General features: G+C 49.4%; 6 protein-coding genes across 8 annotated transcripts in view; 2 read left to right on the forward strand and 4 right to left on the reverse strand.

The window, feature by feature from the left end:
- The window catches only part of LOC133949934 (phosphofurin acidic cluster sorting protein 1), a 25,952-nt gene extending 7,500 nt beyond the window's left edge, over positions 1-18,452 (reverse strand). The window contains 12 exon segments of the mRNA XM_062384026.1: positions 1-16; positions 19-37; positions 548-625; positions 822-860; positions 862-914; positions 1,013-1,069; positions 1,072-1,122; positions 1,125-1,155; positions 4,144-4,269; positions 5,191-5,280; positions 6,381-6,468; positions 17,912-18,452. The exon segment at positions 1-16 is cut by the window's left edge and continues 24 nt beyond it. Of these exon segments, the coding sequence (XP_062240010.1) occupies positions 1-16; positions 19-37; positions 548-625; positions 822-860; positions 862-914; positions 1,013-1,069; positions 1,072-1,122; positions 1,125-1,155; positions 4,144-4,269; positions 5,191-5,280; positions 6,381-6,468; positions 17,912-18,066 (803 nt within the window). The 5' untranslated portion in view covers positions 18,067-18,452.
- A 3,093-nt stretch (positions 18,453-21,545) lies between these two features.
- Positions 21,546-28,678, reverse strand: sf3b2 (splicing factor 3b, subunit 2). Its single transcript, XM_062384000.1, has 22 exons — positions 28,517-28,678; positions 28,167-28,213; positions 27,893-27,943; positions 27,215-27,442; positions 27,053-27,103; positions 26,854-26,938; positions 26,573-26,667; positions 26,254-26,362; positions 26,057-26,151; positions 25,620-25,859; positions 25,382-25,504; positions 25,217-25,297; positions 24,900-25,127; positions 24,665-24,814; positions 24,492-24,581; positions 24,068-24,175; positions 23,849-23,956; positions 23,547-23,689; positions 23,079-23,180; positions 22,786-22,885; positions 21,960-22,151; positions 21,546-21,848 (listed from the first exon to the last, which is right to left on the reverse strand). The coding sequence occupies exons 1-22, from the start codon at positions 28,644-28,646 to the stop codon at positions 21,777-21,779; spliced, it is 2,628 nt and encodes an 875-aa protein (XP_062239984.1). The 5' UTR covers positions 28,647-28,678; the 3' UTR covers positions 21,546-21,776.
- A 1,394-nt stretch (positions 28,679-30,072) lies between these two features.
- On the forward strand, positions 30,073-47,068 carry capn1 (calpain 1). 2 transcript variants are annotated; one of them, XM_062384001.1, is made up of 23 exons: positions 30,073-30,162; positions 33,101-33,265; positions 33,441-33,727; positions 35,262-35,331; positions 36,780-36,898; positions 40,692-40,825; positions 40,938-41,106; positions 41,411-41,494; positions 41,783-41,868; positions 42,119-42,193; positions 42,376-42,536; positions 42,645-42,805; positions 42,912-42,923; positions 43,043-43,254; positions 43,490-43,529; positions 43,608-43,673; positions 43,748-43,805; positions 44,169-44,233; positions 44,348-44,416; positions 44,544-44,622; positions 44,712-44,828; positions 44,936-44,994; positions 45,244-47,068. In XM_062384001.1, exons 3-23 carry the CDS (start codon positions 33,467-33,469, stop codon positions 45,268-45,270), a joined length of 2,124 nt encoding a protein of 707 aa, XP_062239985.1. In that variant the 5' UTR covers positions 30,073-30,162; positions 33,101-33,265; positions 33,441-33,466; the 3' UTR covers positions 45,271-47,068. The 2 variants fall into 2 exon arrangements, with proteins under 2 accessions (XP_062239985.1, XP_062239986.1); XM_062384002.1 differs by having other exon boundaries at positions 33,466-33,727.
- Positions 47,069-47,170: 102 nt separating this feature from the next.
- Positions 47,171-50,812, reverse strand: pnp5a (purine nucleoside phosphorylase 5a). 2 transcript variants are annotated; one of them, XM_062384004.1, is made up of 6 exons: positions 50,575-50,812; positions 49,639-49,845; positions 49,451-49,554; positions 48,753-48,928; positions 48,444-48,634; positions 47,171-48,199 (listed from the first exon to the last, which is right to left on the reverse strand). In XM_062384004.1, exons 2-6 carry the CDS (start codon positions 49,697-49,699, stop codon positions 47,982-47,984), a joined length of 750 nt encoding a protein of 249 aa, XP_062239988.1. In that variant the 5' UTR covers positions 49,700-49,845; positions 50,575-50,812; the 3' UTR covers positions 47,171-47,981. The 2 variants fall into 2 exon arrangements, with proteins under 2 accessions (XP_062239988.1, XP_062239987.1); XM_062384003.1 differs by having other exon boundaries at positions 49,639-49,808; positions 50,575-50,735.
- LOC133949922 (tetra-peptide repeat homeobox protein 1-like) lies at positions 48,935-49,444 on the reverse strand. The gene is made up of 2 exons (XM_062384006.1): positions 49,319-49,444; positions 48,935-49,262 (listed from the first exon to the last, which is right to left on the reverse strand). Exons 1-2 carry the CDS (start codon positions 49,441-49,443, stop codon positions 48,947-48,949), a joined length of 441 nt encoding a protein of 146 aa, XP_062239990.1. The 5' UTR covers position 49,444; the 3' UTR covers positions 48,935-48,946.
- An 11,295-nt stretch (positions 50,813-62,107) lies between the features above and the next one.
- LOC133950130 (ATP-sensitive inward rectifier potassium channel 10-like) overlaps positions 62,108-68,632 on the forward strand; it is a 14,185-nt gene continuing 7,660 nt past the window's right edge. The window contains exon 1 of the mRNA XM_062384343.1: positions 62,108-62,527. The gene's annotated coding sequence lies outside the window, so the exon portion shown is untranslated. The remainder of the gene's footprint in view (positions 62,528-68,632) is intronic.

Consider the following 68,632-nt stretch of genomic DNA (forward strand, 5'->3'; position numbering starts at 1 on the left):
TCAGCAGGGGCGACAACTTCTGCTTGATGTTGGGTTGCTGTGACAGAGACATAGAAAAATAAAGAGGTGGATGTTCATATTCCTGAGAGAGTGTGTGTGTGTGTGTGTGTGTGTGTGTGTGTGTGTGTGTGTGTGTGTGTGTGTGTGTGTGCGTGTGCATCTCAGGGTGTGGTCTGTGTGATAGTGGGTCCTTGTGATGAGTCATTCTTGGTGCTGAATGTTTTTCTCCTGAAATTTGCCGAGTTACAAGTATCGAGAATGAAAGGGAGAAAATGGACTTATTGAAAAACGGAGGATGGAGGAGAGAAGGAGCGAGGGAGAGGCGGAGAGAGAGAGAGAGAGAGGAGCGGGTGATGAGGGGAGAGAGGAGGAGAGGTGGAATGAGGTGAGGCGAGAGGCAGACGGGGGGGCGGCGTGGGGAGACCAGTCGGATCAAATCGATTTGAAAGGGATTTCTCTCACGAAGCGAGTTTCACAGGCAGAACGAACAGGTGAGAGAGAGAGAGAGAGAGAGAGAGAGAAGATGGATGAGGGGATGTTCTCTTACTCTGGTGATGGCGGCGTTGGAAGCCAGTTTACGTCTCGGCTTCTTCTTCCTCACCTCGTCCTCTTCGTCGAACAGATACTGAAACAGAAGTCGACAGAAGACACTGAGAAACTGCCAGGGAGGAGGATCTGTTCTCCTGATGAAGGAGCTGTAGAAAGACGTGAGGGTCACATGTCCCCCTGCTGCACGAGGACCTGTGTCCTCCACTCATGTGTTCATCCCTCGTTCTTTCCCTCTCTTTCTTCTCTCAGTTCACTTTGTTCTCAACACACACCTGCCCGTGAACGGGATCGTCGCTGCCCTCCTGTTCGGTACGAGTAGCTCTCCTCCTCTTCTTCAGAGTAGTTGTCGATGTCAGGAGAACGATCTGGAGACAAATCACATGATGGGAGGTTAGGGACGGTAATGGGACAGGACAGTTGAAAGAGGGAAGAAGGACAGGGACAGACGAGGTGATGTGCTTACCAGACATTTTGGCTTTGGGCCCCTCGTGGTCGATGGGCTGGCTGGACAGGGAGTAACTCTGATCTCAGCCACCGGCACCGAGGCGTCCTTCAGCTGGCTGTGGAGCCCAGGACCTGGGCCCCTTCACTGGGGTGCTGCATCACCTGAGGGACACAGAGGACGGGTCAGTGGGTCTCCACCTGTCTGTCCAGAGGGACTCTACCAAGCTGCGGCTGGACTCAGAGGAAACTGTCAGGGATTCTCTGGGTTTTTGTGACGTTCTGCAAACTTAAAAAGTCTCAAGTTTGAAGTAAAGGAAGCTCCTCCCACCCACAGAGGTCTCTGAAGCTCCTCCCACCCAAAGAGATCTCTGAAGCTCCTCCCACCCACAGAGGTATCTGAAGCTCCTCCCACCCACAGAGATCTCTGAAGCTCCTCCCACCCACAGAGATCTCTGAAGCTCCTCCCACCCACAGAGATCTCTGAAGCTCCTCCCACCCAGAGAGAACTCTGAAGCTCCTCCCACCCGTCACATCGATTCTTCATCACTGTGACATCATGATGCCACCTATTAGCTTAGGCACAGCAGGTCAGGACACGCCCCCTTTTCAACTAAAACAACCTGAATATGAATTTTTCTCATTTAGAGAATCTCAGTCATGTTCTGATTAGGAAAACAATACTTCAACAGACCACTGGTGGCAGCACCGAGTCAAATACATCAGATATGTTCTTATTTAATTTAATAGATTAAATTGTAAATAGTTTTAAATTGTGCAATAAATCCTTTCAAACTATAACTATTATTTATTCATTTCTATCTTGAATAAGAAGCTGTTTCTTGAAGGAGAAGCAAGTCCGAAGCAGGAATGTCTAACATGATATCATAATAATAACTAAATGATCCTAATTGTGGTTCCTGATGGACGAGAGACTTGAAGACTGCAGACGGATCATCACAGAGACAGGTGAGACACAGAGGACACAACGAGGACAGAGGAGACGACGATAAGGGAACAAGAGAGGAGAGAGGAAGCAGGAGCTGTCGGAGATTAAAGAAATGAAAGACTGATCGACAAGTGAAGGTGTGAGGCATCACGTCTCCAGTGTGTGTCTGTGTGTGTGTGTGTGTGTATGTGTGTGTGTGTCTGAATAACACCCAGCTCTCTCTCTCTCTCTCTCTGCAGTCCGGTCACACTCTCAGAGGTAATAAAGGTAATAAAGCAGCTCATTACAGAGACAGCCTCGGCCCCACATTACAACACGCTGCTGCGATGCTTCCTCTCGCCTGGCGGACGTCCAGCTGACCTGGCTCACAGGACTCGAACGCTGCCAGTAGCTTCCTGCTGCTTCCTGCTGCTTCCTGCTGCTTCCTGCAGCTTCATGCATCTTCCTGCAGCTTCCTGCTGCTTCCTGCTGCTTCCTGCAGCTTCCTGCAGCTTCATGCATCTTCCTGCAGCTTCCTGCTGCTTCCTGCTGCTTCCTGCTGCTTCCTGCTGCTTCCTGCATCTTCATGCATCTTCCTGCAGCTTCCTGCTGCTTCCTGCTGCTTCCTGCAGCTTCCTGCAGCTTCATGCATCTTCCTGCAGCTTCCTGCTGCTTCCTGCTGCTTCCTGCAGCTTCCTGCTGCTTCCTGCTGCTTCCTGCTGCTTCCTGCAGCTTCATGCTTCTTCCTGCATCTTCCTGCAGCTTCATGCATCTTCCTGCAGCTTCCTGCAGCTTCCTGCTGCTTCCTGCTGCTTCCTGCAGCTTCCTGCTGCTTCCTGCTTCTTCCTTCATCTTCATGCATCTTCCTGCAGCTTCCTGCATCTTCATGCTGCTTCCTGCTTCTTCCTGCATCTTCCTGCAGCTTCCTGCTGCTTCCTGCTTCTTCCTTCATCTTCATGCATCTTCCTGCAGCTTCCTGCATCTTCATGCTGCTTCCTGCTTCTTCCTGCATCTTCCTGCAGCTTCATGCATCTTCCTGCAGCTTCCTGCAGCTTCCTGCTGCTTCCTGCTGCTTCCTGCAGCTTCCTGCTGCTTCCTGCTTCTTCCTTCATCTTCATGCATCTTCCTGCAGCTTCCTGCATCTTCATGCTGCTTCCTGCTTCTTCCTGCATCTTCATGCAGCTTCCTGCAGCTTCCTACTGCTTCCTGCATCTTCATGCTGCTTCCTGCTTCTTCCTGCAGCTTTCTGCTGCTTCCTGCAGCTTCCTGCAGCTTCCTGCTGCTTCCTGCTTCTTCCTGCAGCTTCCTGCTGCTTCCTGCTGCTTCCTGATGCTCATTTTAACCAGTTTACAGGCAAATAAAATCACAAAGATGCAACGAGAAACAATTTGTTTAAATAGTTTCATCAGTGGATTTATGGAGATTCCTCTTCTGAAACTCCGCCTCCGCTTCATTTGAAAAAACAGCCGCAGACGGATGTGTAGTGAATTCTTTACGACACAATTCACCTTCACTTGTTCGGTGTTGTGGGAAACAGATCGGATTAAAGTGCGAGTCCTAGTGAAGAAGCCCAGCGCCTCCAACACGACACATCTCTGTGATTTCAGATGAAACCTGAGTGTGATTATTAATCTGGTGACAGGAGCTTGAACGTGTCCTTGGTCTGTGTGGCTGCGATGGAAATGAGTTTGAACTGTCGTGACCTTTGCCCTCGGTGAAGTCCTCTCACGTTCGACCTGACTGTGAAGCAGCTTCATGAATAAACCTGACTTCATTTTAAATGCAGGGTCGGACTTGAGGCCGGAAGGCGTCAACAACAAGAGCAGCAACACACAGGTTAAGATAAAGAGGACGGGAGGTTTGACCCCATCTGATGCTACTCAGTGAAGTGTGTGGGAGCTCCTCTTCCTCACAGGACACACTGAAGCTCCTCTTCCTCACTGGTTCCCACCAGTCAACATCTTTAAAGTCAGACACTGGTTCTCATCTCGTTGTGACAGCTTTAAACCAGATTCTTTATTATTTGAATCTTTCAGTTTTAACTTCTCAGTTGAGTTTTGTCTGATTCTCTTTTGCTCCTGTGAGAGTCGAGCTCGAACCTTCACGAGGCCCAACAGTCCCATCATCAAACCACATTTAGATTCACTACATCTCATGAATACCAGTGGCCTCTACTGGTCTGGTGTGATCCTCCCACTAAGTGTGATCTGCTTCTTCTCTCTTACCTCGGCCATGTTGATGAGGCCCAGCGCCAGCGTCTTGTATCCCAGGATGGTTCGGTTCTTGTATCGCTTCCGCCGCTGCAGCATGATCTGGAGCTTGTTGGCGTCCCTCTTGAGGAAGTGCGGATACTGCGGACACAAACGCACACATTAGCAAACACATAAAAAGCTCAACAAGTGGGCGGGTGATTTGCTCGATGGCTTCAGACTGAAGAGGAAGAGTTTGGTTCCCCGGGTGGTGATCATCAGGGAGATCTCACGCTGACCACTAGGTGGCGTCCTGAAGTGTCCCAGCACTTAGTCACACCCCAACTGGGACCCTTCCTGAAGGAGCTGCACTACAACTGGAACCAAAGAGGCTCCTGATCACTAACAGCTGCTGCAGGATGTGACCTCACAGGATGTGACATCACAGGATGTGACGTGTGGCCCCCTGCACTCGATCAGATCCTCAGAGAGAAACTGACCTTCAGCAGCTTTTAGAAACATGGAGACTGGAAATGATGATTTAGAGCAGAAAACCCCAACTGGGATTTAACTGCTCTGGTCGAGTGGAGCAGAGAGAGCGGATGTTACACAATGTGTGTGCCTGTGTGTGTAAGTGCAGCGGTGATGTATTGATGCTTCAGTCGTGAAGCGTCTCTGCACTTTTGAGACAAAAACAATATTTGTCATGATTTTTATGAGAAAAAGCAAATCAGCAGATTCACATTATGATCGATGATGTGAAAAACAAATAGTATAAAATAACTCCAATGGTTGAGAATCTGCACGATGCTAAAATACTTAAAACCTGAATTCATTCTTCAATGATGAGCTAATAAAAGAAAAGTTATTTTATCTATTTATAAATATATGTATTTATAAATATATATATATAAATATCTAAACGATTTTCTTCAGTGGTGTTGTGTGTTTTTATCTTGAAGCACAGTGAGTCTTATGAAATGTGTTTTATCAATAAACTTATTGTTGTCACTTGTCTGTTGAAAGTTGTGGCTTGTGAGTGGCAGACCCCTGACCTCTGACCTCTGACCCCGGTGTGTTTACCTGCAGGGAGAAGGTGAGCTGCAGGTCGGTCTCCGTCAGCCCGGCCGCCGACAGCAGGATCTCGTTGGAGCGCAGGATCCGCTTTGAGCCCTGAGGAGGCCACAGGAGGAGAGAGACAGATTTCTATTAGTCGACTCGATGACCTCCAGAAGAAACTATGAACCTTCATCAGCCGGGGGAGGGAGGGAACGGAGGAGGAGGGAGTGAACGGAGGATGAAGAGAAAGAAGGATGGAACTGAGTGAAAGGAGGAAGCAGAGAGGGTTGATGCAGCAGCATGGAGGAGGAATCGCAGCAGGGATTCAAAATGAGTTGGTTAGAAAACAAGATGGAGATAGAAACTGAGACAGGAGAAAGGAGGCTCAGGGTGAAACGTTCTCCTGATTCAGCCTCGTTGTGATGAAGCTGCTGATTCAAGGTAGAAACGTTCCACAGTGATGATTTAAAGCAGATGAAATGTTCAGAGTGAATCACAAAGAAAAGTAAATCGACTTTTCAACAATGTTAACAACTCAAGAGAGAATCCTTCAACACAAACACCCAGACAGGAAACATCTGTGCTCCCTCAGGTACAAGTGAAAGTCCTTCTGTGGTTTTCTGTAAAGAGGAGGAAGTTTGTTCACATGACATAAACTGACTCGACGAAACTGAGCGTCGGGAGGAAAGTGGAACTCTGTGGAAGAACCTGATCGAGCTGATTTAAGCTAAAATAATTAATTGCTGATTTAAAGCGAAACTTGAGAAAAATCATAAACCACGTCACCGACAGGACTTTGATTTATTTCCAGTTCAAATCAGACGTAACAAACGAGCTCAGTTAGAAAAACTAAAATCTAAACTACGACTTCACAGATCTTCTGTCAGTTTGACTTTACATGTTTATAATATTTAATTCATACTAATGATGAGGACTCTTATAAGGCTATTATTATCATCAAACTGCTTTACCACAGAGAGCGTGGCAGAGCGAGTCGTCCACTAACCAGAAAGTCAGTGGTTCGATCCCCGGCACCTCCAGTCTACATCTAAAGTGAATGGGCTGTTTACTGTGAGGAGCTTTGTGTGTGGATGACACTTTATCAACACAATCTTTGTACAATCACTGTGTATTCAGTGTATCTCCATGTGCGTGTGGTGTAGTTGATGAAGACAAACGTGGTTCAGCAGATTTGAGTCTTCAGCAGAACTCACCTGCAGCTTGACGGCGATCACCACGGAGGTGAGGTCTTTGTCCAGCTCCTTCAGCATGATCAGCTTCTTCAGGGTCAGGTTGAACAGCCTGTGAGAGAGAAAACACACAGAGAGAAGTCAGACTCCAGAGCTCGTCCTGCTGGTCGATGGAGGAGAGACAACCTGAGACCTTTATCAAATAAGGGTCAAATATATCAGGAAGTGTGAGTGACACCAGCTTTTCACATGTTGGACACACCCACTGTGGACACCTCCTGCTGTGTCTCACATCAGCTCCTCTGGGCTTTCTGCAGCCGGGTGGAGAAAGACCAGGAGCACTTAAAGAGCTGGAGTGGATAAGAAGAGGAGTGAAAAGTGCAACTCCTCATAATAATAATCCCTGTGATAAATATCACGCTGACATAGAGACATGAAGTGTGGAGGCCCTTAACGTCTCCAGCAGTGAGGACACAGAGGGACACGCCCTCGTTCAGGTCAGACTGGTTCAACAGGATTATTATTATTCAAAGGATTATCAAATTCAAATAACACATATCTCAAGTGTCTCCAATTCAGATGAATCATCCCCCCGGAACCAACATCCAGCCAATCACGCTCCCCTCCACTGGTCATGTGACATCAAGGTGAGATCTCACAGGAAGGAGGTCTGGAGCTGGTTGCCCCTCCCACAGCCGGTCACATGGGGCCCACCAGTGGGACCAGTCAGTGATTTGGGTCTTCAGTGCTGGAGAGGACCTCAGTGTCCGTCACTGAATGAATGTCAAAGGCCTCCTTGTGTTTTCCCAGCAGTGGCTGCTCGGGGGGGAAGGTCGGCGGGGGGGAAGGTCGGCGGGGGGGAAGGTCGGCGGGGGGGAGGTCGGCGGGGGATGAAAGCGGAGCGCTCGATAACGTCTGTGGGAGGTTTGACCTCTGACCTCATGTAGAGACCAGTGGCTGAGGACAGAGACGTGACTCTGATATTAAATTCATCTGTGAGGTGAAGACAGCCATCACTCATACTTCCTCTCAGATCCTGATGAGGTCGTGAATCAGGATATGAATCACGTCCCCCATGTGACACAGACCTTCATGGAACTGGACTGAAGACGTGTTCTGTCTTCATGGGGACATTCTGAGGACGTCTTCCCACAGGACCAGCTTTGCTTCTGTGTCTCAGGCGTTCTGAGGCGTGTTCATGTTGTTACTAATCACGTGATGATGGAACATGATCGATACGACCTTCACTTCACATTCTTGTTGACCTTTGACCTCAGCTCAAAGATGAGGTGAGAATCCATCGCTCCTTCCTCTCCTCCCCTCGTCCCTCCTTCCTTTCTTCACCTCCTCTTCCACCAGGTAGTGACCTTTGCCCTTCCTCTCATCTCATCTCTTCTCCTCCTCCTCATGTCTTCCCCTCCTCCTCCCTGGATAATTGGGATCAATGATATTTCAGGATCTGTCGTTAAGAGAAGGAGTTGAATCCTCCTCCTCCTCCTCAGTGAGCCCCCCCCCCCCCCCCCCCCACACTCATTATCCTTCCACTACATGGATCAGTCGTCCCTGACACACAGCCGAGGCCGAGCGCTGCTCATTCAGGACACAGTGCAAGCAGATCCTGGTGAAGCCACAGTGAAAGACTCTAGGGTTGTGTGAGCACGTGTTAATACTTAATGCCTTCTTGTACTTCTACTTCTTTTCCAGTAACAAAGGTTGTTTTGGTCACATGGCCTCAAGCAGCTTATCAGTGGTCTCCACACACATTGACCCCTCACACACAAACATGGAGGCACAGAGAAGCAGAATCAGTTCACAACACAACGTAGTGTGAAGTGTCGCAGCACAACAACCAGCGTTTAGTTCCCCACTAACAACGCTCTTCAAACAGCGTCTGAGTGGAGCCTGTGAGGACGTCCACAGCTCGCCTCCTCCTGCTCAGCTCTCCTCCTCCTGCTCAGCTCGCCTCCTCCTGCTCAGCTCTCCTCCTCCTGCTCAGCTCGCCTCCTCCTGCTCAGTTCTCCTCCACAGCTCGCCTCCTCCTGCTCAGCTCTCCTGCTCAGCTCTCCTCCTCCTGCTCAGCTCTCCTCCTCCTGCTCAGCTCGCCTCCTCCTGCTCAGCTCTCCTCCTCCTGCTCAGCTCGCCTCCTCCTGCTCAGCTCTCCTCCTCCTGCTCAGCTCTCCTCCTCCTCCTCAGCTCTCCTCCTCCTGCTCAGCTCTCCTCCTCCTCCTCAGCTCTCCTCCTCCTGCTCAGCTCTCCTCCTCCTGCTCAGCTCTCCTCCTCCTGCTCAGCTCTCCTGCTCCTGCTCAGCTCTCCTCCTCCTGCTCAGCTCTCCTCCTCCTCCTCAGCTCTCCTCCTCCTCCTCAGCTCTCCTCCTCCTGCTCAGCTCTCCTCCTCCTGCTCAGCTCTCCTCCTCCTGCTCAGCTCTCCTCCTCCTGCTCAGCTCTCCTCCTCCTGCTCAGTTCTCCTCCTCAGCTCGCCTCCTCCTGCTCAGCTCTCCTCCTCCTGCTCAGTATCAAGATGAAGACAGAGGAGTTCTCCTGAAGGAGAGATCAGCGTGAAGGAGCCTCGACTGGAGGAGCAACACACTGCACGGTGTGTCTGTGTGCGAGTCTCCACAAGCAGCGATAGGTCAACACGAGTGAAGAGACGTCTTCTGTCCAGACTGTGTGTTCACTTCCTGTTTGTGCACGTCTTCAGGAAGGATCAGAACAACTCACCAGTGAAACACAACAGCTGGAGTCCTGAAGGCATCACCAGTGTTTCTCACTCGTACCATCATCACACAACACACGTTCTGTAAACGACTCATCAAGAGGATTCACCTCCTCAAGGTCCAGGTTCAAACCAGCCCCAGGATTCAGGATCTGCTTCATGTGAGTCTCGACTGCTCCACAGGGGCTGGATTCTCTGAAGACATGAAATGACTCATTTGACTAAAGCACACATCAGAACCTCCAGAGGAACCAGCAGCTGCACGTGGGAGGATTCAGAACATGATGAACACAGGGAGGAGATGTTAATGTCCTCGACTTCCAGTCCTTCTGATGGGGCCATACTGGGGCCACTGGTGCGTTCTGCCTGCAGGAGCTGCTACCCTCATTAGTCTGGGTTGTTTTTAAAATCCCTCATTTCGTTCCTCATATGAATGTAAATGAGTCGTTTTCCATCAAGGGTTCGATTCCCACCAGTGGGAAACAGGAAGCAGCTGTGATACAGTTTCCTGTCTCATTCCCACCTGAACGCAGACCTTTGTTCTTCTTTTGTTCAGAGATCCATCGCTGCTTCAAAAGTCCAGAAATAATAATCTCCTGCTTAAAATAAATGTGTTAGAATAATATTAGATCCAACCCGCACCTTGAAGTGTCAAGGTGCGGCTTAAAAAATATGAAATGGAAACTACAGTTCCTCAGCTGAAGGCTCCTCCTCTTCCTGTCCACGGCCCCTCCTCTTCCTGTCCACGGCCCCTCCTCTTCCTGTCCACGGCTCCTCCTCTTCCTGTCCACGGCTCCTCCTCTTCCTGTCCACGGCTCCTCCTCTTCCTGTCCACGGCTGCTGATGATCTGCTGCTCAGATCTTTCAAAATCAATCTGAGTTCTGGGCTCAATGAAATGTGCACGAGAGACACAAGTGTTTATAAGTGTGTTACGTTCAGGAGGATCAGTCTGTGTGTGTCTGTCTGTGTGTGTGTGTGTAAACTGAATCTATCAGGGCTGTGTGTTGCACATAGCACTGGCCACAAACATCAAACCTTATCGATCATGATTTCAGATGAACGTCGTCTGTAGTGCAGAGACCTTACAGCTTCATAAAAACATAAATATATTCAAATCAAACTCGACTCTTTAAATTCATGTTCAACAACACAGATAAACACACACACACACACACACACACACACACACACAGACACACACAAGGAAAAGAAGTGTGTGAACATATGTGTCAGACTGAGTGTGTGGGAGGATCAGAGTGGGTGAGTGCACACTGGCACAAGTAGGTTACAGGTAATACGCAGCATAACTGTGTGTGGGGGGGTGAGTGTGAGTGTGTGTGTGTGTGTGTGTGTGTGTGTGCGCACCACATGGACAGTAGAGTATGTGCGCCCCTGAGCCTGCAGTATGTGGTTTTCCTGTGCAGCTATAAGGCAGTTGTGTGTGTCGTTGTGTGTTTTTCCTGCGCTGTGACTCATCTTTAATCGGAAGGCAGAGCAGAAGTGATTCCTCCATAACAGCAAATATATATATATATATATATATATTTATAAATGTGTTGCTCTATTGCTCAGCATGTTGCTCACTGAGCCTGAACCCTGCACAGCTCTCATCGTGTGCAGGGGAGCTTTCAGAGTGTGTGTCTGTGTGTGTGTGTGTGTGTGTGTGTGGGTGGGCACTTGATGTTAGCTTTCTAGTATGTGTATGTAAGACATGAGTGTTAACTGTGCAGGACGTGTGTGTGTGTGTGTGTGTGTGTACGTTTGTGTTGCCATTGTGTAGCTCTGCTCTAGATCTGGACTAGATGAATTTGATAAACATGAAAATGTAAGAACAGCTGATCACATCCAATCTCCTCCACAGACACAGAAACACACTGATCAGTGATCAGTTGGGAACAAGCGGCTCAGAGACATGTCCAGAGCGAGACCAGCAGCCTGGGGCCTGGATTCAAACTGGGAAACAACCAGAGCACATAAACCAGTGAGAGGCCGACCAGGAGCCTTCAAGAGGCCGAACGTCAGAGCTTCACTTCAGCTTCACTCAGAACCACTCCTCCACCTGGAGGCTCAGAGCACTGGGCTGCAGGTGGAGGAGCTCTGTTCTTCTCCGCTGTGTTCCATGAGAACCATCACAACCAACGGTGGGGGGGGGGGGTTTCACTTGTCAAATCTAAGAAGCGAGCGGCAGACCAGCAGGGGGCGCTATACCTGAAGGGCTGGGCCACAGACAGACTAAAGAGCTTGGGTGGAGCTGCTAGGTTCAACTCTGAGAGGAGAGGCGGGAGGAGAGGCAGCATGTGGAAGAGCTTCCTCTCTCCTCCAGCTGCTCCCGTCTCCATCACCAGATCTCACCCGTCTCTCATCCTCCCCCCTGTCCCCCGTTGTGTCTCCCATCAGCCTCCCTCTCTCCTCATCAGCTTCTTCTCTGCAGCTCATTTCCACCCGTCACAAACCGATCCCTTGTTTTTCACCCTGCTTCTCTTCCAGCTCTGCCCCCCCCACCTTTATGGAAGCAGAAGTGAGAGTCGCATGGTGCCGCCCGATGGAGGGGGGGGGGACTAACTGCTTTAACTATGTCCTTATCCGTCAGATTCATCTGCTCCAGGTTCAAGTGGCTTGTTTCTCAAAGCCAGGGAAACACACATTCACAAAAAGCACAACACAACACACGTTTAGGGAACGACATTTAAAACGAGAGCGACAATCCAGAGGTCTGGAACCAGACTCACTTCACCCTGAGCTTCTTCATCTTCATCTGCTCTCTCTCCCTCCCTCCCTCCTCCACTCGTTCTTCACTGTGTAAAGATGAACATTCATCCTGTTGACATGAGCTGACACTTCGCCTGAAGCCAGTGCACGCTGCCAAGACACACACACACAGACACACACACACACAGCCACTGTAAGGAGCTGCTAGGTGAGACAAGACTATTTGTACTCTGTGATAGTACACAGCACAGAAATACAGGAACAACACACTATGACACACACACACACACACACACACACACAGAGCTGCCACACAATGAAAACACCACTACAGGCAGCGTGCACAACCAGTGAAGACACCACACCACTGGTTGTGTGATGATGGGCAGATGCTACAGGCCTGGTTCAAGTGCAGCAGAGGAAGCAGTGAGGATGATGCTTCAAAGCAGCAACCAATGAGGAAGCAGGGAAGGGACACGAATTGTCCAAGTCCGACTACAGCAACAGGAACATGTGGGGGACACGCCCACTGGCTCCACATCTGGAAACTGAGCTGAATATTTTCATTTTCCCAAAGAGCCCTTGAGAATGTGAAAGAAGCTGGTGAGGACACACGAGTCCTTAACATGTTTCTCATCATGTCTAAACTCTCACAAACAGACCACTTGCTCTTACACTCGATGTCTTCACCGAGCGTCCCCTCGTCTCTCTCCGTCTCTCTCTCCCTCTCTCTCTCTCTCCCTCTCTCCCAGAGCCACAGGGAAGGACACAAACAGGCCCATTACTTCTGAGGGAGGCAGAATCAACTAGTACACACACACACACACACACACACGCACGCACGCACGCACGCACGCGCACGCACACACACACACACACACACACACACACACACACACACACACACACACACACACACACACACACACACACACACACACACACACACACACACACACACACACACACACACACACACACACACACACGCACACACTGTCCAGACCCATTACACATGTTTACCAAACCACACAAAGAACACGTGTGTGACGAGCGTGTGTCGTCTGCATCCAGAAAGAGAAGAAGAAGAAAACCATGTGATCCTTGTTGTTGGCAGGTTTGCTAATCGGGTTTTTGCTAGTTTGCACTTTGTGATCCAGACCAGAGGCTGTTGTGTGTGAGAGCGAGCATGTGACCTGCAGTGTGTGTGTGAGTGTGTGTGTGTGTGAGTGTGTGTGTGTGTGAGTGTGTGTGTGTGTGTTTAAAACAAGATTAGATGTGTGTTGGTGCATGTGTTGATACAAAGTGGAAACCCATTCTGTGTCTGTGTGCTTCATTTATGACTTTACAATGAAAGTAAAGATTCCTCACAACACACAGACACACACACACACAGACAAACACACACAGACACACAATGAAAAGGACCCTTCGTTAAAGCGATTACAGATTATCGAGCCGAGCTCCCGGCTGCTGCCTTGCCCAGCGGCACGTCGGTTACCATAGAACAGAGGAAAGAAAATCCATGTGGGTGGGGTCTCATATGAGCTTCCTGGTTTTCGACCAATAAGAGTCGCCCCTGCCCAGAGCAGCCCTCACATGAGGTGATGGGATCAGAGCGCTGGTGCGAGTCGAGTTCAGGAGCAGCCGCTGAACCAGAAGAGAACACACACATCGTTATTCCCATTGTGTGTCGCTTTGCACAGTAACAACTACGCAACTTGTCTACCTGAAGCAGCAGCTTGGTGAGAGTGAGTCTGATCTCTGCTGAGTGGGTTCCATCTCCTGAGAGAACAACTGACTGAGAGTCATAGACACAACCTGAAGAGTGAAGCTGAACTGAGATCCGTTCATAACACTCTGAAGTTATTAACTCTCTGCTTATTGCTGTGAAACCATCAGACAGAATATTCAGATTTCAGTTTCACTCCAGTCAGACGAAGTTTTCATGAAAACCCTCAAACTACAACAGACATGAAGAAGGTCACTAGGTTTCATATCAGTAATCCTTAAACACAGGTAAAGGTCAGTCTGTGGTAAGTGCATTACAAGCTTGTGTTATCACCCGGGGGAAACAGTGTGTAACCTGAGCTGCAGAGGATTACAGTCATGTGACTGCACAGCAGCACAGACACACAAACCAGCATCGAGCAGTGACTCCAGGCAACTTCTCCAAATCATAAACCTCTGAGCTTCTATCTCGTATTTCACCAACAGGCTGAAAGTGTGAGGACACTGAAAAGGATTTGTCATCACACGATCCAGAGAGTGTGTCTAAGTGTGTGTAAGTGTGTGTCTGCCGTCAGCATGATGTGTGTTCACAGCTTCTTGGCCTTTAATGTAATTGGATGCCAGTGTAACACATTAGAGTGAAGCATATGTCGGTGACACTGTCCGTGAACAGGTATCAGTACTGCTTAGACCTGTGTGTGTGTGTGTGTGTGTGTGTGTCTGTGTGTGTGTGTGTCTCTCTGGGTGTGTGTGTGCACTAGCTGCCAGATGGGAGTGTATGATCCCACAGCAGGGGGTCTCTGCCAGGAGACACAGGCAGCACAGCTCTCATACACCGATCACAGCTGAGTTTCATCTCCACAGACCTCGAGCTCCACGCTGCAGCAGAGGAACAGAGGAGTTTATCATAAATCATCTTTACTCTTTACATTCCAGTTCCCTGCTCAGGAGCATTTCAGCTCTGAAGGTGTCATAGTGAGAGGTTGTGAGAAGCTGTTTAAAGCTCAGTGAGAGGAGCTCGTTCAACAATTCATAATTCTATGAATAGCACGAGGACAAACACATTCCTGGGTGTTTACACAGCCATCGTACAAACAGACCATATATGTCATCTTCTCTCATCTCAGCCTGGGGCCGGAAGGCTTCCATCAGAAATGTGAATTATCACAGAAAGTCAGGGTGAGGAGGAGGAGGAGGAGGAGGAGGAGGAGGAGGAGGAGGAGGAGGGTTGTACTTTACACTATCTCCCTTCATCTCCATGAGGTGAGCCGAGCTGCAGAGGAAACTTCAGACCTCTCGACCGCTCAGTCGTGTGGAAGAGCGAGCAGCGCCAAGCGAGTGGCTGAAGCCAAAGCATGTGAACACAACTCACTCCCACTCCTTAGTGTGTCTGTGTGTGCATGTTGTGCAGCAGCCTGTCTCTGCTTCTCTTTCCATGGTGTGTGTGCTCAGCAGCAGGAGGATAGAGTAGCGCCGACACTTGAGGAACTCTGTTTGTGTCTCACTATTGTGTTGCATTGTGATTATAGCAAGCCAGTCCAACACATGATGTATAATACAGAGGCTCCTGCGTCCGGCCCCGTCCTCTTCAGGACACCGGGTTGGTTCCCAGGCAGAAGAGGAGCAGCTACTCTTAGTGCTGAGACCTTGCAGGTTTCACTCATGTTGGATGACTGCTCTACATGAGGTACAAACAGAACCCCTCTCTCCCTCAGAGGTCCACGTCCTGAAGGTGGGATCTGCCCCCCCCCCCCCCACTCTGGGCTTGGAAGCTGCAGTTCAGCACAGACACATCCTCCAGGTCATAGGACTCTCCCCCTCTGCTTGCTCGTTAATAATGCAACAGGAGGAACTCTGCCCATTCCTGGAATACCTGACACGGAGCTGCACGAGGAGGCCTGGATTCAACTGCACGAGGAGGCCTGGATTCAACTGCACGAGGAGGCATGGATTCAACATTCCACCTGTCACCAGCATCACTGCTGATCTTCACACACTGTATGAGGTGAAGAGGCTCCTGTGGGGGGGGGGGGGGGGGGGGGTGGTGATGTGTGTGTCACGCTGATGACACTGCAGAACCTCAGAGAGGAACCACCTCGTGCACGGAGAGCTCCTGGTGAGATTCCTTCCTCTCCAGCACGGAGCAGAAGGTCAGGAGGAACCAGACGTGACCTCAGAGGAACTCACGCCCTGCCCATGGATAGGAGGAGGGGCGGAGACCATGATCACATGACCTCTCTGCTGTTTAAATAGCACATCATAGGAAGTTGACGTATTACTGCTGAAACATTTCCTGTGATTCAGAATCTGAACTCGCCCCCGAAGAGGAGGACACCAGATCAGGGTCTGGAGCCAGCTAACTGAGTGCATGTGTGTGTCTGCCACACGCAGCACTGCGTAAACAACATACCAAGGGGCATTGTGGGTAGACAGGAAGAGGTGAGAGTGTCAACACCTCAGCTAGAGAGAGAGGTCGCTCGCCCCGGTGCAGCGACAGAGACTCGGCTGCGAGAAGCAGATCAACAAAACATGGCCGACATCAATCTGTGATCAGAAGAGAATCTGAGTCTGTGGTGTCTGTGCCCCCGACATGTCAGTTCCTCAGGACCTGTCTGTTGCCCTCGTCTGTAGGAACTCACTTCAGATGACAGAGCCACCTCCCTGTCTCCTCCTCCTCTCTCCCCTACTCCTCTCTCTCTCTCTGCAGCTGCAGTGAAATCAAACACATTTGATGGACCGTGACGCCTGCACAAAAAGAAACGCACAATGATTCACACAATTCGTCATGAATGAATCTGTGGTTATTAGCACACAAAGAGGTTAATAATCGTTTTCTCAGTGAAGGTCAGGAGGAAGGATATTCAGAATGTAGGTGAACAACAGAACCCGCTCTTTGAAATACCAAGACTCTAAAGCCTCTGGAGTCCAGAGCAGCAGTGAGACGTCATGTGATCTTTGTGTGATGCTGTCACCAGTGAGCTTTATTTACACTAAAGCTTTCAGTCACTAAACATCAGGACTCATGAGCAGAGGAGGAAGTTCAGCCTGCGACGACAAAAACACAATTTAACACAAATTTCACGTTTGAAGACGAATTCTGGTTCAGAAGAAAAGTTTCAATCATCGATGTCAACGTCTGAGACGGAGACGGACGGACACCTGGTGTCCACAGAGCTGTGTCCCCCTGTCCAACCAGACGAGTGTTAATTCAGACTGAATGAGCCCATTACAGATCAGTGAGGCAAAGAAATGCATTCCTGTGCGTTGAACACTAGGTGGCGGTGTACAAATAGGAATTTGGATTACGGATGCATAACAAAACTGTGGAAGTGAGGCGGGAGACTGTGATTGGTCTGTTCACTTCCCCCGTCACATGCACTTCTCACGCTGACGGGGGAACCAGAAGGACATGGATCATTCTCATGTCCTCGGCCACGTCGCCATTTGTTGTTGTTGTCGTGAACTCTGGACTCGGTGCTGCCCTCTATTGATGGTATCACTTTACAACGTACCCCCCCACACTGACTGCACGTTCAGGGCTTGTGAATCATAGGGGTGGTTGACCTCTAACCTTGAATCTGACTGATGACCCCAGTTTGTAGTATGACAGGCATCATGCACACAAAGGGGCGGAGAGCATGTACACAACGCACAGCGTGACACACATCCTCTGCAGAGCACTGAACAATAGAAGCCTATTGGGTGTCTCCGTCCGGGACACAGCTGAGGATGAGGTGTCTCGCCCGTGTGACCTTGATGCACTGACCACGATCAACACAACAACAAACACACAACAACTCTTCTTCTGCGTCACAGCACGAAATGACACACAAGGTAAAACAGATCTCTGCCTCTTCAGCATCAGGTCGAATGGACCCAGCTCGGATCAGTGTGTGTGTCCTCACTGGTCAGCTGGGACACAGTCCTATAGGTACTAAGACCAGCAGGGGACGTGTGTGTCTGCCTGTGTGTGTGTGTGTGTGTGTCTGCCTGTGTGTGTGTCTGTGTGTCTGCCTGTGTGTGTGTGTGTGTGTGTCTGCCTGTGTGTGTGTCTGTGTCTGCCTGTGTGTCTGCCTGTGTGTGTGTGTGTGTGTGTCTGTGTGTCTGCCTGTGTGTGTGTGTGTGTGTCAGCCTGTGTGTGTGTCTGCCTGTGTGTGTGTGCACCTCAACAACAACTGATGCTTCAGGACCAGCAGACATCAGAGAATCCTGGTGAGGGTTCAGTGTAGGTGTGGTTATGGTTAGACAGGGTGTGTGTGTGTGTGTGTGTGTATGTGTGTGTGTGTGTGTGTGTGTGGGTGTGTGTGTGTGTGTGTGTTATATTAATGTGATATCCCAGTGAGTCGAGTCACTGCTCCCCCCCTGCCCGGCTCCCCCCCTACCCGGCTCCCCCTGCACCTACCTGGGCACGCAGCTGGGCGAGGAGCGGTCCACCTCCCAGGTCGCGTACAGGTTCATGTGGACCGGCCGGTTGGAGGTGATGCTGACCGGCTTGGAGGGCTGCATGTGCGGGGAGGGGACGCCCCCAGTCCGGGGGAGCCCTCCTCGCTCCGACATCCCGGAGGCTGGACGCTCCACACGGGGCTGAACGGGGAGGAGTGCCCGTAGCCTGGTCCTCCTGGTCCTGGTCCTCCTGGTCCTTGTTCTCCTGGTCCTGGCTCCCTGGTCCTGGTCCTCCTGGTCCTCTGCCGCGGTGCTAACGCGGGAGGTTGCTAATCGTCGCCCGGTGGAAACATCGCAGTGATCTCGGGGGTTTGAGTCTGAATCCCCGCGTCCGTCCCTCCGTCCCCCCGCCTCAACTTCCAGTGCGTGCCGCTGTGCGTGTGCGCGTGTAGCTGTGCGTGAGTGTGTGTTTGTCGATGTGAGTGTGTGTGTGTCGGTGTGTGTGAGTCTGTCGATGCAGGAAGCGGAAACGTCTCTGACACACACAATGAGCTGAGAGCCACGCCTCCTGAGAGAGAGAGAGAGAGAGAGAGAGAGAGAGAGAGAGAGAGAGACAGAGAGAGAGAGGGAGGGGGGGCATGCTGCTCTCATATTACTGTTTTCATATCACAGCTTCATTTCATTATTACAGATGAAGAAGTTTATATCTTTGTATTTAATCTGTTACAAACACTTTTGTGTAGTATGATGCATGAGTTGTGTACCTGCAGGTTTTGTGTTGTGTTGATGTTTGACACAGAAATAAACCTCAACATAACTGAAGTTACACAAACACAACTTTTTGTTTTCTTCTGGTCACCACAACCAGTTGTGTTGTGGTGTTTTGTACAATCCCCTCCAAGGTGTGGTCTGTTTACCCATAATGCAACACACATATCAAGTCATCAGACCACAACTGAAACACAACCTGTCTCAGAGCTGCAGGTTGTACATTGTGTGGTTATCACACACAGCATCAGGTGCCTGCTCACTATGGGATGGATCTGAACCTCAGAGGATCTCCCTGCTCCCCCCTCCGACCTCCTGGAGACACAGCTTGTTGTGTTGCAGTGTGTTGTTGCTCTCTTGACCTCCTGACCTCCTGGTGCAGGAAGCTGAGTGTGAACAGGTTGTGTGTGTCTGCAGCCTCCGGTGACGCAGCCCGGGGCCCCGCCCACAACCTGTGGATCTGGATCTGAAGCTGGACGCTCCTCAGATTATCTGGATTGTGATTGTGCAATTGTTGTGTTTGTGATGTGAACTCGTTGAGTCTCTGGTTTGAACTTGTTGTGTCTCTGGTTTCACACAACGTGAGGAGCGCTGAGGTTCCACTCACAAACACGAGGGAGAGAAATGAAGCTTCTCTCTGGATTATAGAGCAACTTAGATTCTGGTGTTCCTCTGGATAAAGAATTAAAACTATAGAACTTGTTTCATCTCAAACTCTAAATATAAAGTGTTGGACTTGTGCTGATGGGCCCCTTGGTGCAGCAGGGCCCCTTGGTGCAGCTGGGCCCCGCGGTGCAGCTGGGCCCTGTGGTGCAGCCGGGCCCCGCGGTGCAGCCAGTGGATCGGAGCTGGTTTTCAACGGGTCCAGGGTCACAGGTCTTCTTCCTGAGGGCCTGAACCCAACCGGCCCTCTGCTGGTGATAATCAGCTGAGGGACTTGAACCCAGCACCGTGCTCTGTTTAACACACTTCCCTCCGCTCACCAGCTGATAACCAGATTACAATCAAGCAGATTTAAAACACTCAGGGATTATCCCGGGTCACTTTCCACACAGAGGCCAGAATCTGCCAGGTCATCAAGTGACACTGGACGGGCCTCAGACCCCGAGTCACTTCAGTTTACACCTGGTGCAACACAACTGCACATGCAGCATGTATCACACATGTGTGCGACAGTGTGCGGAGGAGGCTGCTGCACTGAAACTCTTTGAGATTCTATGAAGTGATTTCTACATTTCTCTGTTTGCAGTAGAAGCTCCAGAGAGAAGGACCGTGAAGCTCCAGACTCTGAGGAGCCGGGGCAGCGGTGGCTCAGGGGGCACAACGGGTCGTCCACTGACCAGCTGGGCAGCTCTCACAACTTCCACAAGCCTAAACCCCCCCCCTGTGTGTGTGTGATAGAAAAGTGCTGCACTTGGATGCACTGTTTGAATGTGTGTGAACAGGTGATTAGAAAACGTGGGAGGAACGAGAACCTGGCTGACCTGGAGGAGAAGATAGGAGGTGCGAGGAGGTGATAGGAGGGGAGTAGAGAGGAGGTGATAGGAGGGGAGTAGAGGAGGTGATAGGAGCTGATAGGAGGGGATAGGAGGTGATAGGAGGGGAGTAGAGGAGGTGATAGGAGGAGAGTAGAGATGAGTGATAGGAGGGGAGTAGAGAGGAGGTGATAGGAGCTGATAGGAGGGGATAGGAGGGGATAGGAGGGGAGTAGAGAGGAGGTGATAGGAGGAGAGTAGAGAGGAGGTGATAGGAGGGGAGTAGAGGAGGTGATAGGAGGAGAGTAGAGAGGAGGTGATAGGAGGGGAGTAGAGAGGAGGTGATAGGAGGGGAGTAGAGGAGGTGATAGGAGGAGAGTAGAGAGGAGGTGATAGGAGGGGAGTAGAGAGGAGGTGATAGGAGCTGATAGGAGGGGATAGGAGGGGATAGGAGGGGAGTAGAGAGGAGGTGATAGGAGGGGAGTAGAGGAGGTGATAGGAGGGGAGTAGAGAGGAGGTGATAGGAGCTGATAGGAGGGGATAGGAGGTGATAGGAGGGGAGTAGAGAGGAGGTGATAGGAGGGGAGTAGAGGAGGTGATAGGAGGGGAGTAGAGAGGAGGTGATAGGAGGGGAGTAGAGAGGAGGTGATAGGAGGGGAGTAGAGAGGAGGTGATAGGAGGGGAGTAGAGAGGAGCTGAGGAGGGGAGTAGAGAGGAGGTGAGGTGGAGGCCAGGAGCTGGTGGACCCCCAGTGCAGGCCCATCAACCCAGAGGGCTGTGGTTCAGGTTAGATAGAACCTGATGACCATGACCAGGCTGTGCCCCCCCCACCCCCTGACTCACAGGTGAAGACACGTCACATGATCAGGTTCCACTCAGGTGTCCCCCTCACAGCAGGTATTATATCAATAAATCAATAAGACGCAGTATCAATGTGTGTGTAAGCTTTAGAGTAAGTGTGCACTCGTGTTTATCTACTGCAGCTATTTAGGTCACGGTGCTTCCCACGTGGTCAGGTGACTGTCCAGTCCTCTACCGCCCCCTAGCTGTGGAACATGCACTGCACCTTGTGTCAGGAGAACATCAGTGACAGCAAAGATGAGTTCTGCACATCTGAGAAAATTAACGTCATGAATTCAAAGTCTGATGGAGTCACTCTCACGTGCTGTGATGACATCAGCGACGACAAAGCAACAACCTGATTGAACCCACGTGTTTTAACATATGTTCACTTGTTCCACAGAACATGACTCAGCACTTTGCTACCACCAGTGGAAGTTACTGCTCCTCAACTGAGAAAGTCCAGCACATGAGCCTCTTACGTTCAGAAACTTCCTCTGAGATAAATCTTAAATAAATGATGGACCTCGTTTGGTGAATTGAAAACTCTGAGGCCAGAACAGTAGCAAATCTTGTCATCACTTTATTTACAAAAAAACAGAAAACATGGTTACACTGAAAAATAACCACAACAGAGAAAATACATGTCGTGTTGGTCACGTGACACAAAGAACATGATGCATCACATGTATTTAAAAAAAGAAACCGCCAGGTGACCGGTGCTGCAGTCTACATCCTCGAAGTTAAAATCTGGGCTCCTCTCTCCCTGCCTGTCGTGGCGCTGCCCCCTGGTGTTCAGCTCTAGAACTTGAACTCTTTGTATTTCTTGGCTCCGCCTCGTGTGTCCTGCGGCTGGGCCTTTCGCTTCTTTTGCTGCACGATGAAGTGGAGAGAAAAGAAGGTATTAATATTCAAATGTCCCTGCAAGAGGAAAACTGAAACGACTCAAAGGGTTCTTCTGTTAGAGCCTGGAGGACAACGTACCTTCTGTTTGGCTGCGTGCTCGGCCACCATGTCGCTGAAGTCCTCCTTCTCCACCTGGGCCTGCTGCTCCCGGACGTGCTCCTCGTACTTCTGGGTCATGGCCATCGGGTCCAGCTCCAGCTCCTCCGGAGCCAGGGCCACCTCCACGCCCTGTGACTCCTGCCCTCCACCCGCCTTACGAGCTGCCATGGCCTGAGGAGAAGATGACAGTGAGGAGGAGAAGATGACAGTGAGGAGCAGAAGATGACAGTGAGGAGCAGAAGATGACAGTGAGGAGGAGAAGATGACAGTGAGGAGCAGAAGATGACAGTGAGGAGCAGAAGATGACAGTGAGGAGGAGAAGATGACAGTGAGGAGGAGAAGAGGACAGTGAGGAGGAGAAGATGACAGTGAGGAGCAGAAGATGACAGTGAGGAGGAGAAGATGACAGTGAGGAGGAGAAGATGACAGTGAGGAGGAGAAGATGACAGTGAGGAGCAGAAGATGACAGTGAGGAGCAGAAGATGACAGTGAGGAGCAGAAGATGACAGTGAGGAGGAGAAGATGACAGTGAGGAGCAGAAGATGACAGTGAGGAGCAGAAGATGACAGTGAGGAGCAGAAGATGACAGTGAGGAGGAGAAGATGACAGTGAGGAGCAGAAGATGACAGTGAGGAGGAGAAGATGACAGTGAGGAGGAGAAGATGACAGTGAGGAGCAGAAGATGACAGTGAGGAGCAGAAGATGACAGTGAGGAGGAGAAGATGACAGTGAGGAGGAGAAGATGACAGCTTCCTGTCTTCATTTGGACCAACTGTCCACACCATCATCTGGTGGAGTCCCTTACCCCCGACACGTCGTAGATGTGCGTGGAGGCCATCATGGCTGCTCCCACTGGTCCAGTTCTTCTCTCAGGAAGCACAGTGAAGAGCTGTGGCGTCTCGTTCCTGTGAAAACAACAGAATGATCCATTGAAGCAGAACTAAAGTCACGATACGCAGCAAGCGACGATGAATAGTCCTGATCCATAACGAGCGAACAATACAACCATGGAAGGAAAACAGTCACAGCTTGCTCAGGAACTGACAGCAGAGATAACGTGGATATGACTCAGAATCTGATTGTGGCAGAGACACTCACCCGTCCATGGCCTCCTCGATCTTCTTCTTCCTCAGCTCAATCAGCTCCGGGGTCTCCATGCCGGCCGGGACCGAGGAGAAGCCTCCGGGCGTGATCAGTCCACTGGAACACAGAAATACACACCACAGGTTCATTCATGCACACGAGCACGACCCAAGAGATCATTTCAATTCAAACACATCAACTGAACCAGTTCACATAATAATCCCAGTGTGTGCTTCAACCCAACAAGCTCACAGACCAGTTGATGAACTGGTAACTTGTGTAAACCTCCTCAGCACGTGTCTGTGTTCTGTTGAGATCAGAATTCAGAACCTGAACCTTCCAGCTGAACCGAGCGGGACAGACAGAACTTTGTTCTTCATCTGATCGACAATAACACACGTCTAAAAATAAAAACAAGGACTTTTCTATTTTGGTTTTGTTTGATCTGCTGATGATTGAAACCTGAACTTCAGTTTGAAGTACCTGTCTGCTGGTGTGAAGAACCCGGTCTCATCCGGTTTCTCCTCATCGCTCTCCTCCTCCTCCTCTTCCTCTGACGACTCCTCGTCTGAAGGCTCCAGCTCTCCCCAGGGGGTGTGGTCCAACTCCTCCTCGTCCGCTTTGGCCTGAACACAAACACACACACACACACACAACAGTTTAACACACATATCTGAACCTTAAATCAAAGTTTATTGTTAAACTGTAAAATATGATGCTCCCATAATGACATCATAGCAATAATTGGCACATAGATATATATCTTTTAAACATGTGCCAGTTACCTGGAAGTCTGCAGCGTTGGTGCCGAACACGTCACCGTAGAGCGGCTTCCCCATCTCGTCCACCGGCGGCTTGCCCCAGCCTCCAGCGTGGTACCCAAACGTGCAGTTCTGAGAGGAAGAGGAGGATGAAGACCAGCCAACGTTTAAGGAACAATTTACGTTAGGTTAGATACCGGGTCAGTACTTTTCAATTTGTGGGGTTGCACGAGAAGCTCTTACCTCTGGGATGGGGGAGTTAAGTCCTGGTATTTTGAGGTTGGGGTAGGAGGGAGGGGGGCCGTACCTCTGCATGGCGATCAGCCAGGGGGGGGGCACCTTGTGGGCATTCTGGGAAAGAGAAGTCGACTCATTTTAATGCTTTCATCATTTCTAATATTTTCTATTTGGATCATCTTGAACTGAACCTATAGGAAGTGTGAACTCTGTCAGGGTCTCTTCCTGCTCTCGGTGCAGCTCGTGAGACAGGAAGTGACTCAACTTCACATCAATACGTTTACCAGCGGAAACAGAGAAGGCAACACAACAAGAGAAAGTGACACAACAGTGTGACACCAGCACAGTGCACAGTGTGTGTTCATATCCGGTGCTCCAGAGGAACTTGTTTCAAAGCTTCAGTGACTTGAGGCTCATTGGTGGAACTCACTGGTCCCACTGGCATCCCCAGGGCGATACGCAGCTCGTCGGACAGATCGCCCGGCTTCTTCTCCTTCAGACGAGTCTCAAACTCTTTACCCTGCAGACACACAACACAACGGTCAGCCACGGTCACGTAACACAAGGTCATCGAGTTGTCCTGTGGTTTGTGGGCTCTGCTACCTCATAGTAAAGATCTCCGTGGATAGTGAGCTTGGGTTTGATCTGCCACTTGAAGAAGGCATCGTGCAGCTTCTGGTAGTCGATGTCGATCTTTCCCATCTTGGGACGGACCTTCTCTCTCATTTTGGTCTTCATTGTTTTGGCGTCCTCCTGTGAGCAGACGACAGAGCCTGGTTGAATCACATGTTTATAGACAGAGAAGCCACAGGGCTTGAGAAGCGTGTCAGAAACCCACCTTCTCCTGCAGGGCCTCCCTCATCTCCTGGATCCCCGTCCTCTTGATGAACTCCGGCAGCTCGAACGGAGGCTTCTCGATACCTCTCTTGCCCTGCAGGTACTTCCTTTTGAAGCACCAGTGGCGGGGCACCGGCACGGTGTTCCTGGTGGCCTTCAGGTGGACGAGCAGCTTGGGCTCCTGGGCGGTCACATCATGCATCTCCACCACATCCGGACGAGCCACCAGCTGGAGCAAAGGGGAGATGTTATCAATCCTGAAGCTCATTTCTTCCACCGGCTGAAAAGCAGGAGGATGGTTTGTGAATCTGAATTTACCTGCTTGAGCTCAGCCACGGTCAGCCTGTTCATCCTCCTCAGCTTCTTCTTGGACAGTTTAGATACATCTGGTCTTAATTCCTATAAGAAAAAAACATTTAAAATAATGTAAACTTAAAGAAGATGTTTGTGGCTCTGCTTTCTGACAGATGGACGGATTCAAACCTCATCGCTGTCGTCACTGTCTCTCCTCTCCTCCTCAAATCCCTTTTTCCTCAGCACAGCTGTCTCCGGTTTGTCTGTCTTCTCCGGCTCCTTCTCCTTCTCTTTCTTCACATCATCTGTCAGCTGGGAACAAGAAGGAAACCATCGCATTACATAAAAAACCAACGCCATCAAAATAACTTAAATACTCATTAAGGCTTCGTGAGCTGCTTGTTCTTCCAGAGTCAAATGTTCTAACCTTGAACGCCTCAAAGATCCTCTTGAAGAAGATGTAGTTTGGGTCGTAAATCTCTGGCTCCTCTGTGATGTACTCGATCTCCACCTCAGGCTCCTTCTCTTTTTCCTTCTCCTTCTCCTTGTCCTTGTCTTTTTCTTTGTCACCCCCCTCCTTCTGATGCTCCTGCTCCACCAGCTCCTTCTTCTCCAGAGCTCGCTTCTTCTTGCTCTTCTTCTTGCGGTTCCTGCGCCTGCGGTTTTTCTGAGGAAGATGTTTATGTTTGGATTAAAACTCAATCATCAGGTCTATTTCCTCTGGTGATTTGCTCATATAATTCAAAAGGGGACTGTGATGTGGTGAATCAAACATCCAAGGTAAATAACGTCCTCTGATGCCTCCAGGCCACAGGTCACAGGGGCTTATTATACATTGTAAGATAGTTTAAGATAAGGACTTACATCTTTCTTAGACATTTGATCGTCGTCTTCTGTCTCAGACAAGACTGGAGCCGAGGAGTTCATGTCCATCTCTGCTCCCTCATCAAACTCCTCCCCTTTGAAAGGCAAAAGAAAATGAGTTGAGACAAATCAGACCTGGAAAGTAGAACCCAGAGAGTCTGAGCTGCTGATCGGACCCAGGCGACGGCTGTACTGACCTGTGGGGTCGGTGAGCTGCTCCTGCCTGATCTCCTTCAGCTGGAGGATCTTCTCCAGAGCCTGAGGGATCTTGGGGCCACTGATGCTTATCTCCTCATTCTGCCACAGCTGGAACGGAAGCAGAAGAGTTATCACAGTGTGACTTCAGAAGTTCACAATCCTATCTTGTGCTACACAAACATTTCACATAGGCTTTGAAATCAAAAATCTCAACTGAGTGTTGATGTTAAGATGATTTCAATTTCATGCTTCATGTTCTTTATGCTCTTCCACCTCCACTTCATGAAATCACACACAGAAGGAACAACGTCTGTTCACCTCTCGGTTGTCTTCTCCTGGAGGAGGAGGCACTCTCTGCTTCTGGGTGGGCATCATGCTCACACCAGGAGGCAGCGGCCCACGAGGATCCATCCCTGCAGAGCAAACCAGAGTCAGCTTCAAACTTCTGTGGAGAACCTTAACGTTCCTTCTCTTCTAACAAAGGTTCAACCAGTTCCACTCGACATTTGAATTGATTGACAAACTTTATTAAAGATGAAAAACTGTATTACGACGATTGTGATTAATATATTGTGGAGAAATGTGAAATCTAAACCAACCTCTCATTGAACTGATGAGAGGCATGGCCCTGGGGCCCATCTTGGACATCTCCTGCTGACGCTCCTGCTCCAGCAGCACTGCAGCCTGATGTACACAGAGGTGAAGAGGTGGAATTAAGATGGTAGAAACTAAAAGGGAGGGAAGTATTAAATAATCATGTGACTAAATCCAACAGATTGACTATATTCTTCTTCTCACCCTTTTCTGCTGCTCCAGAAGATCGTGTTCATCCATGACTCTGGAATCACCCTGCGACATACACCAACATTCATCAGTAATCAAACTACCTCAGTGGTTTGTAGTCAAAGCTAAATGCAGCCAGTGGGTTGACTGGTCAAACTGGTATTCCACCCCCCTCACCTGCTGCTTGGCCCTCTCCTCCTGCTGTAACACCATGGCTGCTCTCTGCTGAACCATCTTCAGCTGATCTTCATGGGACATCCCGGGAGGGGGCAGACCGGGGGGCTCCATGCCCATGTGCATGCCGGACGGAGGGGGCCCGGGCATCATGCTCATGGCCTGGAGCATGCCCATACCAGGAGGCATGGGTGGCATCGGCATCGGGGGCATGGGGGGGATACCTTGCATCTGTGGAGGAAGACATAAGGTTATACAACAAATCCACTGATCCATTCATAAAACACACATTTTATTTTGTAGACTTATTCAACAGTGGCCTCAGAAAAACGTTGAATGCTTAGAAAGAAACTAGTGAGGTTTAGCTACTCATGTATAACACAATATTCATATATAACCAAAAATAAATTTTTAAATGTTGAATGTCAATAACTAAAATATGGTTGATATAGATTTGCTCAAATTACAGCATTTATACCTCCTCTCCAGACCAGTCACAGAATCTGGATATTTTAACACATTTGAGGATTTTCACTATATGAAGTGTTTTACCTTCATGACATCATCATCATATTCTACTGTCATGCAATCATCACAGTTTCAAGAGTCACATGCATGACTCCACCAGTGGAACCCAGCTGCTGCTGCAGTGGGTCACTATGGTATACTGGGAACCTTTACCTGGGGGCCCATTGGTTTGTCATCCCCGTGTTTGCTGAGGAGAATCCTGGTCTGCAGAGACACAGAGGAGCAATGAGGCGACACAAGGTTTTTACATTAAAGTCATTGAACTCTATTCAAATGTATTTACTGGATAAGCTTTATACCAACGGTCTAAATCCATTAGTATAACATCTACATATAACACAAGTTACACATGACCCTCTAATAACCAGTGTTCCCATTCAGAGCAGACGTCCATGATGGGATGCCCTGCCTCGACCGGTGGACTCACCTGCAGCATGTAGCCCTTCAGTCTGTCCATCAGCTCCTCTCTGGGACCTGTGGACAGCAGAGAGCGGGTGAGGGTTAGCTTCCCTGTGAACAGGCGGCAGCAGCGCTAGCTAACAGCTCGGAGCTCTGCTCAGCTCCTTACACGCGGAGCCGAGGCGGGAATAAGCCTCCAAGCAGAGAACACGTGTCTTTAAAACGTCTATTTAACTGAAGCAGGAAGTTGTTAGCATAACAAATCGGTGTAAACAGGCCCAGCGCTAGCTCGCTATTAGCAGCTAGCATTAGCAACTGGCTAGCTGCTGCTAGCACTCCTCCCCGGCTCGCCGCCTCCTCCCCCGGTCTTTCTCTCACCCATCACCGGCGCTCCCAGCTCCGCCAGCTTGGCCTGGAGCTCCGGGTGGCTCCATGTGTTCAAAGCCGCGATAGCACTGCCTAAGTCGGACTGGAGGGACTCGGTGCCCGGTGGACCGTCGGACGCCATGTTGAAGCTCCCTGAATGAAACGCTGCTGCACCGACACAAGAGAGGCCGAGAGCATCATGGGTACACCGCAGTGGCTGCTGGGAGGTGAAGTCCGGAAGAGGAAGGGGCGCAGTGGCGGGTTACAGCCACTAGGTGTCAGTGTGGACACTCTGAACCTGGTTTATTATGTACACTTATTAATGCAAGAGCTTTAAAAGTCTGATCTGACAAAATGAATAGTTCGTGGAATGGAATGGGCAGCTGCTGAAACAAACTAGAGACACAACATCAGAGAATGAACTAGAGACAGACACGAGAGACAGAGCAGTAGAGACAGAACTAGAGACAGAGCAGTAGAGACAGAACTAGAGACAGACACGAGAGACAGAGCAGTAGAGACAGAACTAGAGACAGAGCAGTAGAGACAGAACTAGAGACAGACACGAGAGACAGAGCAGTAGAGACAGACACGAGAGACAGAGCAGTAGAGACAGAACTAGAGACAGACACAAGAGACAGAGCAGTAGAGACGGAACTAGAGACAGACACGAGAGACAGAACTAGAGACAGGACTAGAGACAGAGCAGTAGAGACGGAACTAGAGACAGAACTAGAGACAGAACTAGAGACAGAGCAGTAGAGACAGAACTAGAGACAGACACAAGAGACAGAGCAGAAGAGACACAGCAGTAGAGACAGAGCAGTGGAGACGGAACTAGAGACAGACACGAGAGACAGAACTAGAGACAGGACTAGAGACAGAGCAGTAGAGACAGAACTAGAGACAGACACGAGAGACAGAGCAGTAGAGACGGAACTAGAGACAGAACTAGAGACAGAGCAGTAGAGACAGAACTAGAGACAGACACAAGAGACAGAGCAGAAGAGACACAGCAGTAGAGACAGAGCAGTAGAGACGGAACTAGAGACAGACACGAGAGACAGAACTAGAGACAGGACTAGAGACAGAGCAGTAGAGACAGAACTAGAGACAGACACGAGAGACAGAGCAGTAGAGACGGAACTAGAGACAGAACTAGAGACAGAACTAGAGAAAGAGCAGTAGAGACAGAGCAGTAGAGACAGAACTAGAGACAGAACTAGAGACAGAACTAGAGACAGAGCAGTAGAGACCAACATGCAAGATATAATATGATAATAATAAACTTTATTTGTACAGAAGCTTTCATATGAGTTCAGAGTGCTTCACATTCAATGTAGATGGAAATAAAATCATATTAATAAAATAAAAATATGTTTATAAAATCAGATTTAAGTTGTATTATACTCTAATATAATATAATATATTGATATTTAAATAATGTCCAAATAAAACATGTGCATGTCAGTGTTCGTGAGTAGTGTGAGTGCGCATGCGCAGTATGAGCATCGTCTGCAGCAGCTGAGAGAGAGAGAGAGAGAGAGAGAGAGAGCGAGGGGGAGGGAGTGGGGGGTGGTGCCTCTCTGAACATGGAAGCAGACCCAGTCCTCTAGTGGGTGAGAAGTGGATCGTCCGACGGAGACTCGCTTTCTGAGGTAAACACAAACTCTCACGTTCACTTCTGACACACGCGACAAATCTGAACCACGTGTTTGACGAGCTGGACCGAACTTTGTGTTTGTAGCGGAGCTTCAAGTTCGGAAAGAGAATCTGTCGAGACGCGAAGAAACAGTCCGGCTCCATTTCTGCGTGAAACCTGAAAGTCTGCCTGAAGTGACGCGGGTTGTGTGTTGTTTGTGATTGTGTTGTTTCCTCCGCTGAACCAGATGTGTGAGGGACGTGTCGTCCAGCTGCTCCAGAGTTACACAGCTGTTTGTGTCCCTTCCTGTGTGGGGCCACACCCACCAGCAGGGACACGGGCCCTGTGAGGACCATGTGTCCTCACAGGGATCAGGGGACAGGTGTCCATATGCAGGATATAGATCTATATCTATATTTAGATCTAATTATCTATATATAGATCTATATATGTATATCAACTGTCAAATCCAAGTTGTGACAAATCTAAAAAATGTGTTGTGTCTTTAAGACGTGCGCTTAAAGTTTGTGTGAATGTAAAGAATCAACTGCAACATGTTGTGTAACGTAGACTGTGTGTACAAACCAGTCGGGCAAAAACATGTTTCAACGAACAACGTGGAAAGTGTCAACGTACGTTCAGCAAAAAATTAGTTTGATGCTTTTTAAAACCTGCGATCAGTCGTGATACATGAACTTGAGTGAGTAGAGTCCAACGAGGTGGACTTCTGAAGGGGAACTCAAACATGGATGTGCCCAAAATAAGACTCAGATCATTACTCAACCAATTCATTTGTGTGCTGCTGTTTGTTATTGTGTTCAGCCATCTTGGTTTTTTGAAACCAGAAGTAGCCATATTTGGAGGAGTGGGGGCGGAGCCTAACTGAGATCCACAGTATCCTATTGGACTCTTCTTGATGGGACCATAGTGAACGTCCTGTTGTATCGTAGAACTGACGTTAGAACTCAAGTGGGATTTTCTCATTGAGACGCCCCCCCCCTGCTGGTCATATGAGAGAAGACATGTTTCTAGACTTCCCTGTTGGCTTCACTCTCCGGACCTCACCATCTCATGTGCAGATTTCAGGCTCCAGCTTCGAGAAGCTTTAAAATGTCTCACACGTGGAGTCAGGTTTCATCGTGGCTTTGATTCAAATCTCTGTGATCCTCTGCCTCTCTGGATCATCTGCCGCTCTGGATCCTCTGCCGCTCTGGATCCTCTGTGGCTCCAGAGACGCTCTGGATGTTTCATGTCACAGTGTCTGGAATGTGAACCGTGCACCAACACCCTGAGGACGCCTCCTGGCAGCACGACACTGGACCTCACAACCCTCGGGCGTCGCTCTAGACTCACACAGATGTAGAGCTGTCATCACATCAGACGCCGGTGCCTCTTCCTGAGTTGTGTGTTCTCATGTGACCCTGCGCTCGTCCTTATCTCCGTCTGCAGCCGTATGTTTCTTCTTGAAGCTGCACGACACATATCTTCTTACACTTTGCATAATAACAGCTAATAATAACACAATGTGTTTGCTGCTCATGTCGAGGTAAAGGCTCGTCACTGATGACCGTGTGTGTCGTTCATCACACAACCTGTGAGGGTGGAAGCAGAGTTTCAATGTAAAGCCTGTGTGTTGTGGTGCAGCTCATGTGTGTGTTCAGCCCGGCAGTGTGCGGAGGCTTCATGTGTGAGTTGTGTTGTTGGACTGCAGCTGCTTCTCCTTCCTGTCGTCTGCTGCCTGTCGTTACTCGTCAGGCGCTGAGGTGGAGGAGGTCCACGGGTGTGTGAGTGCACAGGGGGGAGGAAGTGGTGGGGGGGTGCGAGTGAATTTCACATGTGAGGGGAGATGAAATATTAATTGTGAGCAGATTGAACACACGTTGGGTTTGAGCCCCGATAACACGCAGCAGAGAGGAAACCACAGACTGGTGGTTCTGCAGAGAGCAGACACAAAGCAGTGTGTGTGTGTGTGTGTGTGTGTGTGTGTGTGTGTGTGTGTGTGTGTGTGTGTGTGTGTGTGTGTGTGTGTGTGTGTGTGTGTGTGTGTGTGTGTGTGTGTGTGTGTGTGTGTGTGTGTGTGTGTGTGTGTGTGTGTGTGTGTGTGTGTGTGTGTGTGTGTGTGTGTGTGTGTGTGTGTGTGTGTGTGTGTTCAGATAGACGACCTCTAGGAACCCTGGTGTTGGTCGAACTCTCTTTGTTCAGGGATTCAGTTTGTTGTGCAGAATGTGTGTTTCATCAGGTTTAAAGGTTGTTTTAAATTTAGTTTGTGTAGTTTGTGTAGTTTCAGTAGTTTGCAGAAACAGTTTCCACAGTTTCTCACAATAAGGACCGATATGAACACAGTGTAACACAACAGAGCTCCAGTGACTCACACAGAGACTTGTAATGGGTGCGGCTCACAGCGAGCAGAGGAAAGTGTAACTCCGCTTGGCGCCCTGTGCCAACAAACTCTTTCAAGCCTCTGGTGTGACTGACGGGCGAGTCTCGAACCCGGAAGGGTGCTCGCTGCAGATAGCGGGGGGGGGGGGGGGCTGCTGAACAGCGGGAGGAGTGGAGACAATGGAGGACAGATGTTAGTAGAGACACAAACTGAGAGGAGCTCTAACCACAGGTTACTTCTTCCTGGTTTGATTCCAGCCTGAGAGCTTTAGCTTGTTCTGGGCCTCGTGCTCTTCACTGAGCATCAGGAGCCTCACCCTCCTGTTACACTCACTGTGAATACACGTGCACGTGCACATGCACTTCCTTAATGGACCTGTCGGATCACACATTAACTTGTGTGACAGAGTCTGTGCACAGCTACAGTGGGACTGTGAAGTCCCTCAGTGGTTTGTGAAGCCAGCGTCTCTGCAGGGTTCCAGCTGGAGCAGGAGGACGATATGTCTCTAAGACATGGGACCATGAACAGATCCGCGCTCATCCCTTTGTTCTGATGTTTAACTTCTTTTCTTCAGGCTTCAGCGGCAGCAGGACTCTGACTCTTCCCTCCTGCTGAGGTCCAGCATCTGGACAGAACCTCGAACAACCAGCTGCAGTGGGTCTGAACCGGGTCCGTCTCCGGCGTGTGAAGCTCCTTTAGTTTGAGTCTCTACTCGAAGCTTCCAGCAGCAGAACCACAGGTACCAAGCAGCAGCCGGTTCCTGTCAATATTTAAAAGCTTCTTAATGGATCCTGCTTCTAAACTCAGGTTTATGATTGAGCTGTGAAACCGTACCCTTCTTATATCACATTAACATCAGTGCTCCATGTCGAAGCTGGAGCCTCATTAATTACTGACACTTCCTGACCTGGTAGATCCTCCTCTGTGAACTCCACTCAGGATGGTGGAGGAGCGCATCTACTCCGCCACGGGCATGGCCGCCAGGCTGAGGAGCCAGTGGGACCGGGATGAAGGTCTGGGGCAGAACGACAACGCGGTGAAGTTCCTGGGTCAGGACTACGAGTCTCTGAGATCCCAGTGCCTGCAGAGCCGGAGGCTGTTCGAGGACAACCTGTTCGCCTGCGCCTCCTCGTCCCTGGGGTTCGACGAGCTCGGCCCGAGATCCTCCAAGACCCAGGGAGTCCGCTGGATGAGACCCACGGTGAGGAGGAGGAGGAGGAGGAGGAGGAGGAGGAGGAGGGAGGGGGCGGGGGCAGCTGGGTTATTATTATTAATTTACCACTTACAGACGAGCCTCCAAAATATCATTTCACATGAACCTTGTTTGCTCCTGTTCGTGTCTCAGGAGGAGAACCACTCGTTTCTCCTCATCATGACACCACAGAACAAAGCAGGACTCTCTTCATTAGGTGTCATCACAACACACACACACACACACACTGTGCGATGTACACACAACGTGACTGTGGAGGTGCAGCGAGACGCATGGAGATCTTTAAGAGCTGCTCCTCTACGTGACTGAAGCCTCTTAGCTCCTCTCTCCACTCCCCTCTGAGTGTGTAGACCCCTGTGTGTGTCCTGTGTGTCCTGTGTGTGTGTGTGTGTCCTGTGTGTGTGTCAGCTCTAATGCTTCCCCGGGTCTCTCCAAAGTCTGATGGTTCATAATGCATGTGGCCTCACGCCTGCACCGCACCATCTGTAATATTTACGCCTCATAAGAGGGTTCGTGGTGTTCGTGTTCTCGGTTAAAAAAAAAATCTGTGCTCAGTGTGACCCTGGAAGAGAGAATCTGAGTTGTGTGAGTTCAGCCGTGTGTGTCATGGTTTGTGTGTGTGTGTGTGTGTGTGTGTGTGTGTGTGCTTCTGGGGCACGAGGAGGAAGAGTATTTCTTTTTATAGCTTCATGTGTGGCTTCTCACGCTCAACATGCTGAGGAGAAGATGGCTCATGAAGGGGGGGGGGCAGCTTTGTGTCTCTTCTACTTTCGCTGGAGATCGTCTGGTTTTCATCTCCGAGCTTTTCAAAGAAGTGAAACTGAAACCAGACGATTGTTTGTGTGTCGGCACGATTGTGTAGAATCTACTGAGGAGGGCTGATCCAGGAACGCTCCTCCACATCTTTCCACATGTTCCTGGATTCAGCAGAGCATAATTCACTGATCCAGATGAAAAGGAAATTAGTTTTAACTTCACATGATAAATACGGTTTCTAAAGCCGAACTATCTTCTCACCACATTTTGAATTTGAACAGAACGAGACACACACTCAGAGCCATGTTAAAGACAGTGGAAGAATTATGATCTTATCTGCGTCTTGTTCCAGATCTGCACCACAACGTGTTGCATTCTTTCATGACCGCTTCTTTCTACCATATTTCATGTTAATCTGTTTGGGGCTTTTTGTGTAATCCTGCTCCTACTCAGGCCTCACGTTACTACTTGTACTTGTACTTGTACCAGTCCCTATACTGGACACACAGAGATAAACCTAAAGTTGATAGTAGATTTTTTTTAATTAACATTATAACATGACCGACTCTATCCCCACATACTTTTGTTTTATGATCTTTACAGTGTGTTCCTGTGTGTTGTGTTTTCTGAATCCTTCTGACTCGTACTCTCACTCACCAGTCAGGATTCATCTCTATGGGACTCGTCCTTTACTCTACACTCCACACAGTGTGAGGGAGCGTGTCCTCAGAGGAGCAGAGCCCTGATTGTCCTCTTGTGTCCACAGGAGTTCTGCAAGCAGCCCGAGTTCATCGTGGACGGAGCGACTCGCACAGACATCTGTCAGGGAGCTCTGGGTGAGTCGCTCTGGGAGAGATCCCAGGATCCACTGCTTCATGATCCCGCTGCTGGGGGGGGGGGGGGGGGGGTCAGCCAGAGAAACAGGCAACTGGAACAACTGGAAGGTTGCTGGTTGTAATCTCTCTTCTAGCCGGTCTGGATGTTAAAGATAATAATAAGTAAATCTTCCCTCTCAGAGCAACGTGAAGAACACAAGGTCGAGTGCCACAGGTTCATAGTCACAGGTTGAGGTGATAGAGAACAGATAACATGTGACCAGTAGGTGATTGGTTCATTTGTACCCGGTAGATGGTCAACGATTGGGCGGATTGTCACCAACATTACTCGGGTGTTTCCAGATGTTGATGCTTAATCCTACCTGCTGAGGACGTCACATCTTTCTGGATGTTTTACAGCCGGGTCAGTCTGACTGGGACAGTTTTAGTGGGACAGTTTTAGTGGGACAGTTTTACTGGGACAATGAGGAAGCAGGAGACAAAGAACTCGGTCTTCCTTCTGATTGAAGGAATCATCTGTCTTTTCAGGAAACACAAGGTTTCTTGGCTTCGAGGAGATCGACACACTCGTGTGTTTGTTCAACATGAAGCTCGGGCGGCAGCTGGTTAAAAAACCGTGAAAAGCTGGGAGGTTGTTGTCTTTATATGTATTAGTTATATCAATAGCTATAGCATGAGGCATTAGCTATGAATGTTGTGAGACAGGAGCGAGCCCCGGACACGCCCACCTGTCACTGAGGACTCAAAGTGAATCAGGAGGAAACAACGTGAACAGTCGAGTTAACCGTCGAGCCAGCCGCAGCAGAACCAGTTTGTTTCCTGAGATGTTTCCTGCATCTATAATTCATAATCTGTTTCATAGCCTCACATCTGTAAACAAGGACGACCCCCCCCCCACACTCCTCCCTGAGGAACAGCGGCATTGCAAAACAACAAACCCCTGAAAGCTGCTGGAGCAGGAGAACATCGTGCGTCGCTTTGTTTAACAGTGGAGTCTTATCAGTGCTGAGGGCTTATCAGCTGGTATCAGGGTTTATGAGAATATAAGAAACTGATTCTTTACTAGAAACCAAAAGTAAAAGTGGAGCGAAGGTAGACCTGCTTTGAAGGTTGTCCGCTAACAGATAAACTAAGGAGTAATTTAATCCCAGCGAGGTTCAGATCAGTGTCGGTAGTTTCAGCCCCTCTAGTCCAGAAACCCCCCCCCCCCCCCACTCCCCAGAGGGCGAGGCTTGTTCAAACACGGCTCCTGGCTCTTGTCGTCACCGAGCTGTTGAAAGGTGAATTCCAGTGTTTACCGATCGGCTCCAAGTGCATTTCACCTCCATGTGGGAGGAATGAATGAATATGACCTGGATCTGCAGGATCAGGGTCCACCAGCTGCTTCACATCAACAAGAGGCTTCTCCAACCTGAGTGTGTGTCTGTCTGTGTGTGTGTGTTCCTCAGGCGACTGCTGGCTGCTGGCTGCCATCGCCTCGCTGACCTTAAACACCTCCCTCCTCCACCGGGTGGTTCCTCACGGCCAGAGCTTCCAGCAGGGATACGCCGGCATCTTCCACTTCCAGGTGACAGCAGCACAACTTCCTGTTCCTCTCAGGAACTCGTTACACCTGTGACTCCTATTGGCTGAGAATCTGGACCTGCTGGATTCACATGGGGTTTCACAGGAGCTGTTTGAAGAGTTCCCTTCATTCTTTCTCTCACCGGAGGTTCCCAGTATGAATGTGGATAATCTGAGCTTTTCATTGGACGAGCCCCAGTGAGTCATCTGAGATAAGATCCACACCAATAAACCAGCTGGGAGTGGAAACGCTCCTCAAGCCCATATGAGATATGATTATAGAACTTAAGACACACAAATACATTGTGTTCCTTCAGCTGATTGTGTGACGGCTGCCGCAGTGTGGAGTTGTGTTGCTGAAGTTGTGCTGCAGTGGTTCTCTCCTGCTTCTCTCGGGTTTCGTAACATGAGGAATCTGCCAGAACAGCTGCAGAGAAGAGAGAGACGGACTGAGACTGAACATGGACGTGTCCTCGTCCTCTCCCACTGCAGATTACTGAATCTCTTCTTATTGGTGTCCCCCTTTGTGAGACAGAAGCAGATGAGAGAGTGTTCCACCGTCTCAATTTGCTTGGTCACAGAGACGTTTGAGCTGAGTCAGCTCTGACTGCTCCACTGTCAGCTCGCCAAGAGACAGAGAGGGAGACAGAGAGAGAGAGGGAGAGAGAGGGAGAGAGAGGGAGAGAGAGGGAGACAGGGAGAGAGAGGGAGAGACAGGGAGAGAGAGGGAGACAGGGAGAGAGAGGGAGAGACAGGGAGAGAGAGGGAGAGAGAGGGAGAGAGAGGGAGAGAGAGGGAGACAGGGAGAGAGAGGGAGAGACAGGGAGAGAGAGGGAGACAGGGAGAGAGAGAGAGAGAGAGGGAGAGAGAGGGAGAGAGAGGGAGAGAGAGGGAGAGAGAGGGAGACAGGGAGAGAGAGGGAGAGACAGGGAGAGAGAGGGAGACAGGGAGAGAGAGGGAGAGAGAGGGAGAGAGAGGGAGAGAGAGGGAGAGAGAGAGGGAGACGGAGACAGAGAGAGACAGGGAGAGAGAGGGAGAGAGAGGGAGAGAGAGGGAGACAGGGAGAGAGAGGGAGAGAGAGGGAGAGAGAGAGGGAGACGGAGACAGAGAGAGACAGGGAGAGAGAGGGAGAGAGAGGGAGAGAGAGGGAGACAGGGAGAGAGAGGGAGAGACAGGGAGAGAGAGGGAGACAGGGAGAGAGAGGGAGAGACAGGGAGAGACAGGGAGAGAGAGGGAGAGAGAGGGAGAGAGAGGGAGAGAGAGAGGGAGACGGAGACAGAGAGAGAGAGGGAGAGAGAGGGAGACCAAAGCTCCCACATCAGAGCTGCATGTTACATGCATGAGAACCAACGTGCAGTGGAGAACGAACACGTGAACATGTCATCAAACGCATTTCACCAGAAATGAGCCGACTGACAAATCAAACTGCTGTCGGCAACACACACACATAGACACACACACAAATGAACACACACGTACACAAATATGCACAAACGTTAGAATTAGCTTCAGGCTTGAAGCTACATGCTGTGTTTAATGTCTATGCACATAGGATAAATGGCTCATGCACACATGGCAGCTTCCAGTTGGTCCAGAGTCGACCTAGTTCCTTCGTCCTCTGTCTCTGTCTCTGTCTCTGTCTCTGTCTCTAGCTCTGTCTCTCTCTCTGTCTCTGTCTCTGTCTCTGTCTCTGTCTCTGTCTCTGTCTCTGTCTCTGTCTCTCTCTCTCTCTCTGTCTCTGTCTCTGTCTCTCTCTCATGTCTCTGTCTCTGTCTCTGTCTCTGTCTCTCTCTCATGTCTCTGTCTCTGTCTCTGTCTCTGTCTCTGTCTCTGTCTCTGTCTCTGTCTCTGTCTCATGTCTCTGTCTCTGTCTCTGTCTCTGTCTCTGTCTCATGTCTCTGTCTCATGTCTCTGTCTCATGTCTCATGTCTCAGGTCTTTTTTCTCGTTGTTCTTTGCCCGAGCATGTTTCCACTTTCTGCTTTTCCCTGTTCTGCTCACTGCCCTGACTCTTCCAGAGTTTCCTCTGTGTCGCTCTGGATCCTCTGGACGTTCCTCAGACCTGGATGAGTCATCCCACCATGTGATTATGTGCTGGCAGAGGCGTACTGGTGATTGATCCAAGAAGAAATGAGAAAGAAGAATTAGGAGAAAGCTGTGAGAACAAACAAGGGCCTCAGACAAAGAAGAAGAAATTATAAAAACAAATCAGAAAGCAACCAGGGCAGGATCCTGTTCCACGGTTCTTATTATAGCACACGAGGCTTTAACGTGTTCTCAGTTGTGTGGAGAAAAATCATTTCTCAAGATTTGAGTTTGTAAGTCCGGACACAGATGAGGTAACGTTTCATTTCCCTCAGAGAGAGCTGCTGTCACTGGGAGAGGACGACTGAAGAGACCAGTCACGTTGTGTGTGTGGCAGCATTTAGGCCACAGGCGAGTGAGTGTGTGTGTGGGGGGGGGGTGTGTGTGTGTGGGGGGGGGGGTGTTGTCCCTCCTCGGCTTCATTGTGACATCGCCCCTCCCTGAGGTGGATCTGCAGGGTGTGTAGAGCGATCCATCTTCCTACTGTACACACAACACAAAAACACACGCACACACACACACACACACTGGCACTAACCCCCCCCCCCCCCCCCGTCTTTCTCTCTTCTATCAAATCGAATTACTCTGAAAATGAAATATCTCGCTCTTATTTTGACGATCTCTGCCTGCGGCTGCTGTTACTTCCTGCCCAACGTGTTTCCTGCTTCTGCCCAAGGTGAGGCCGACAGGAGAGTCAACAAACTGGATCCAGTGGCCAGACCCATAGTCTAGAGGAAACTGGAGCCATAGACTCCCAGTATATAATCCATAAATGATATCCTGTGTAAAACTAAAATGATGATATTGAAATCCACTGTAACAATAACAATCCTGACTTGTTGATCTAATATTTTAAATTCATATACACAAATGTAGGATAACCACAACTACACACACACACACAATCACACTAACACACCTTCTTTCACATGCCGCTCCTCTGGAGTTGCATTAGCCTCTTCTGCCCCCTGCTGGCCAGCAGCGTGTGTGGCAGCCGTGGGAAAGTTACAGCAGAACTTCATCTTTTAATCTCCTCCAATCCGCTCATTGTTGGAGCTCCTGGTTCCTCTGGGCGTCGCCCCATGACGGGGAAACGGAACATGAACGATAGTCACGTCACCAGTTGAACCAGGGACCGACTGGCAGGACTGGTTTGACATATAGATCAGAGAGAGGCCCGGGGGGTGGGGGGGGTGTAACGCTCTGCCTCTGTGTTGAGTTGAAACACACGAGCAGAACAAATGACTTCCTGAGGTCCTGAGCAGCTTCACATCAGAACCACTCAGACCAGAGAACTTCTTCTCACTGGTTTCAGTCCCAGACCAGTGGGAACCTGCAAACCTGCAACATCTGCTGATTTTTATTTTTAAATATTATGGTCGTTTGTTGCCTTTTGTCTTTTCTATTAAGGGTCAGGGTTTAAATATATATATGTATATATATATATATATATATATATATCATCTCTTATGTTCATATTTGAACCCTGTTCAGCACAGTTGTTTTAAATGTTGTTTTAATTGATCATATATTATGAGTTTAGATAATACAATGCAGAGATTATAGATTCATGTACAAACAGCATATGGCTCCACCTCAGTATCAATGATCCAGATATGGAGTAATGAAGCCTTTTATTTTGAAGCTTCAGTGATATCAGCATGACACTGACTTGTACGTGGACGTCTTCTCCGTCCTCCTCCGTCTGGTCAGTTCTGGCAGTTCGGTGAGTGGGTGGAGGTGGTGATCGACGACCGGCTGCCGGTGAAGGACGGGAAGCTGCTGTTCGTCCACTCGGTGGAGGGGACGGAGTTCTGGAGCGCGCTGCTGGAGAAGGCCTACGCCAAGTGAGAGAGACCGGAGACACCTCCGTGACCCGTCTGTCCTCTGTCCTCTGTCCCTCTGTCCTCTGTCCTCTGTCCCTCTGTCCTCTGCTCATTGCTCTTCTGCTGCTCTCAGGCTGAACGGCTGCTATGAAGCTCTGTCGGGGGGGAGCACGTCCGAGGGGTTCGAGGACTTCACCGGCGGCGTGACGGAGATGTTCGACCTCCCCAAGGCGCCGTCTGACCTCTACAGCATCATGCACCGGGCCATCGAGCGGGGGTCACTGCTGGGCTGCTCCATCGACGTCAGTACCGTGCACCGAGCGCGTCTTCACAGTGATGACAACAACAGACACACACAGTTGTGATACATACAACAGCTACAGGGACAGACAGGTCCCTCAGGAGCTGGAGCACAATGAACAGTTTAAGCAACACTGCACTTTTTAATGAGCACCGGCGCCCTCTGGTGGTGGTTAACCACTTCCTGTCTCAGTTTACAAACACTAAGATGAGTGAGGGGACGTGTGTGAGTCACATGTCCCATGTTATGCGGTTGTCCCATGTCCCTGCCGACCTCGCTGACCTGGAGTCTGCTCTGTGCCTCAGGCCACCAGCACACAGGACAAGGAGGCCGTGACCTTCAAGAAGCTGGTGAAGGGACACGCCTACTCTGTGACCGCGGTGGACGAGGTGAGGACACACTCTGAGCTACACCAAGCTACACATGTCAACATGGGGGGGGCAAACCTTCATAACACAAGAAACAAAGAAACTTGTTCATCATTAAAATCATCCTGACGTTTGTTATGGTGTGTGTTACTGTAACAATTCATTTCAGGGTAACACAAACTACGTACACACACTACGTACACACGACCCGTGTGAAACCCACTGACCCCATGTGACAGGCGAGAGTTAAGCAGGACACACACACACAGACACACACTCTCATCACAGTGTGGTTCCTGCTCCTGACAGGTGGTGTACAGAGGGAACCCGACCAAGCTGGTCCGCATCAGGAACCCCTGGGGGGAGGTGGAGTGGACCGGGGCCTGGAGCGACAAGTGAGGGCTCACTACATGTTCAGTACATATTAGATCAAAGTTCTATTAGATGAGGATCTACGTGTTGCCCAGAGACTCACATGATGTCATGTGACTGAAGCTCTGAAGGTTAAACTTTCCTGGAGGTTTAAGAAGAAGCGTCTTCATCTTGTGATTTACATTTGAACAATACACTTTGAGTCACACACACAAGATTCCCTGTTTAGTGTGTGTGTGTCTGTGTGTGTCTAATGTCAGTGTGTGTCTCCAGCTCCAGAGAGTGGGACAGCGTGGACCGCTCCGCCAGAGGTCGGCTTCAGAACCAAAGTGACGACGGGGAGTTCTGGTGAGTTCTTCTGCTCCAGGTTCTCCTCCAGCTGTAGAAGCTGAGAGGAACCTGAGATCAGCTGTGGTTCTTCAGACCTGATTCTCTCACCTCCTGTTCCTCACAGGATCAGTGTGTGTTCTGTGTGTTTCTCTCCAGATGAATGATTGTGTAACACTTGTTCTCCTGTTGTCGTCTCCCAGGATGTCCTTCAGCGACTTCCTGCGTGAGTTCAGCCGTCTGGAGATCTGTAACATCACGGCCGACGCTCTGCAGAACAACCAGCTGAAGAAGTGGAGCTCCTCGCTCTACCAGGGGGAGTGGAGGAGAGGCAGCACAGCAGGGGGCTGCAGGAACTTCCCAGGTACCAGAGCCTCTGAGCCACGCCCCCTCCACTCCTTTGAGTCATTGTTGTGCCTCCACCTCTGAACCCCACCTGTCCCCCCCCCCCCCCCCCCCCCCCTGTCTGCAGCCACCTTCTGGCTCAACCCGCAGTTCAAGATCGCCCTGCAGCACCCGGACGCCCCCGGCCAATCAGAGTGCAGCTTCCTGGTGGCCCTCATGCAGAAGGACCGCAGGAAGAAGCGTCGAGAAGGAAAAGACATGGAGACCATCGGGTTCGCCCTGTACGAGGTGAGGGGGGGGCGCGGCTAAATGCAAGAGGGAGAAGTTACTGATGATTCTTTTCATGTTGCTTATCACATGATTCATATTTAATCTCATATTTCTGTTTTCTCAGGTTCCAGACGAGGTAGGAGCTTTTCTTCTTCCAAACAATTGATTTAATCAGATTTACAACATTAAAATGAGCTTAGAGTTGGAGGCGGAGCTTCAAAGCTGTGAGAGACTAACAGAGGTCCTGGTCCTCAGTTCGCGGGCCGGTCCGGGGTCCACCTGAAGAGGGACTTCTTCCTCACCCACGGCTCCAGCGCTCGCTCCGAGCTCTTCATCAACCTGAGGGAGGTCAGCTCGCGGCTGCGGCTGCCGGCGGGCGAGTACATCATCGTGCCGTCCACGTTCGATCCCAACAAGGAGGCCGACTTCGTCCTCAGGGTTTTCTCTGAGAAGCCGGCGGCCTCCGAGTGAGACTTTCAAATCTGTGTTTATCAGAGTTTATCTTTAACTGCTTTTAATCCACATTATGACACTTTGAAGATTTGATTATTGATTTGTCCTTCATGTTTTAAATAACTCTTAATGATAAGTTTGGTGAAATGATGAGAATGAAAATAAGGTCAAATTAAAGACTCCCACCTTTTGGGATGAAAACATACAACAGATAGGAAATGAAGAATCAATCCTCTGTGTCCACGTCAGGGAGCTGGACGACGAGGTGGAGGCGGCGCTACCCACTGAGGTGAGCCGTCAGTTCGAACCCCACAGCACCTGAACGGCTGCGTGGACACACACATGACGTGTCTCCTCCGTGTTTCAGGTCGAGGTGGACGAGAGCCAGATCGACGCCGCCTTCAAGAACCTGTTCAGGCAGCTGGCCGGGCCGGTGAGTTCCAGCAGGTGACGGCCTGGTTCAGGTCCCAGGAGGTTGTGTTAACGTTTGTGTGTCTGTGTCGACAGGACATGGAGATCAGTCTGAATGAGCTGCAGACCATCCTCAACAGGATCATCAGCAAACGTGAGCACATCTCCCTGTGACTGTGGAATCCTGTGATTACTCAGAACCTCAGGGAACTGAGCACAGCACCAACCTGTCGCCTCTGGTTCTGACCCTGTGTCCACGTCCCAGCTTCAAGTGGAAGAGCTTTTTATCTTCACAAATATCCGTCCCCTTCACGTCTGTCTTAGTCTTCATGGAGATCCATGAACTGTTCCCTGAGAAACTGGTCAAAATGTCAAGATGTTAAAGAAAGATCCTGGATCTGCCAAAGTCTGACGGCTCCTCTCTTTCTCCGTGTCCTCCCACCATGAGACGGACACACTGAAGCCTCAGGTGTTCAATGAGCTTTTCCTCTTTGTGTCTGTCTTTGTCGTCCATCAGATAAAGACCTGAAGACGGACGGCTTCACCAAAGAGGCGTGTCGCAGCATGATCAACCTCATGGACGTATCCTCGCTTCACCCTCTCACCACACCTTGATGTTGTTGACATTAAAGATAAGATAGAACTAAACCTAAGGGTCAGAAAGTTTCAGATTTGTTTTTCTTAACGTGGGGTCAGACGGACGGCAGCGGGAAGCTGGGCCTGACGGAGTTCCACGTCCTCTGGGAGAAGATCAAGCGCTACCTGGTGAGATGAACATGATGATCTGCTGCCTCGGGGGTCTGGACTTGTGACCAGACGAGTTGTGGTTCTTTGTGTTGTTTGTTGTCTCACTGTGTGTTGCTTGGTTCACTTCTCCCTTTGTTTGTGTCAGACCATCTTCAGGCAGTTCGACTTGGACAAGTCGGGCACCATGAGCTCGTATGAGATGAGGATGGCTCTGGAGTCCGCAGGTACGTTTACATGTCGATATGTATTTGACCTTTACGACCTTTTAATGTCGATATGAGAAAAGAAAGGATTCTGATGTTTGTGTCTCCAGGTTTCAAGTTGACCAACCACCTGTTCCAGCTGATCATCCTGCGCTACACCGAGGCCGACATGGCCGTGGACTTCGACAACTTCGTGACTTGTCTGGTCCGACTGGAGACCATGTTCAGTGAGTCCCAGAACCAGCGACCTCATCAGGACCAGAGCGGGTCCAGAACTCCCACACAGCTCAGATACAGGGTCCTAACCTGCTGGTCTTTGTCTCTGTCTCTGTAGAAACCTTTAAGACCTTGGACACAGACGCAGACGGAGAGATAACCCTCAACTTCTTCCAGGTATGGAAACCGTCGTCCAGTGGAGTCTGGACCGGGCCCGGGTACCATGATACCCAGGTTCCTGTCATGTGACTGGTCTGGATAGTTTGCATGTGGCTGTAATCAGGGGAACCTGTGTACCGCAGGCCGCCACCAGGGGGCGGTCCAGCCCTTCAGGCTTCATTACCCCCTCAGACTCTCTGCTGCATCTGTATTGTTCTGAAACACCTGCTGATGATGTTGACCTGTGACCTTTACTCTGTTCTGCAGTGGATCAGCCTGACCATGTTTGCCTAGAGATGAGCGGCCATCTTGTGACTCCAGCATCCGGCTGCAGCTCCCAGTGTCTCTCTCAAGTGCCTTTTCTCCTGCGCCTCCTTGTCCTCCTCGTCCTCCAGGCTGCTCCTCCCTCCTCCTCCGAGGCTGAAGACTCGATCCATCGTCCCTGTGCCTGTATCACAAACACCTGCCGACACGTCCCAGCAGCAGGGGGCGCTCTTCTTTAGCCTGGCAGCCAGCGCAGCAGCCAGTCAGGTGTGCCTCTGTAGCCGACCTCTAGGGGGCAGAAGTGATCCTATTTAGAGAGGGCAGACAAATCCAAAATGTTATCATAAAGTAAATATAATAAATTAAAACATCTCAGTAGCAGACCTGTCGGGGGCCAAAGTTATGCTGCTGCTTTAATTTCAGAATGTGGAGAATTCTTTTTTAGTTTTAATCAGAAATGAACTTTCACGTAATTCAGAAATTATCTCACGTATATTTTTAAAGTTACTGCAGCCTGTTGTTATTGTTTGAAGAATCGAACTACGAGCCACTAGCTTGTTACACAGGACAAACCAAGAGCGTCAAGGATTTGAAGTCAAACAAATTGGTTTAAATATGTTTACAAACATGCATTCATTATGTTGTTTAGCAAAATGCGTCTTTTCATTTATATTTTTGTTTTGTTTTTATTTGGGGAAAGATTTAAGTTTGGTGGTTTTGATCTGAATTATCTCTCATGGTTTTCTTTTTATGAGAAAGTTAGATTTGGTTGTTTAAGGCCTCTTGTAGGGTTGAAGGAGGAACTCATCCACACACACACACACACAAACACACACATTTTAAACACAAACACGATCACCTTTGAAAATTGTGCCAAAACTAATTTTTCATTTTTTGTCATTTTATTCTTTTAATCTACATTGAACCAAAAGTGTGAAAGTTTGCTGTCATATTTTGGTCATTTAAGAAGTTTACTTATGAATATGATATAACTATTCTCCTTAATGATCTTTTCATCATGTAGCACCAGCTATTAAATGACACTTCTGCATGACCATGTTCTTCTGCTGATTGACTTCTTAACGATGGGAATGTGACTTCCTGTCAAACAGGAAGTGCAGATCCTCTTTCCTTCTCTTTCAAGGTGCTTGAAGCTCAGATCTTCTCCTACCAGAGGAACTCTTCTATCATCTGAAACATCTGAGCTCCTGAATGTTCATAATGTGTTTGAGTGGATCTGCTGGTCTGGGGTCAGGTGACCTCTGACCTGTGCAGAGCAGAGACCTGCTGGTTTGATTTCTTTCAGTGAATCTATTTAGCTTCAGAACTGCTGCTCATCTTTATGCATGGAGCTTTCTACTGACTGTTTGACTAAAGAATACTTTTATATGACGGCAGAAGATAATAAAGGGCCTTGTCAGTTACTCCTGTCAGAGGGAACTCGTCAGTACTGACAGAGAAACAGTACTGACAGATGAATGTTGTGTGCATGCTGTGAGACGTTGTGTTTCTATTTTGAAGAGTTGTATTAACAAAGTGTCATCGATCCAGATACAATCAACTGACAGTGTCTGTTCTGCCAACTGACCACTTTTTATCTTTTAACATGGAAGAGTTGCATTTTTATCAATATGTTTCCTGCGTGTGCTCCTGTGAGAATCTGCAGCGTCATGTTGAGTTTGTGCAGCGTCATGCTTATGCAACCTCAGCTCATGTTGACAGAGGAGCGCCCTGGTTCCCTTTGGACCCGCTCCTCATGTTGGTTCACTGCTCAGCTTCCTGTCAGACTTCAATCACTCTCTGAAAATAAAAACTGAGGTTTTCACCAGTCTGTGATGAGCGTCACTTTGTTTACTTGTTTGTTTGTTTGTGAACAACATTACAGAAAACGTGTGAGAGGATGTGGTGTCGGTCAGAGAGGAACTCAGAATCAGAATCAGAAATATTTTTATTGGCAAGTAGGTTTACACCTACAAGGACTTTGCTCTGGTTATTGGTGCAGACAATGAACATAGAAACATAAAACGCAATAAATACAACACACATAGGAAAAGCAATAAAAAATAGACTTTAGTTTTGTGTGTACTCGTTGTAGTTCAACTTTCTTTAGTGAAGTCACGAGATACCAGATATGAGATTTGAGGATGTTTTCCGGGGGAAGAGTTCCTGGATCTTGATGTTTCCAGATGAAGATATGTAAATGTAATATAATATAAGATAAGCATCTCGTGAATCAGAGGTTTGTGTGAGACGGAACATCTTTATATTTTTACTCAAAGCTGAAGTCAAAGCTGAGAACATCTTTCATCTTGAAACTTGAGTAAATCAATTAACGACACAAGGAAACGTAACCTGGTAATAAATATTTAGTAACAATGTTCTTATTATAAAAAACAAGCACAGTACAATACCACAAATCTTTCAATGTACACATTTCAACATCATATTAATATCTTTACAGAAGATTCGGGCTCATTAAGTTAAATCACAGACATTTACACCGATCGCACATTAAGTTAGAACAAAACATTTAAAATGACCCAAACCCCTCAGAGAGGAGGTTCCTCCACCAGGAGGCGCTCAGCAGAGGAACCCCCGGCGTCTGAAGGGACTCGAACACGCGGCGTCTTCAGAGGACGTCTGTGGAGCCTCGTCTGTCCTCACACCGAGTTCCCAGCTCTTTAAAGTCTCCTTGGTCTGGACCAGGACCTAGTTCCTCGCCCGGTGAGCGGCGGCGCCTCCTAGACGCAGTCGTTGTTGTGCTCCATCCTGGTGACCATGGTGGAGACCAGCCGCTCCAGCTGCTCCGCCCGCTGCTTGCCGATGTGCAGCACCTCCTCGTGGTTGGCCTTCTCCTCGCTGTCGTAGTCCATCACCGCCTTGTTGGTGATCAGCGAGAGGGCGAAGACGCGCATGCCGCAGTGACGGGCCACGATCACCTCGGGGGCGGTGCTCATGCCTGGGGGGGAGGAGGAGGAGGAGGAGGAGGAGGAGGAGGAGGAGGAGGAGGAGGAGGAGGAGGAGGAGGAGGCCATTTTGAATAAAGCACCAGGACACGTGTGCACATGACTCAAGTGAAGCAGCTTCAAAGGTCAAATATTCACTTTGCTGCCTTTGTGTTGTCTTTCAATATGAAATAATAATAATAATCATAATCATAATCATAATCATAATAATCCCTGACGCTCCAGGGAGCCACTCACCCACAGCGTCAGCTCCCAGTCGGTGCAGCATCCGGACCTCAGCGATGGTTTCAAACGAGGGTCCGCCCAGCACGCAGTACACGCCCTCCTTCAGGAAGTCCCCGTAGCCCAGCTCCTGGCCCACGTCCAGGGCCAGCTGCTGCAGCTCCCGGTCGTACGCGTCCGACATGCACGGGAATCGAACCCCGAACCTACAGGGAGGAACAGACAGGGGGGGGTTGATGGAGGCTGCACATTCAGGACTAGAGATAACAGGAAGTCAACCAACAGGATTTGTGTTGCTTCTTCATTTGAATCGCTGAGGCCTACCTCTCGTCGTTGGGTCCGGCCAGCGGGTTGTTGCCAGCGAAGCCGGGCATGTTGAGGTGGTCTTTGATGATCATGATGTCCCCCACTTTGAAGTCCTGGTTCAGGCCCCCGGCCGCGTTGGTCAGCATCACCGTGTTCACGCCAAGCAGCTTGAAGATCCTCATGGGCAGCGTGATCTGGAAACACAGGCTGCGTTAGGACTGTGACCGTGAGACGGACGAGGAGCAGAGGGACAGGAGACCGGGTCGGGGACAGGGGACCGGGTCGGGGACAGGGGACCGGGTCGGGGACAGGAGACCGTGTCGGGGACAGGGGACCGGGTCGGGGACAGGAGACCGGGTCGGGGACAGGAGACCGGGTCGGGGACAGGGGACCGGGTCGGGGACAGGAGACCGGGTCGGGGACAGGGGACCGGGTCGGGGACAGGAGACCGGGTCGGGGACAGGTGACCGGGTCGGGGACAGGGGACCGGGTCGGGGACAGGAGACCGGGTCGGGGACAGGGGACCGGGTCGGGGACAGGTGACCGGGTCGTTGACAGGGGACCGGGTCGGGACAGGGGACCAGGTCGGGGACAGGAGACCGGGTCGGGGACAGGGGACCGGGTCGGGGACAGGAGACCGGGTCGGGGACAGGAGACCGAGTCGGGGACAGGAGACCAGGTCAGGGACAGGGGGACCAGGGGACAGCATCACTCACCTTCTGGATGGGGTAGCCCTCGTACAGGTGGAAGCGGCCCTGCATGCAGACACACGGCCTCCCCCTCAACGTGCCGAACACCAGCCGCCCTGCGTGTCCGTGCACTGTGGACACAAACACAAGGAGTCAGTCAACACCACGGGACAGCGTGGGACAGGGGACAGGGGGGGGGGGGTACTTTAACACACCAGTGCTCTGGGGGAAGTTGGGGATGTCCTTGTAGTTGAAGGCGACCTGGTCCTTCAGCATGTCAGCCAGCCCCCCCAGGCCCGACCCGCACACGATGCCCACCGTGGGGCGCACGTCCGTCTGGGCCAGCAGCCAATCAGCAGTGGCCTTACAGTCCTCGTAGCTGTAGCTGAGGACATCAGGAGACAGACAGGTTGAACCACAGTCTGTCAATCACAGGGTCAAAGTTCTGTCAGACTGTGAACTCACAGTGACACGTGATTCTTATTATGGTTAACAAGACGAGAGGGAACTAATGTGAGGCCGAATACTGAAAGGATATGACTACAACACACACACACACACACACTCACACACTCACACACACACACACACACACACACACACACACACACACACACACACACACAGACACAGACACGCACACACTCACTCACACACACACACACACACAGACACACACACACACACAGACACAGACACGCACACACTCACTCACACACACACACACACAGACACACACACACACACATTCCTCATGACTGCTGGTAGTGATATCTCCAGGTCTCTGGGTTCTGATTCTGATTCCTGGTTAATAACTTCAGATCAGATCCACTGATCGCTGCTCGTCCTCTAAACTCACTCAGCTGCAGATTCAGTTTAAGAACTTAAAACCTTTTATTTCAAAAGTCAGATAATAAAAATTCCTCTTTTAATTATAATGAAACGAATGAGAACAAAACCAAAATCCTTCAAAGTCTTTAAAAACTCATCTGTCACAGGATCAGATGAAGTAAAACTCCATGTAGCAGAATGGTTTCCCTTGTGCGCCCATGTGCCCCCCATGTGCCCCCCCCCCCCAGCCCTGAGCCCCATGTGTCCCCCCCCCCCAGGCCCTGAGACCCATGTGTCCAGGCGTCCAGCGGTTGACTCACCCTTTGTTCGCCTCTGGAAACATTGCAGGAGATGGAGCTCGAGCAGCTGATGTTCAGAACAAACACACTTATTGTGTGACGACACACTTTGAAAAACACACAAAGATGAGAGGACACTCCGAGACAGGAAACGTGAAGTCAAAGCCCAGCTGCTGAAAGGAACCAGGGCTGAAGTCAGGTCTGAGGAACACGAGTGTAAAGTCTTCCTCTGGTCTGCGATGCTCTTGGAACTCTGGTGGTTGGATTCTGGTGCAGGGCCGAGTCTCAGGGTTTATTATAGGCCCAGACCCCGCCCCCCCCCCCCCCCGCGCTCCCTGTGACGCAGGAGGATGCTGCCTCCTCATTGGTCAGTTGGACACACCTTCATAATGAAGCAGACGGGATGATAGATGATTGTCACGCCCCCTCCTCTTCCCATTATCATCATCATCATCATCTTCATAATCATAATCATCATCATCATCATCATCATCATCATCTTCATCATCATCATCATCATCATCATCATCATCATCATCATCATAATCATCTTCATAATCATAATCATCATCATCATCATCATCATCATCATCATCATCTTCATCATCATAATCATCTTCATCATCATTTTCAGCGTCATCTTCATCTTCATCATCATTTTCAGCGTCATCTTCATCTTCATCATCTTCATCTTCGTCTTCCTCAGCAGACGTGTTCTCCGTGGTTTCCCTGCACTCACTGCTGACAGCTGTTAAACACTGACCTTGTGTTGTGTGTAGCATGAACAATAATCCTCACGGATCATAAACTATTATTGATTGATCGTCTCTCTGTGCAAAACAAGATACGACAGCATGACCCGTGTTTTCCTCCAGAGCGTCATGTGTCACGTGTTCCTCGTCATGCGACTGGAGGAGGTCAAGTTCTTCTTCTGTGGACGGGATGTTTGCTGATGATGTTTACTGTCTGTGAGCAAAACATTAAACTGACACACCGGTTTGTGTGTTTGCATTTCACACACACACACACACACACACTCACTCTCTCTCACATACACACACACACAAACACTCACTCTCTCTCTCTCACACACACACACACACCACCAATAATAATGATAACAATAAAAGTAATAGTAATGTGTCATCCGTACATGCATAATCTAATAAAACACAAAATAATATTTATGTGTATATTCGACATGTATTTTGAAGAAGTGTGATAAAAACCATAAAAACACAAACAGTGTCAGGTTGTGTTATATAACACAAACCTTGTGTTGTTATGAGCCAGTTGAGCTCAGTTCAGTGACACGTGCACCCTGTTAGGTGTGTTTGTGTGTGTGCCTGTGCGTCTGTGTGTGTCTGTGTGTCTGTGTGTGTCTGTGTGTGTCTGTGTGGGTGTGGGTGTGTTTGTGTGTGTGCATGTGTATCTGTGTGGGTGTGTGTCTGTGCGTGTCTGTGTGGGTGTGTTTGTGCCCAGTAGGTTTAATTGATTCACTCATTTATTGCTCCACATTTGTCCTGGTGTGTTACATATAAACTCACAATCACGAGGAACATCACCTGGACAGAACGTCTTGTGATCGATGTGCCACTGTGCACACACACACACACACACACACACACACACACACACACACACACACACACACATGCACAGTTTCCTGAAGTGTGTGAAGGGAGGTCAGAGGGAGTTCATTCCATCTAGTTTCTGTATCGATCATTGAAAATCATTATCCTCCAATATAAGTAAAAGTCAACAGCTAAATGTACTTCATCATCATCATCATCATCATCATCATCATCATCATCATCATCATCATCATCATCATCATCATCATCATCATCAGGTATCAAGCAGCACTGTCATGTTCTCAAGGTGAATCTGATTCCAGGCCTGAGGACCAGGCGTCTCTCACAGTGTCCCCTGATGGAGACGTGACAGGTCGGCTGGGGGGGGGGGGGGGGGGGGGGGGGTGATCACTGGTTCTGTGTTGACAGTAACTATTGAAACCTGCTTCATCACAGTTTCATACTTACTATACAACAAGTATAACAACAACCACACAAATCATTTCAGTGCGTTGTGTATTCTTCACCCTGCTCGGTCCCGGGACTCGGTGGCTTTCACTGTCCCTGAGAAGTTACACAACATGTTTGGATTTTACTGCTACACAAAATGAAACCTTCATCTTTCCATATTTAATAATTAATCCTGTAGAAAATTATTCTTCTAGACTAAGAGCAGTAAAAGCTCTCGGGTGGAACTCAACCTGTAAACATTGCACAACGAGCACCCACTGGTCTTTGCTCTGGTTTACTCATCAGCTCGTAAACGCCTTGTCAAAGTCTAACAGCCGCCACAACACACATCACACAACACACAACACGGAGCGCGGCACCACAACATCCTGACGTCTCGGACCTTGAGTCCTCGTGTGGACACACCGGGCCAGCAGCCGCCTCCTGGGCCCTCCTCTCCACTCTGTTTGGGTTCTGGCTTCCTCGGGACAGTTCTAATCTCTGACTGATAACGAGCCGCTGACCCCGTGACCCCCGCGGCTGCAGGGAACACGCCTCTGGCTCAGCCAATCAGCAGCGAGCATTGGACTGCTCCCAGTGACCAGCTAGCATGTTTATACAGCCAATCAAATACCAGCAAAAACATACACTGCAGAGAGGATATATTACATTATACTATATTATATTATATTATATTATATTATATTATATTATATTATATTATATTATATCATATTATATTATATTATATTATATTATATTATATTATATTATATTATATTATATTATATTATATTATATTATATTATATTATATAGATGCAGATGTCAGGTGTCGTTTCGTTGTGGTTGTTGTTTTGCTGTACTCCACCAGTCCTGACTTCTTAGTTTGGTCCCAGCTGCTAACATGGAGCAGGTGAAGTTCATGAGTTGTACTGCAGCCGGCCACCAGGGGGCGATCCAGATCATTTGGCTTCATTAAGTGATGATTGTCCAGTTTTTTGTGATATCAATATTTCATATTAAAAAGATCAATTATGAATATGTGTTCTTGTTTAAACGCTGATAAACTCATGTGGTTATGTAAAGATCCATGTCACTGAGCACAGAGACAGTTTGTGGGACGACAGCTTACTCCTGGACTCACAGGGACACACATGGACTCACAGGGACACACATGGACTCACATGGACACACATGGACTCACATGGACACACATGGACACACATGGACACAAATGGACACACATGGACACACATGGACACACATGGACTCACATAGACACACATAGACACACATGGACACAAATGGACACAAATGGACACACATGGACACACATGGACACACATGGACTCACATGGACACACATGGACACACATGGACTCACAGGGACACACAGGGACACACAGGGACACACATGGACTCACATGGACACACATGGACTCACATGGACACACATGGACACACATGGACACACATGGACACAAATGGACACACATGGACACACATGGACACAAATGGACACACATGGACACACATGGACTCACATAGACACACATGGACACAAATGGACACACATGGACACACATGGACACACATGGACTCACATGGACACACATGGACTCACATGGACACACATGGACACACATGGACTCACATGGACACACAGGGACTCACATGGACACACATGGACACACATGGACTCACATGGACACACATGGACACACATGGACACAAATGGACACACATTCCTCGTCCCTCATCGGCTGTGTTCAATGTCATTTGCTAAGCTGCCAGAGCGAATGCTAAGTTCTCACGTGGAGTCAGAGCAGCTTGTCCTCCTGATGGACGATCACATGTCCCCGTCCCTCGATCCTTCGTCCACGTGTTGAACCCGTCTCTTCAGTCCAGGGTTCCATCTCTTTGTGCAGGGACTTGAACTTCAGCTGGTTTCATTTCTTCTTCTCTCCTCCTTGAGGCTGTGAAACCAAAACACAGGATCGTGATCTGTCAGTCGGTGTTTGAATGTTCCTTATTAATAATAATAAACTTAATTTATATAAGATAAGATAAGATGAACCTTTACTGATCCGCTGTGGAGGAAGCTCACAAAGCACACAGCAGCATAAGGAAGTTTACTAAGAATAAAACTAAGATAAGATAAGATAATCCTTTATGAGTCCCACTAGCAGGACATTTGCATTATTACAGCATCAAGAGTCAAACATAAGATACAGTAAGTAACCTGCACTATACTAATTACGTAATAATATAAATAATATAAATATGATGTGCAATAAGTAGAAGTAATACTATAGACACAAAGCATATCGTGATCTAAACAAGCTGCTTGGTCACAGATACCTGATATTTAATATCTTCATGACACTTTTCTCTTGTGATGTTTTCACGTAAATAAGTAGAAGTTCAACGAATCTGTGAATCTGTGAAGAGTCGAACATATTAATGTATTCTGTACGTTTCCTGATCTGCTGCTCAGCGACTCCAGCCAGTCACAGTGGCACCTGAGGAGCCAAGGAGCCGAGGAGCCGAGGAGCCAAGGAGCCGAGGAGTCGAGGAGCCAAGGAGCCGAGGAGCTGAGGAGCCGAGGAGTCGAGGAGCCAAGGAGCCCAGGAGCCCAGGAGCCGAGGTCAGATCTCCCTGAAACCCCCAGGATGCATCAGGGTTTGTGAAAGTGGGTCAGTCGTGGACGTTCTGGGACAAACGATGAATAATCATGTGTGTTGTGTTGTTGTGTTGTTGTGTTGTGTGAACGCTGACGGGACACTGAGGGCCGAACGGACTCGAGTCTGGAAAACGTGTCAAGGCCGGGGGGGGAAGGATCCTCTGTTGCATCAAAAGGCTGGAATGTTTGCACAAGCTCAGAGGGACACGGTGTCTGTCTGTGAGGACGAGGACGAGGACGAGTCACTGTGTTTCCATGCTCCTCGTGTTGTGACCCTGAACGACCTTTGAGTCCTCGTGTTTCCTCGTGTTCTCAGAGGTCGCTGCTCAGACTCTGGTGTTTTCATTTGCTTCTGAATGACACAGACTTAAATCAAAATGATAAATCATAAGACTGTAACTTTATCTTTGATATAATAATAAAGATTGTTTGATTGAATCATAGGTGCTCAGGACAGTGAACGTGATTGGCTGACTGTAAATATGTTAATTGGTTTATAAGTGATGACTTCTGAGAAAATACTTTAGGAATTTAAAAGCAGCTTGTGAATTATATTTAGTCTTCCATGATATTTTGGCAGAATTCATCATAACTTAATAATGTGAACATGAGGCTTGATTGTGTGTTTGTGTGATTGTGTGATTGTGTGATAATGTTTCTGAAGTGTGTTGATTCTGGTGAGAAGTGTTATCAGCTGCTGAACCGTGAACTCTGTGGAACCTGCAGTTGAAGCTCTGAGCTGCAGGATTGTGTAAAGACCTGTAACAGATCAGAGATCCTGATGTCACCGCCCTGGGTCCCAACACGGATCCACTGCAGCTGATTCTGGATCTGCACATGTCAGAGTCTGGATCCGGGTCTCAGGTGAATCAGGATCACGCCGTCCCTCATGAGAATCACATGACTCTGGAGAGAGAGGATCACAGGACTGACGGTCACAGGCTGAAGCTGCTCGGGTCTGTAAAGTGGTGACGTGTCCTCGGTCATGTGAGCCGCTCACGAACTTCATGATCTGATCTGAGGTCAATGGTGGCGTTAAGCACAGGGGCGGGGTTTAACCTCAGAAACAGGGATCTGGGATTTGACTTTGTAGACAGGCCTGCAAAGGTTAGTAGTTTGATTCCCAAGGTCCTCATGTTCACGAATGAGGTGAAGTTGTATTGGTGCTTGTTACCGATTGGCCGATACAAACCAGAACACTCCGGGTCGAGCCACCGGATGTCCCAGAGTGGTCCACATCATCTCAGGACACATTCCTCTGGACCAACGTTACACAAACGCCGAAATGCAAAAGGTGTCACACAAGTGACCTTCACTCGTAACTGCTCTCCAGGAACCTGCAAAGTGTTTTACATAACCTGAAGAAGTCTTATCACCACCAAGATAACGCTGGGAAAACAAGCTGCCTCCCGGCTGGCGATGGGTTCGATTCCCAAGGTCCTCATGTCCACAAAGTGTTGATTGAACACAATGTTTGTTTAGTTGTTAATAAAGTTTGTTTATCTGCATAAATCTGCAGTAAACTCTAATATAGAGACTTTGAACGATTCTGTTACATAAAGAGAATCTGGATTTGTGAGAGGAAAACATATGAATGAAGACAAACTGGTGAAGGTGACAAGGAGTCAAGAGCCCAACGAGTTCCACAAACATCCCCGGATTTATTACGAATAATAATATTAGTAAACGTTCTCACTCGTCACAACTTATGCAAAACCCAGATTTTTAAGATCGTGCAAAGTCTTGATATTCTCTGAATGTTCTCGTGTAACAAGTCACATGGTCCAGAGCGTATGAAGATCATTACAGGTCTCCTCAAAGGTTTGTTCTCTGAGATGTTCTCCACATCTTCTCAATCCTCAAAGACAGGAAACGCTCTGAAGGGCTGAAGCACAGAGGAATATCATATCATAAAAGACTCCATCATATATTTGATCTGTATAAAGCTTTAGTTACAGTGCAGTTAACATTTGGAGATAGTATCCCAAGCAGCATTCCGTCCATGTGTTGAGTTGATTTGTACAAACAAACCAAAAAGGCAAAACATGACTTTTGAATTGTGTATCAAACTGTCGCAGTGACACTTTCCTCAAGATGTGAAGTGAACTCCAGCTTCTGCTTCTTTGGAGAACCTCTTCTTTAATAGACCATAATCTCATTACCACTAAATAGTCTGCAGGAGGAAACAGTTACCACACACACACACTCACACAATGCACATTTATCTAATGTGCTGCAGCATGGATTTCTGTAAATAGTTCTAATCTAATTTCTGTCTTCACAGGGTCCAGACACGTAGATCTGAGTTTCACGTACGTTTGCTGAAGAACTAAACTTTGAATGTTTAAACATCTGGACACGTTCCTCTCTCACCATCTTCTGCTCACTGGTGAGGAGATGTGTCCCCTGCTCAGCTGAAGCAAAGACAACTGGCCAATCTCTCTGGTCTCTATGTGAGGGAGGAGGTGTCAGTGGAGAGGTTACTGGGTCGTCTCTCAGGACAAGATGGAGAACGTCTCTGGTACGTCGCAGGTCTCCTGATCGCCAGGAGACGTTAGCAGCTGTGAGCAGATGTTAGCAGATGTTAGCAGATGTTAGCAGATGTTGGCAGCTGTGAGCAGCAGTTAGCGACCTCCAGGGGATGACCTCACCTGAAGACATCTCTTCAGGTGAAGCAGAGCAAAGCTGGAGAATGCAGTAGAGATTTGTGCCATTTGAGATTTCTCACAGTAAAACTCATTTAGTTTCACTTTATGTTAATATCTTGTTTGTGAGCTTCTGGTTTTTCAAAGTAAAAGATGGAATCTTGAAAACTCCTGATCTGGCTTCACGTGACTTCCTGCTTCATGGTCTCAAGGAGCAGCAGTGACCTCTAGAGGCCGTGACCACTAATCACATCTACAGTCTGTTTGTGCTGAAGCTTCATTTCATTCTCTGTTTTGTCTGTCACTTTATTTTCATCTACAGTTTCCTTTGGTATGAATCATAAAATGCTTCTGATGTTCGATCTGATGCTTTCGATTCATCTGCTTCGTTCCAGTTTCAAAAAGGAAATGGTTTCAGTAGGAAACCAGTGGGTGAAGAATGCGAAGCTGAGATCTGCATGAAGCCCAGAAGCAGACCAGGTCTCAATGATTCAGTTCTGATCAGAATGAGCTGGAATCAGTTCAGAGTCAAACAATCAGGAGCAGAGATATGGAGCCAATGGGCCCAACATCAAAACCAGTGAAGATAGATATAGACACAGATAGATCTGTGTATAGATCTAGATCTATTTTCTACCATGACCCTGAGGACGTGTATAACAGGAAACCAGCAGGTGGAGTCACAAACCAGTAACGACCAAATCTACTGTTCCTCTGTCAACTTCACATAGAAACATGATGCTGTCCCCAGTCATGAGGAAGACTTCTCTCTCTCCTTCCTCCCCCCCCCCCTGTCTCCCTGCCTTCTCTTTTCTTTCATGCCCCCCCCCCTTCTGACCCCGGTGACACAGTTTTCCTAAAACTCTGCTGAAGGTCTCGGCCTCTGTTGGTGCAGTGAGGTCACATTCAGACAAAGATACTGAAAACAGACTGAGATATGACAGGGAAGTATTCAGCCTGTAGGAAGTACTTTGTACTGTGTACTTCAACCACTCACAGTACTTTGTACTATGTACATCAACCACTCACAGTACTTTGTACCATGGACTTCAGCCACTCACAGTACTTTGTACCATGAACTTCAGCCACTCACAGTACTTTCTACTATGTACATCAACCACTCACAGTACTTTCTACTATTTACATCAACCACTCACAGTACTTTGTACTATTTACATCAACCACTCACAGTACTTTATACTATGTACATCAACCACTCACAGTACTTTGTACTATGTACATCAACCACTCACAGTACTTTGTACTATGTACATCAACCACTCACAGTACTTTGTACTATGTACATCAACCACTCACAGTACTTTGTACTATGTACATCAACCACTCACAGTACTTTGTACTATGTACATCAACCACTCACAGTACTTTGTACTATGTACATCAACCACTCACAGTACTTTGTACTATGTACATCAACCACTCACAGTACTTTGTACTATGTACATCAACCACTCACAGTACTTTGTACTATGTACATCAACCACTCACAGTACTTTGTACTATGTACATCAACCACTCACAGTACTTTGTACTATGTACATCAACCACTCACAGTACTTTGTACTATGTACATTAACCACTCACAGTACTTTCTACTATGTACATCAACCACTCACATTACTTTGTACTATGTACATCAACCACTCACATTACTTTGTACTATGTACATCAACCACTCACAGTACTTTGTACTATTTACATCAACCACTCACAGTACTTTATACTATGTACATCAACCACTCACAGTACTTTGTACTATGTACATCAACCACTCACAGTACTTTGTACTATGTACATTAACCACTCACAGTACTTTCTACTATGTACATCAACCACTCACATTACTTTGTACTATGTACATCAACCACTCACAGTACTTTGTACTATTTACATCAACCACTCACAGTACTTTATACTATGTACATCAACCACTCACAGTACTTTGTACTATGTACATCAACCACTCACAGTACTTTCTACTATGTACATCAACCACTCACAGTACTTTGTACTATGTACATCAACCACTCACAGTACTTTGTACTATGTACATCAACCACTCACAGTACTTTGTACTATGTACATCAACCACTCACAGTACTTTGTACTATGTACATCAACCACTCACAGTACTTTGTACTATGTACATCAACCACTCACAGTACTTTGTACTATGTACATCAACCACTCACAGTACTTTGTACTATGTACATTAACCACTCACAGTACTTTCTACTATGTACATCAACCACTCACAGTACTTTCTACTATGTACATCAACCACTCACATTACTTTGTACTATGTACATCAACCACTCACAGTACTTTCTACTATGTACATCAACCACTCACAGTACTTTGTACTATGTACATCAACCACTCACAGTACTTTGTACCATATACTTCAGCCACTCACACTTTCTACGAGGGTTTTCTCTTGGGTTGTGTTGTTGTATCAAACACAGCAGGTTGAATACTTTGTTGTTGTATCAAACACAGCAGGTTGAATACTGTGTACTTTGTACTTTGTACTTTGGATTTACAGCAGTTGATTTCCTTCAGTCCAGGTTTGTGACCCAGGAAGCCGAGGAGACCCTGACCTTCATTACACCCCCATAGGATCCAGTCCCCCGGGGAGGCAGGGCCCCAGTGCTCCCGGTAAGGGGACGGTACTGGGCTTTGAAGGGGAACAACACCCGGTGGCAGGTGGGGGGGGGCCCACAGATTGATGGGCGTGTGAAACCAGTGCTGGTTCTTTGTCAGAAGAACTCTCATAAGAGCAGAAGGTAAATTTAACTCCTGTCACAACAAAGTAAGAAGCCAAGCGCTGAATGATGGGACGACACAAAACCTGTCTAACTTAGAATACTGTCACTGGACTGGTCCCATAGAGAAGTGGATCCACTCCACAGGAGCATACTGGTTATTGTGCTGGTGTATCACCACACTGTTCCCATCAGAATCCTCCAGCAGCTTGTTATTGGTGATGTTATATGAACTGGTTGTAAAGATGGACGTCGTGACAGCTCTCTGAGAGTGAAGCCGAAACTTCCGCCCCCTTGTGGCCGGCTGCAGCACAGCTCACAGGTCCTGCCTCCTCCGTGTTAGGAGACGGGACATGGACCGATTCTCGTTCTCTCCGTGACACGGGACTCAAACCCCGGTCGCTGGGATGCAGACTCCGGCTCCATCCTGCGATGTGTTCGTATCGTGACCTGGAAGGGGGCGGAGCCGCGTCCTCCATCTTTGTTTGGAGTCTGATCTGAACGACTCAGCTGATCTGAAGTCTGCAGCCTAAACTTTAGTAAAGAGGGAACCCTCTGAAAATGAGTGAATAACTGTGAGGCCACTTCTACAGCCTCAGTGTTGTGGTGAAAAGTTTGTCACTGTGTGAAGTTGTGCGTTCCCAGCAGGAGCAGGTGGCTGCAGTGAGCAGGGGGACGTGTCCTCACTGAGACACAGTGAGCCGGGGGACGTGTCCTCACTGAGACGCATCGAACCGGGGGACGTGTCCTCACTGAGACGCAGTGAGCCGGGGGACGTGTCCTCACTGAGACGCATCGAACCGGGGGACGTGTCCTCACTGAGACGCAGTGAGCCGGGGGACGTGTCCTCACTGAGACGCAGTGAGCCGGGGGACGTGTCCTCACTGAGACACAGTGAGCCGGGGGACGTGTCCTCACTGAGACGCAGTGAGCAGGGGGACGTGTCCTCACTGAGACACAGTGAGCCGGGGGACGTGTCCTCACTGAGACGCATCGAGCCGGGGGACGTGTCCTCACTGAGACACAGTGAGCCGGGGGACGTGTCCTCACTGAGACGCAGCCACACTATCCGTCCACTGCACGGTGCACAGCCGACTCTGCAAGAAGCCAAGAGCTGGAGGAAAGGGGGGGGGGGGGGTCTTTTCTTTGATTTGTAAAAACCTCTGTGTTATTCAGCCACTTCCAGGCGTGTATCTCATGACCATCAAACATTTACATGAGAAAGTTGACAAAGGCTGAACCAGCGGAGGAGGCTCACACAAAGAGGCCCATTTAGAGAGTACAGTCGGGAGAGGGGGGTGGGAGGGGAGCTGGGAGGAGAGTTGAATTAATGAATTAAAATGTGGTGAATACTGGTGGGCTTCTAAAGAGAGGCATGCAGGGGGGGGTCCTGGAGGAGTGGACAGGCTTCTTGAACCTCAGACACACACTGGACTCCCTCTCTGCTTCACGTGCAGGACGAAGAAGTGCAATCTGTGTGTGATTACATAATGACCCAGTAACAGAGAGACAGAACCGGTGCCACCAGTACCAGTGTGCTGGGAGACACCGACTGACCGCTGGTCTCGCCTCACGGCCGTTCTCTTGTTTTCAGGGAGGTTTTATTTTTTCTTTTAAAATAAAGGATGACGACAACGTAGAAGGACAACGAAGTAAAAGCTGAGAGACACGATGTGATGTCCCGCTGGGACAGACGTGAAACCAGTGAGTCGTCAACGAGGACAAACTGGACATCACTTTACTCTTTACTGAAGAAGAGGGACTGAAGGAGTTTCCTCACATGTGATCAGTGAGAGGATCTGAGTCTTCACGTGTCCCAGCTGCTCTTCAGAAGGTAAGACTCACAAACGTCTCATAGTCAAGGGTCTTTATATTCATGTCTTTTGCAGCTATTTTCTTCTTTTCATTAAAGTGTCACAGGGATTTGACCTCAAAATGCAGAAGTCATGAGTAGATCTGATTATTACTTGTGTTATAATCATCTTTTCAACTTGTATCTTTGTATAAATTTTATTTAGGATTCATATTCTTTCTGTTTTAGTGGAAAAATAATCTCTGAAATTAAGTTTCCATATCCAACATGCATGAATATTTCCAATAAATATAATTTCTAACATTATGGTAAATGTTGTCATGAATAATCAATCTTATGTTATTTATTCCTGAAGATGTAATGTTCAGGTATTTTGCTCTTTTTATATTCAGTAATATGTTTAACATCCCCTGGTGATTTGAAATCTTAGTTGTGATGGTTTCATGTTCCCCATGTGTTGCTTTGATTGACTCTGTTGTGTTGTGCTGATTTGCTGTCTTCTGGTCTAAGGTGTCAGGTGATCTCAATGACAATATCTGGATAAATCAGATTTTATTGAAATATTGAAATATTGAAACAGGTCAAAGGTTGTGATTTGAGAAGTCGCTGAACAACTCGTTCCAGCTCCCGTTTGAAAAACCATCAAAACCAGTGAATGGTGTTTTCCCTCCAAGTCCAGAGAGACTCAGTGAAAAGACAGACGGAGACGTCCTCCCCAGCAGCACAGCAGTCGTGGGACAGTCAGACTTACAGCTGAGACACTTTGTCTTCGACTTGTGAGGACGGAAGACGTCCGTTAATCACCGGCCGGTGGCCAACCGCTGCTTCCGATGTTTCTCTCCGGTCCAAGTCGTAAGTCTCCCACCAGCGGCTCTGGGCCGAGGACGTGTTGGACGTGTGTTGGACGCTCTGCAGGACGCACTCAGTGAGACAAATGTCCAACACCATGGTTACAGCTCACTTCCACTTCCTGTTGTTGATGTGAAATCCACATTAAAGTAAATGATGTAACTCTGGGGGGCCCGGGCAGAGGGGACCTGGGGGCCCGGGCAGAGGGGACCTGGGGGCCCGGAAAAGAGGGGACCTGGGGGCCCGGGGCAGAGGGGACCTGGGGGCCCTGGGCAGAGGGGACCTGGGGGCCCGGGGCAGAGGGGACCTGGGGGCCCTGGGCAGAGGGGACCTGGGGGCCCTGGGCAGAATGGACCTGGGGTCCGGGGCAGAGGGGACCTGGGGGCCCGGGGCAGAGGGGACCTGGGGGCCCTGGGCAGAGGGGACCTGGGGGCCCGGGGCAGAGGGGACCTGGGGGCCCCTGCATTAGATCAAGTCAAACACATGATACATGAGAGACACGCCTCTTAAAGGCTAAAGCTTCAGGCAGAGAGCGAGTGGCTCAGTGACCTCAGCTTCACACAACCACTGTGATTTCCATCGTTAGATTAATGATCAGTTATTGGAACTTGAACATTTGAGGATTCATGCAACAGATGAACTTAAAGGTTCTGATGAAGTTCTGATGCTCAAACAGCTCCTGACATGTTCCAACACCTCAGCTTTCAGACATGATGTCTTCAGACCAGGGACGGTTTGGAAAGTGGCCTCGCCCGTTGGGGCTCACTCTTTGTAGAGACAGGCTACGACTGAGCAGTCAGTTCTGAAGAGAGTAAACACAAGACAGACTTTAGAATCTCACAAGTAAAGCAGATTTTGAAATGTTGATCAAGAGTTTTGGAGACATGTGGTTTGGACACGTCCATCACAGAAACCTGCTGGTGAACCTGGAACAGCTCCTTCAGTCCCCGGCCCCTGAGGGACATGTTTGACATCCTGTCTTTCACGTCAGATTTATCTGAATGAACTAATTCACTGGACTTTGACACGACAGCAGCTCAGTGGGGAGGTTCTCAGTTCGGCTCCCGGAGGCTGGTGGTGGACGCTGTCCTGCCTCGTCCTGCCTGTGGGGACAGTGGACTCCCCGTCCAGGGGACAGTGGTCTCTCCGTCCAAGGGACAGTGGTCTCTCCGTCCAGGGGACAGTGGTCTCTGCGTCCAGGGGACAGTGGACTCCCCGTCCAGGGGACAGTGGTCTCCCCGTCCAGGGGACAGTGGTCTCTCCGTCCAGGGGACAGTGGTCTCTGAGTCCAGGGGACAGTGGTCTCTCCGTCCAGGGGACAGTGGTCTCTGCGTCCAGGGGACAGTGGACTCTCCGTCCAGGGGACAGTGGTCTCTGCGTCCAGGGGACAGTGGTCTCTGCGTCCAGGGGACAGTGGACTCCCCGTCCAGGGGACAGTGGTCTCTCCGTCCAGGGGACAGTGGTCTCTGAGTCCAGGGGACAGTGGTCTCTCCGTCCAGGGGACAGTGGTCTCTGCGTCCAGGGGACAGTGGACTCTCCGTCCAGGGGACAGTGGTCTCTGCGTCCAGGGGATGTTGGACTCTCCGTCCAGGGGACAGTGGTCTCTCCGTCCAGGGGACAGTGGTCTCTGAGTCCAGGGGATGTTGGACTCTCCGTCCAGGGGATGTTGGACTCTCCGTCCAGGGGACAGTGGTCTCTCCGTCCAGGGGACAGTGGACTCTCCGTCCAGGGGACAGTGGACTCTCCGTCCAGGGGACAGTGGTCTCTCCGTCCAGGGGACAGTGGTCTCTCCGTCCAGGGGACAGTGGTCTCTCCGTCCAGGGGACAGTGGTCTCTGCGTCCAGGGGACAGTGGACTCTCCGTCCAGGGGACAGTGGTCTCTGCGTCCAGGGGATGTTGGACTCTCCGTCCAGGGGACAGTGGTCTCTCCGTCCAGGGGACAGTGGTCTCTGCGTCCAGGGGACAGTGGACTCTCCGTCCAGGGGACAGTGGTCTCTGCGTCCAGGGGATGTTGGACTCTCCGTCCAGGGGACAGTGGTCTCTCCGTCCAGGGGACAGTGGTCTCTGAGTCCAGGGGACAGTGGTCTCTGAGTCCAGGGGATGTTGGACTCTCCGTCCAGGGGATGTTGGACTCTCCGTCCAGGGGACAGTGGTCTCTCCGTCCAGGGGACAGTGGACTCTCCGTCCAGGGGACAGTGGTCTCTGAGTCCAGGGGACAGTGGACTCTCCGTCCAGGGGACAGTGGTCTCTGCGTCCAGGGGATGTTGGACTCTCCGTCCAGGGGACAGTGGTCTCTGAGTCCAGGGGACAGTGGACTCTCCGTCCAGGGGACAGTGGTCTCTCCGTCCAGGGGACAGTGGTCTCTCCGTCCAGGGGACAGTGGACTCTCCGTCCAGGGGACAGTGGTCTCTCCGTCCAGGGGACAGTGGTCTCTGAGTCCAGGGGATGTTGGACTCTCCGTCCAGGGGACAGTGGACTCTCCGTCCAGGGGACAGTGGTCTCTCCGTCCAGGGGACAGTGGTCTCTGAGTCCAGGGGACAGTGGTCTCTGAGTCCAGGGGATGTTGGACTCTCCGTCCAGGGGACAGTGGTCTCTCCGTCCAGGGGACAGTGGTCTCTCCGTCCAGGGGACAGTGGTCTCTCCGTCCAGGGGACAGTGGACTCTCCGTCCAGGGGACAGTGGTCACAGCCATGAAGCTGTGTTGTCCCTCAGTCCTTCATGCAGGGGACAGGCTGCTGGGTTTCTCTGTGGATGTGGACGCTGGACAGGAGCTGCCAAGTGGAAGGGATTACTCTCTCCTCTGGAATACTAATGAGTGTCTTTTGTCCTCCGCCTGCTGTCTCCACCTTCGGTCCCCGAGCCCCTTCCTCTCTGTCCTCCACCGTCCATTCCTCTCAGCCTTCCCCTTTCTCTCCTTCTGTCACCCGATGCTTCATTCTCTCTCCATCCTCCCCTCAAAACCAATTATTCTCTCTCTCTTCTGCCCCCCCGCCATCTCTGCCCCCTCACCGCGTCGAGCACCACATACTCACACACGATCAAACACAATCACAGACACACACCGCGCTGACACAACCCCTACACACACACACACACACACACGTCAACACTCTGCCGTGCTCTCCTCTCGCCGTCTAACTTGCTCTCTCTCTCTCTCTCTCTCTCTCTCTCGCTCACTCACTCACCCAGTCGTATTTTTCAATGGGGGCTTTTGTCCCTTTCATCTCCTGGTAAACAAAGGATTCTTGTGAACTGGGGACACGGGAAGGAGAGGGACGGAGGGACGGAGGGACGGAGGGACGGACGAGAGGAAGAGATTCTAACCTCCAGTGTGGTTGTTTCAGCCGGGGGGGAAAGTCATTGTGAAGAGAGGGATGAACAGGGACAGGGTTCAGCTGATACTGGTTCAGTGCTGAGAGACGGGTCTGCAGGACAGGGACAGGGTTCTGCTGATACTGGTTCAGTGTTGAGAGACAGGTCTGCAGGACAGGGACAGGGTTCAGCTGATACTGGTTCAGTGTTGAGAGACAGGTCTGCAGGACAGGGACAGGGTTCTGCTGATACTGGTTCAGTGCTGAGAGACGGGTCTGCAGGACAGGGTTCAGCTGATACTGGTTCAGTGTTGAGAGACGGGTCTGCAGGACAGGGACAGGGTTCAGCTGCTGGCAGCCTCGACTCAATGCATCAGTTCAATGTGTCTGTCCTCGTACGCAGACAGCTGTCAATCAAGACATGTGAGAGGAACTGACTGAACCACGTGAGGTCAATGGAAGATGGAGTTTTGACCCAGAGGCTAATTCTTCATCTGACGATTGACTCCACGATAGATATTGATTATTGACTGTGATTGGTCACATTTCTCCATGTATAAGCACTAAGAAGGTATCATTATTATGTAGCTGTAGCTCCTCCTTCTTCTGAGGACCCAGATGTTTGAGGCCGAACCCAAAGGAGACGGTCTCCTGCCAACAGAGGACCAGAGACACGGTCTGAAGTTCTGGGACTTGTTGGTTTTGTCTTTTCATGTGACAACAAACACTAACGTCAGCATTATGAATGAATGAATATGAACATGTGCAGTTAGCTGGTAGATGTTGAGAGCTCTGAGCTTTGCAAACATTCCTCTGGACACTCAGCTGCATTGTGTTGTGTAACTGCTGAACAGGTCTATGTGTGTAATACACAAGTGTGTGTTTACTGTATGTGTAGGCAGGAGCTCCTCAGGGTTCAGAGGTCAGCTGGAGATGGACCAATCAATGGGCCTCCTCTTGACCCCGCCTCCCCCCGCTCTGGTCCTCCCCACATCTTAGTAGTCACAGCACAGACATCACACAGATCTCCATTCATTCACTCAGAGAGAGAGAGGGACGGGTCACACAGGGCGGGAGAGGACAGAGCGTATCACATCGTCTCCGCTCTCCGTCTCCTGGTTTAGTTCTGTTGTGTTTTGGTTTTTGTTAAATCCGCAGTGGAACAACAGAGACAGGTTGAGACAAAAGGTCCATTTAGAGAAAAGAGTGAGTGAGGGAGAGAGAGGGAAAGAAGAGGAAGGACGAGGGGGAAGCTGTCAGAGTTCACAGGGACAGTGGGAGACTTCTCAATACACTGTAAACACCAACTCACCAGTAGAGAACTCCACTGTCTCATGACGACACATCCTCACTGACTGTCCTCCAGAACCCCGTGGACACAAAGGTGAACGCTCCACTGGTCTGTGAGGAGCTCTGGCTGCTCCCAGTAACAAGAGCATTAGTTCATGTTGGGCGAGTCCCAGTCTGCGCTCCAGTCTGTGTGAAGAGATGTTGGATGGTTGATGGTGTCGGGTTCCTCCACACAGAGCAGGGTCCAGCAGGTGTTTATGGACCTCACGTTTGGTTTAACCCAAACTCCTCATGAGAAGCAGCCCCGACCATAACCATCCAATCAGAGGACACGTTACTGATGGAACAGCTGTGGACTCATTTAGTTGAACCAGTAAGAAATGCTCCCATTCCATCCCTTTGGTAAAAAAGCTCCAATGTCCAGTCGGCCAATGCGAATCTTCATGTGTCACATCTGCTCACATCACACGTGAGCTCTGTGCTCCAAGGTGAAAGGACAGCATGAAGACAGCTGTCAGTGGAATGGAGTCGGGGGACCACCGAGGGACGAGGACAGTGAATAGTGTCTCCTCGTCTCCAGTCAGTAGCCGTCTTGTGCAACCGACCGGGCCAGCATCATCACGCCTTTAATGTGAAAGAGCAGCTGGGCCTTCATGCTGAAAGGGGGCTTTTATTT

Source organism: Platichthys flesus, chromosome 24 (assembly GCF_949316205.1).
Source record: "Platichthys flesus chromosome 24, fPlaFle2.1, whole genome shotgun sequence".
Lineage (NCBI taxonomy): Eukaryota > Metazoa > Chordata > Actinopteri > Pleuronectiformes > Pleuronectidae > Platichthys > Platichthys flesus.

What these genes read in the sequence shown, in the direction of transcription:
- capn1 (XM_062384001.1), top strand. Translation starts at nt 33,467, where the DNA reads ATGGTGGAGGAGCGCATCTACTCCGCCACGGGCATGGCCGCCAGGCTG. An exon ending in ACCGGGGCCTGGAGCGACAA is followed by an intron (nt 41,869 to 42,118) that starts GTGAGGGCTCAC and finishes GTGTGTCTCCAG; the next exon opens with CTCCAGAGAGTGGGACAGCG. An exon ending in CCGACTGGAGACCATGTTCA is followed by an intron (nt 44,829 to 44,935) that starts GTGAGTCCCAGA and finishes CTGTCTCTGTAG; the next exon opens with AAACCTTTAAGACCTTGGAC.
- pnp5a (XM_062384003.1), bottom strand. Translation starts at nt 50,597, where the DNA reads ATGTTTCCAGAGGCGAACAAAGG. An exon ending in AGGGCTACCCCATCCAGAAG is followed by an intron (nt 48,929 to 49,450) that starts GTGAGTGATGCT and finishes CTGTGTTTCCAG; the next exon opens with ATCACGCTGCCCATGAGGAT. An exon ending in ACTGGGAGCTGACGCTGTGG is followed by an intron (nt 48,200 to 48,443) that starts GTGAGTGGCTCC and finishes CCTCCCCCCCAG; the next exon opens with GCATGAGCACCGCCCCCGAG.
- LOC133949922 (XM_062384006.1), bottom strand. Translation starts at nt 49,443, where the DNA reads ATGCTGTCCCCTGGTCCCCCTGTCCCTGACCTGGTCTCCTGTCCCCGA. An exon ending in CCCGGTCTCCTGTCCCCGAC is followed by an intron (nt 49,263 to 49,318) that starts CTGGTCCCCTGT and finishes CCTGTCCCCGAC; the next exon opens with CCGGTCCCCTGTCCCCGACC.
- sf3b2 (XM_062384000.1), bottom strand. Translation starts at nt 28,646, where the DNA reads ATGGCGTCCGACGGTCCACCGGGCACCGAGTCCCTCCAGTCCGACTTA. An exon ending in CCGTGGCTGAGCTCAAGCAG is followed by an intron (nt 25,128 to 25,216) that starts GTAAATTCAGAT and finishes CCTTTGCTCCAG; the next exon opens with CTGGTGGCTCGTCCGGATGT. An exon ending in ATCGAGGAGGCCATGGACGG is followed by an intron (nt 22,886 to 23,078) that starts GTGAGTGTCTCT and finishes TTGTTTTCACAG; the next exon opens with GAACGAGACGCCACAGCTCT.